This window comes from Chrysemys picta, chromosome 1 (genome assembly GCF_011386835.1).
Source record: "Chrysemys picta bellii isolate R12L10 chromosome 1, ASM1138683v2, whole genome shotgun sequence".
NCBI classification, from domain to species: Eukaryota; Metazoa; Chordata; order Testudines; family Emydidae; genus Chrysemys; species Chrysemys picta.
The window spans coordinates 166,481,985-166,554,073 of NC_088791.1; positions in this window are offsets into that span (position 1 = coordinate 166,481,985).

The window sequence follows — 72,089 nt, forward strand, 5'->3', positions numbered from 1 at the left end:
CTGCTCAGAGCTTCGGTATGAAACTACAGAAAAACCCGAGAGTCTCTGGATTAAGTTTAGAAGTATGAGCAACAAGGGTGATGTCGTGGTGGGAGTCTGCTATAGACCACCAGACCAGGGGGATGAGGTGGATGAGGCTTTCTTCCAGCAACTAACAGAAGTTACTAGATCGCAGGCCCTGGTTCTCATGGGAGACTTTAATTACCCTATATCTGCTGGGAGAGCAATACAGTGGTGCACAGATAATTCAGGAAGTTTTTGGAAAGTGTAGGGGACAATTTCTGGTGAAAGTGCTTGAGGAACCAACTAGGGGCAAAGCTCTTCTTGACCTGCTGCTCACAAACTGGGAAGAATTAGTAGGGGAAGCAAAAGTGGATGGGAACCTGGGAGGCAATGACCATGAGATGGTCGAGTTCAGGATCCTGACACAAGGAAGAAAGGAGATCAGCAGTATACGGACCCTGGACTTCAGAAAATCAGACTTTGACTCCCTCAGTGAACTGATGGGCGGGATCTCCTGGGAGAATAACATGAGAGGGAAAGGAGTCCAGGAGTTCTGTATTTTAAAGAATCCTTATTGAGGCTGCAGGAACAAATCATCCCAATGTGTAGAAAGAATAGTAAATATGGCAGGCAACCAGCTTGCTGATCTTAAACACAGAAAAGAAGCTTACAAGAAGTGGAAGATTGGACAAATGACCAGGGAGGAGTATAAAAATATTGCTCAGGCATGCAGGAGTGAAATCAGGAAGGCCAAATCACATTTGGAGTTGCAGCTAGCAAGAGATGTTAAGAGTAACAAGAAGGGTTTCTTCAGGCATGTTAGCAACAAGAAGAAAGTCAAGGAAAGTGTGGGCCCCTTACTGAATGAGGGAGGCAACCTAGTGACAGAAGATGTGGAAAAAGCTAATGTACTCGATGCTTTTTTGCCTCTGTCTTCATGAACAAGGTCAGCTCCCAGACTGCTGCACTGGGCAGCACAGCATGGGGAGGAGGTGACCAGCCTTCTGTGAAGAAAGAAGTGGTTCGGGACTATTTAGAAAAACTGGACGAGCACAAGTCCATGGGGCCAGATGTGCTGCATCCGAGGGTGCTAAAGGAGTTGGCGGATGTGATTGCAGAGCCATTGGCCATTATCTTTGAAAACTCATGGCGATCAGGGGAGGTCCCAGATGACTGGAAAAAGGCTAATGTAGTGCCCATCTTTAAAAAAGGGAAGGAGGAGGATCCAGGGAACTACAGGCCAGTCAGCCTCACCTCAGTCCCTGGAAAAATCATGGCGCAGGTCCTCAAGGAATCAATTCTGAAGCACTCAGGCCTGGTCTACACTGGGTGGTGGGGGGGAATCAATCTAAGATACGCAACTTCAGCTACGAGAATAGCGTAGCTGAAGTCAACATATCTTAGATCGACTTACTTTGCGTCCTCGCGGTGTGGGATCGACAGCCGCTGCTCCCCCGTCGACTTTGCTTCCACCTCTCATCGAGCTGGAGTTCAGCAGTCAATGGGAGAGAGATCGGGGATCAATTTATCGTGTCTACACTACACATGATAGATCAATCCCCGATAGATTGATTGCTAGCCGCCAATCCAGCGGGTAGTGTAGACGTACCCTTAGAGGAGAGGAAAGTGATCAGGAACAGTCAGCATGGATTCACCAAGGGCAAGTCATGCCTGACTAACATAATTGCCTTCTATGATGAGAGAACTGGGTCTGTGGATGAGGGGAAAGCAGTGGATGTGTTATTCCTTTACCTTAGCAAAGCTTTTGATACGGTCTCCCACAGTATTCTTGCCAGCAAGTTAAAGAAGTATGGGCTGGATGAATGGACTATAAGGTGGATAGAAAGCTGGCTAGATCATCGGGCTCAACGGGTAGTGATCAATGGCTCCATGTCTAGTTGGCAGCCGGTATCAAGCGGAGTACCCCAAGGGTCGGTCCTGGGGCCGATTTTGTTCAATATCTTCATTAATGATCTGGAGGATGGCGTGGACTGCACCTTCATCAAGTTTGCAGATGACACTAAACTGGGAGGAGTGGTAGATATGCTGGAGGGTAGGGATAGGATACAGAGGGACCTAGACAAATTAGAGGATTGGGCCAAAAGAAATCTGATGAGGTTCAACAAGGACAAGTGCGGAGTCCTGCACTTAGGACGGAAGAATCCCGTGCACTGCTACAGACTAGGGACCGAATAGCTAGGCAGCAGTTCTGCAGAAAAGGACCTAGAGGTTACAGTGGACGAGAAGCTGGATATGAGTCAGCAATGTGCCCCTGTTGCCAAGAAGGCTGTATAATTTTGGGCTGTATAAGTAGGGGCATTGCCAGTAGATCGAGGGACGTGATCATTCCCCTCTATTCGACATTGGTGAGGCCTCATCTGGAGTACCGTGTCCTGTTTTGGGAAAACTACAGCTGCCAGGTTACTTCTTGCCTAGTTTTTCCTGCCTCTGCAGGTAGGTGAGAAATAGGCAGGCAGGGATGGGGAATATGTGGAGTCCTGGCACCAAATCCCCAATGCTCCAGTTTGCACAGTCAGGCCAGCATGAGGCAGGATGGGAAGTGAGCAAGAGGGCTGTTGCATTTTACCTCCTCCTAGGAGCAAGGGGAAAGCAGAGATCAGATTAACATCTTCACTCAGGCTGGATTAAAAAGTTACATCCACCCCAATGCAAATATGGGTTGTAGGGATGGCCTATCAATAATGCTGATTAATATAAGAATAAGAATTACTTACAATTTTAGAGAGAAAATATCATAGGCAGATCTATTATTTTATAGTGCAATTATATATGGTGCTATATAATAGGTCAGGATGTGCCAAACATAAAAGAAGCCTCCCCAATAGAAACTATACAGCAAAGTATAAAACAAATGCAGAGGGCTGACAGCAAATTAGGGCTGGATGTTTATTTGCTTGGATATCTTGTCACTTAAATGACAGGATGAGAACTGCAACCATTGTGCATCTTTTCTTATTTTAATTTCTGTATTTCAGTTAACAATTGTCCTCTATTTTCACAGTTTAAGTCTCAGCTTTTCTTCCCAAACTGAACCTTGCTGCAGTCATTTCACACAAAGGCCAAACCTCTCCTAGGTTGAACTGCATCTTCTTTTAGGTCTCATAATATCCAAAGTTTATCTAGAAGAAGAAAGAGAGGGGAAAAAATCCTTAAAAACCCACACGAGGAAAAGGAAGGTTTCCAACAGCGATTGCCTCCTGAAAACATCTAAACTCCGCTAAGTCTTACCAGTGGCAAAAGAAATAGATTGTGTGAGGATTTCCCATGGAGTCTAAAACTTTTGAGAAAAAGATGGGAAAGATGTCAACCAGAGGTTTAAAAATGGATTAACCCCACAGGATTTAATTCCACTATGGTACGTGGGCATTCACAGTTGGATATCATGGATGTCTATTCATGGGTATACAGGAAAACCACAGAATGCAGTAGCAGATTTTTCAAGATAACTGGTTATTCTTGACTATGTATCTCAGAGGAGAATCAATCCCCTTTTGGTGTTAGCCTTTATTCTAGGAAGATAAGCTGCTCTTTAGCTCTCTTTGTTATGTTGTCAGAAATGCTGAATGACATCTAGGAAGGAGCCTTTCAGTGTATATATATCACTTAACATTGGATACACACAGCCTGCAACCAATTCCTACTGCTGTAACAGGCACACTGAAACACCAAATGCCAAAAAAGCACCTAATTTTATAAAGGTGCTTATAATTATGATGCTGTGCTTCATTATATAGTAAAGAAAAATGCACAACAAAATAATGCATTACTGTTATTAGAAATATCTGAATAAGTTACCAGGTAAAGTATTAAGCAATTTCACCTCTTTCACAGTTTGTAAATTGTCTGTGAATGAATTACAATTTTCTTGAAGTTTTTCCATTATTAGCTAAGTAATTTCCACAAATAAGGCTTGGCTAGTATCCACAACTCATTTTCAAGCAGTTTGTTTTGAGTATTCAGTATTCAAAATTCAAGTTGTTTTGATTGGACACATATGCCAAAATGTGGATACCCAAAGCTGGGCAATAATCCCTAGGACCCGCAGGAGCTCAGTACTTTTGAAAAATCAGGCCACTTCTTAGTCACCTAAATGTGCATTTAAATGTCTAACTTGAGGTCCCCAACTTTAAACATTTTGGCCATAGTAACAAAATGGGAATGTTTCTTTCCATGTTTGGATGAGTAAAACGTCAAGAAATAGAATTTTCAGTGTGAATATTCCACAATATTCACTTAAAATTAATTATTCCCATGCTGACTCCTGCCAGTGAACTCATTTTGTGGACATAAATGCAACAGAAGCAAATTTATTTAAAAAATAGAACTGTTATTATATTAAGTTGTTTAGCAATATTTTAACTAAATGTTTAGCTCTTATTATTATGCGCAATCAAAGCTAAAGCCTGAATGAGTGTAATGAAAGAGCAATGCTGAACCAACAGAGGAATTGTTAGATAAACCATTTGTTACTCACAACCAAAAATATAAAGAAAGCTGAGGACAGTGGTCACTGCAGACTGAGAAGCTGGCTAAAAGTCCCTTTCCCCCATATATGCCACGAAGCATCGAGCATTGAAGTCTGTGAGAGGCACCATTTCATGAGAGCATTTGGAAGCATTTCTATGTCTTGAACTAGCCCATTGTCCCAGTTCAGGTGCAAATGCATCTCTGACCCCCTTTGTGATTTGCTCAAGGCAGGGATGGTCAACCTGTGGCTCTGGAGCCACATGCGGCTCTTCAGAAGTTAATATGTGGCTCCTTGTGTAGGCACCAACTCCAGAGCTGGAGCTACAGGTGCCAACTTTCCAATGTGCCGGGGGGGGATGCTCACTGCTCAACCTCTGGCTCTGCCACAGGCCCTGTCCCCACTCCACCCCTTCCCACCCCTTCCCCTGAGCCTGCAGTGCCCTCGCTCCTCCCCCTTACCCCCCCAGAGCCTTCTGCATGCCACGAAACAGCTGATTAGGAGGTGTGGGGCGGGAGGGGGAGGCGCAGATTGGTGGGGCTGCCGGTGGGTGGGAGGCACTGGGAGTGGGGGTGGGGAGCTGATGGGGGGTGGGGTTGCTGACGTATTACTGAGGCTCTTTGGCAATGTACATTGGTAAATTCTGGCCCCTTCTCAGGCTCAAGTTGGCCACCCCGGCTCAAGGAATGCCCTCTCAGGACTCTAGCTGTCACCTTTCTCTGGCAAGGACCCATGGCCTTATTCTTCCAGATCGGAGTTATGGGCTGCAACCCTCTGCAAGTCACGATTATCCCAGCAAGGCTATGAACAGTGTAGGTCAGTGGTTATAAGTAATCGAACAGCTCTTCCAAAGCAGAGTACATTTACAGACAAACGCATTACAGATAAAACACTCATGAAAATGATAAAAGGTCTAAACGCATACTAAATTTACCAGAAGTTGCCCATCTTCCACATGGGTGTGTGGTAGGTCACTGTCCTTTCAACCCTTCAGCTTGGTTTGCACCCCACACACACCGCAGTCAAAGGTTCATCAAAATGAGACCCTCCCTGAGTCAGTTCAAGATGGCCCTTTATAACTTAAGATCTTTCTGAGTCTCTTGAGCGGAGTGTGAACCAGTAAATGCAATTCCCCCCAGGGGTAGTAATTCTCTGGAGCTGTTTACCAGTCCCAGGGTCTGTGGTAATTACTCCCCTCATCCCCGCCAGTCACAGTGTTCACTCACCGTTGGTACACCTCTTTTTGGCTGTGTCTGGGGAATTAGCTCTCCCCTTCTGTTGTTCACTCACCCCCCTCAACTCAGGGTGCTCTCTTTCTTTGTGACTCGCTTTCTGGCTAGGTTGTTACACTAATAAAATAATACCAACAGGATCTTATAAGGTGGGCAAGGCAAAACACCACATTTATTGTAAATACGGAGAAAGAGAGAGAGAGAGAGAGAGAGAGAGAAATTAGGATATGCAATTCAATATTATTTTACTACCATTCCTTATTCATTCACACACTTATTCATACAAGTTCTGCAGAGTTGTTATAATTACCACCTTAGAGGTTGCTCATGGCAGAGTACTGGCCAGGTAGTCTACACATGAGGGTGGAGCCGAGTTCTTGTTAGATGCGCACCTGATGCTCCTGAAGGGTGGTTGCTAAACCAGACTCAAAGTTTTCAGTCTCTAGAGTCTGTTCTTATAGGATTTTGTTCTTATACAAGTCTATGGGAATTGCTTCACCCTGCTGATGTTTGTTTGAGGTGATTATCAATCAGCAGGTGGCACATCCCTGATATCTGAATGTCTGAATGTTATCTTGTTCTTTGGAGTGTTCAACCCTCCATCTGGGGGGGCACTTGGGTGGATTCCAGCCTGCCCTCCGGGGGTCATCCGATTATCTCTAGTCTGCGTATTTTTCAGCCAATCAAGACTGAAGTTGTAATTATAAGTTGTGTTCTGTTTTGAAGAACAATTACAATTGTTTTTGCAAAGCCTGATTCCTTTTTGAGAACAGACTTTGTCTTAGGATGTGTTAACACAATTACCAGTTTGGCCTTGCACGTCTTTCACAGAGAGGGAGAGACACAGAAATGGAAACGCAAGAGGCCTAAGCTGTGGGGAATTCAGTTGAATTCAATCTTACCCCTTGTATCTCTTGGCCTCAGACCTGTTATACACATACACTTTATGGTTCTAATACAGAAATTCCCTGATATGGTCCAACATAATCACTAGGTAGTCCTCCCTTCTGGGGTATCAAAGTCCTTCCAGACCAGCTTTCCAATTGGTGTTTCCCATAATCCTGTGCTACTACCCAGTGGCTGGTAGGGGAACCAAGGCCCACCCACTACTCCAGATTGCAGCTCAGGTACCCTATAATCAACCACCAAGGTCTATACAATCTCGACCCTCACTGCTCTTTCCCTGGGCTGCTTCCTACTCTACCTCCCATAGGCTGTCCTCTTCACGCTTCTCGACAAACCTTCCCTCAGGGCCAGGATCCCAAGGCTTCTCTCACTCCCTTGATTTCCTCCTTTTCTCTCTCTAAGCCCAGGGAGTGACTGGCAGCTTCCACGCTGCAGCCCCTGTCCGTTGCATGCTTTCTAGCTCCGTATTTTAGCCAGCTTCTCCATCAATCAGCTATTAGTCATTTTCAGTGGAGCCAGACCCTCCACCCTCTGTGGCCTATAAAGTTAATTAGCCCTATCTGTGCCACGTTAAGTGCTTAACAGGGCTGATGTGGGGCCAATACTCCATCACCCTCCTTCCCCCGCTGATTATAGTTCCTGGGGAAGCTCAGTAACCCTCTCTACCCAGTCAGCATACGATCCCTGGCTCACAAGCATGTAGATTCAACTTTATAAAGTTGAAACAACAGTCTAAAAGATCAGTCATTCTCATGAATGCTTCTACTCTCACTTTCCCCTTAGGGCATCTTTTCTACACACTCAGGTACAGCAATGATTGAAATAACAAAAATGATTGCCACACATATTTGCATTATTGAACACAAGCCCCTATGCCCTGCCCACACCCTCTCTCCAATACTCCATGCTCATTTTCTCCCATACTCATCAGATTTTTTTTTCAGAGCATCTTTAGCAGTTTTGTGAGTGCTCAGCAGCACTGCTTTGCCTTTCTACTCCTTTTTTAATAGCAGTCACTAGCCAGCAGGATCAAGCCCTCAGTGGTTTGAGCATTGGCCTGCTAAACCCAGAGTTGTGTGTTCAATCCTTGAGGGGGCCATTTAGGGTTCGGGGGCAAAAAAAAAAAAATCTATCAGGGATGGTACTTGGTCCTGCTGTGAAGGCAGGGGTCTGAACTCGATGACCTTTCAAGGTCCCTTCAAGTTCTATGCAATAGGTATATCTCTATATAATAAATAACTCCTAGAATGAGACACATGTACCTTAGTTTTAAGGCAGGTACTGCATACGTTTAAAAGAAAAATACCCTCCCGTCCCCTAGAGTAGATTAGTTGCTAAAAGAATTTAAAATCTTGTTAAAAGGAATTTGTTCATGCACAAAATACTCCTGTTGTGTGTAGTTTAATTAATCACCTACATAAAGCTCAGAGCCATCTGTTCATGATATGAAAAAATATGAGATAGTGGAAGATAGTTATTGTGATAGTGTATACGCATAATGGGAGTGATGATTTGCATTATTAGGATATTTGGATATTAGGATATTAGAACTTCTTTACAATACATTTAGGACAATATGTATTTACTGCAAAGGAAGCCCAGTAAATATTGAGTAGGGACATTCAAGAGGAGTCTTTTTCATAAACCCGTAGGAGACTCTGATGCTTCTAAAAGTCCAGTATGCAGACTTTGTACATAAAATTGCAATACAGCTTTTAGTCAGAAGTCCAGCTTTGACAATGGTCAGCTAACCACCATCTGCATGTGCTTCAGATAGACATGGAATGGATGGATAGGGCAAGAAACTATAAAGTTGAATTTTCACTTCCTTGCAATTTGCATCATTCTTTGTATATTTGCAGAGTTGGTGCAAAATACTTCTGAATCAGAATCCTTGTATCACGCACATCAGGAGTAACATTTTACACTCACTTTGCATGGGGATAACGTTTGCAATTGCATCCACGTGAGCAAATCTGTGAAGGTAAATGCCTGTGCTACACAGAGCCCTACTTATCTCAATGCTCTGTGAGGGCACAGGAGTCTGTCTGTAGGGAGCTCATCCCAGGATCAGGGCCTAAATGATTACACAAAAGTATAAGGCAGAAGAGAGTTAGGCCCTGTGTTTACATGCTGACAAAAATCATAGTTTCTGCTTGAGAAATAAGTGTTTCAGCTCTTAAATAGCCTTTGGGATAACTACTTAAATCATCCACTATGGCTACAGTTCCTCAATTTCCTCACTACACACTTCCTCAAAAGCAACTTTATAGAGCTTATAAATTATACAATGACCACTGTAATTTGTTTTCAACCAAACATTCTTCTCATCTTCCATAAAGAGAATATCAATTGAACTCTATTGGCCAAATTCGGAGGTGACAAGTGGAGACGTAAGCCACACTTCGATAAGTTGGTATTTGAAGATGTAACTATTAGTGTACTCTACATGCTGAGGGTAGAGGACAGACCCCATTATTATTTTAACTAACAATTCATACAGACCACATCTGGTAATCCAATGGTAGGGTGACTGCTGTTGTTTTGGTATGCTACCAAGGAGTAAGATACAAACAAACAACATGTGCTTCCTGAGGAGGTATATGTGTCTTTGTCAGAAAGAATGAAGAGGTAATTATTATGATCAAAGTTAGTGATGATCATTAATAACAATGTTTTTACATTTATATAGTGCACTTTATAAACATATAGCTTGGTCCTGTCAGGTACTGAGCACTATGTTCTTGATCCAGCAAAGCACTTAACCACATGTTTAATTTTAAGCACTTTCATCCCAGTGATTTCAGTTTCAATGAAACAGCACAAACGGCTTCATTTTACTTTTCCTGTTTGTTTTTAATGCTATTTGTTCTAAACTTTTTCTGTCTTATCCTTGGCCCTTCCTCTTCCAACTACAACTAGCTCTTACCAGCCCTCACATGATTTACCTCTATACATTCCCCAGAACTGTGGCACAATCCCCCCTTTCAGGTACTAGTGACTACAATTCCCTATCCTTCTCCTATATGGTTTAAGTATGCTTTACTTCTGAATACTTTAGGATGAAAAAGGGAAAGTAACAATCAGAAAGTTATTTTTAAGCTCTTAAGAACGAACCTACCGGCTTCCTCAACCAATCAGGCAGGGCGATCCACCAGGCAAGATAGTTGGCTCATTAGGGCATCAGAAATATTGAGCAGGCACAGCTGAGTGCCTTACTCCTGACAGGTACTCCTGATACTGTGATATCGATACTGTGTTCCTTCTCCCTCATGGAGTGGAAGAAAATGGCCCCATGTCAGTGGACACCCTTGCCAACTTCCCCACATGAGCACAAACCCCAGTTTACCCCCTGCTAAACCAGTCCTTCTGGGCCTTTGTCTAGCGTGAACCATTTTCCAGCAATTGGGTACTTTAAAATTAACTACCATCTATTGTCAGCCCTGTATCTGTAAGTGTTGGGAATTCAGCCTAACCTGGAGACAAGCAGGCAATAGTGAAGGCAAAGAGCTGCCCATTCAAAATGAAGCTTGCAGCCGGACACAGATACAGAGTTCACAATTTGTAAATTGTACAGACAGTTTTCCTAAGTGTCCCACTTCTAAAAGCTTGTTTGATTTATATTTGAGGCTGAATTAATTTAATTCAAATTAGTAAAATAGATAATAGATGGAATTATACTGATGCCTATATTTATACGCTGCTTTCTAAAATAATAAAGTATTTTACACATGGGGACTAATTCTGGAAATGGCTAAGGCCGCTTTGAGCCACTCTTGCAGTACAAAGTAGCCTTAAAACCAATCTAACCATATATCTGGGGAGACGGTGGAAACAGGGGAATCCCCAGTTGCCATAAAGCCAGAGCTCTGAACTGCCTAGTTCTACCCAACTCCCAGTACACAGGGAACTAGCTGTAGCACTGGTGCACCCCAGGATCTCTGGCTTCAAGAACGAATACTTGGAGCCTCTTGCAGTTGGCAGAATTTGGAGCATCCCTTAAGCTCTGCAACCCAAGGAGCAGCAAGCCACAATGGCAGCTGTTACAGCCATCTTTGCCTTGCTGCTACTCCTCCTTCCCAAATTGTATTTGATGCCATAAGACACTGCAAACAGGCCGAGCCTATTTATTCTTTGTTATTTAAATTACATTTGTTTTGTCCATACATTTGCTATTTATGCCAAGAAATAGTAATAACATTACTTTCAAGATTAAAAAAGAAAAAAATATTCAAAGGCCAAGACCTTTACAGGCACAAGAAGTAAGCCAGTTACATTCGGTGATACACAGAATGTGATTTCTTGTATGCTCTTTCTTGGTAAATACCAGCAGTCATGCCTTGTTTCGAGCAAAACAATTCAGTTACACTTATCTCTCACCATAATTATCAATTAATGAATTCTATGTATTAATAACTTCATTATTATGATATTCTTCATTGTCTTAACTCATTTCTTAATAATTAAATGATTGTATATCTTCCCATGGCTATTAAAAAGATGTCCTTGTAATTACTTTTATGGACATCCTCACTCCATTTTACATAGGAAGAGATAACAGGTTTCATGAAAATATCTTTAAGTTTACGGTTTTATAGTTCACATACTTTCAGTTAAAAAAAAGAAGATTATAGCTGAAGGGGCATTCCAATTATAGAAGGTTTATACTGTAATAAAGAAATGTGTTAGAAAGGAGAATGGTGTACTAAATGATGCTTTATTACAAATGGAAAATTGCTGAATGGGAGAGTAATACAGAACATTCCTCTGGCTAGGGAGTATGCAGTGAGGTTAAAATGAAAGGCAGTGCATTGACTGGTCATTAGCTATGTCTTCATGGTCCAGATTAATCTGTATTATGAATCTGTAAGAACACCAGTATTACTGACACCTGAGACGCTTACTTATAATAAGTAGGAAGGAATGTTGTCTTACTGGGTAGGTGCTGGGATCAGTTCCCTGTTATACCAAAGGATTCCTGGGTAACCTTGTACAAGCCACTCTGTAAAACAGAGATAATAGCCCTTCCCTACCTCACAGTGGTGTTGCGAGGACAACTACATTAAAGATGATGAGGTCCTCAGATACTATGGTATCTGTGGCCGTATAAATACCTACGAGATGTAGTAATTGCTCATGTAGTAACTAAAAGCAGCCTGCCCCTTCAAAAAGTTTCAGTATGACTTGTTTAAATTTTGTAACATGCAATGATGCTACCATTGTTTTGTCTTTGGCAAGACATTATCTTGCCGGCTTAGTCTGTTAGCTGAATGTTTTCAAGATATTGCTGGAATTGGGGATGCATTAGGGATACAGAAGCTATTCGGTTTTTGGTTTTTGTTTATTTTAATATCACTGATATATTATTACCTCCACCACAGATATTAGTCAAACCGTGTGAAAATGTCAGCCTTTTGTCATCAGCCCACGTTATAATCTTTAAGTTTAAAACATAGAGTGATCATAAATCATAAAGCTGCAAGGAATCTGAGATGATGCTCAACCTGCCCAGTGTTAGGATAGTCTGAAAAGTTTTTTATTCTCACTGATCAGATATTTTGTATTCATTGTAACATCAGTGTGAATGGTGCCGAGGCCCAGTGGCAATATAATAAGCTGGCATTTTGAGGATGCCATTTGGGAATGGAATTTGGTCTTGCTCCTCTAGATAGATTGGGCAAATATGAGATGCAGGAAGAAAATGAACTAAACCCTGAGAAATAGCCTGTGTCTCTATTCCTCCCATCCCTCCTCCACCCCAGAAAGAACGTATTCTATTCACATTAGTATTTTATTAGTAAATGCTGGTGTCAACTTGAAATTGAGTATTGTAAACAGTTATTTGTGTGGTAGTTTAATCAGAAATGCAAGGAGTAAAATATACATAGATTGGATTGGTATTTGTTCAAAAAAGTACCTCAGAGGCTATTAATCAGATCAATTATACTAATTAAGGACCCTACCTTGGGCCTACCTAGTTCAGTCTCTCCAGATCCAAGCGTGGATTTGTCCCAGTCCACACAAAGGGTCAACAGCCTCCATGGTGCTTTCCCAAAACACAACAGAACATTCTCCATGTGGTCGAGATCCAGAGGTAGGTGGCAACAGGACATGCCAGTGTTGCAAGTTTGGGGGCCTTAGGTGGACTTTGAGTGAGACCACATTGCACCCCTACTTGTTCTGTGGAGATACCAAGTTACCAAAGCCTCTTGGCACTGCATACCTCCCTATAGAGGGTGTCTAGGGGAGTCTCACACTGTCATGCAGCAGGAAGGGTGTGTTGGAAACAGGGCCGGAGCCAGGGTTTTTGCCGCCCCAAGCGGCGCAAAAAAAAAAAGAAAAAAAAAAGATTGTGATCTGCGGCAGCAATTTGGCGGGACGTCCTTCGCTCCAAGCGGGAGTGAGGGACCGTCCGCCGAATTGCCACCGAATAGCTGGACATGCCGCCCCTCTCCGGAGTGCCGCCCCAAGCACCTGCTGGTGCCTGGAGCCAGCCCTGGTTGGAAAGCCCTACACTGGCATCAATGGCCAGGCCCTCTGCATGAATAGACCTTTCCTCCTGAAAATCCGGTGGGATCTTCAGCATCTGGAAGCAGGACCACAACTCTTTCTACAGGACAAACCTTGCTCACTGTACAAAATGTTTTTGCAGAACACCTAGAAGGATATCTCTGAGAGTTTTCTTCCTCCGTATCCCGTCATAGACGAGGGCAATGCAGGCCCCTGTGAGGGACTAAGAACCTGAAACTTAGTGTCTTTAGTTGCAGTTGAAGGGGTTCTGCACTTTTTATGCCACAATTGCCCTTTCAAGTTGACTATTTGGGGTCAAATTCCAGTTTCAGTTACACCATTCGTCATCTGGAGTAACTCCTTGGAAACTGACACTGGAGTAAGAGTAAAATTTAGCACTTGAAGGTCAATAGTAACTTTAATGATATGTAATTTTTATTCTTAACTTCAAAAAGATTAATGAACTTAGTAGCCAGCCTTTTAACATCATATATCCTACTATCCTAGAATTCTTGCAATGAAAACTAGAGAGGAGACAGTTATTTAACACTCAGTAATCGCGGTGCTCTATAAAACATCATTTGACATCAAAATTGGAAAGTAGATGCAAGCCTACTATTAGAAATGTAACCATCAAATGTACACAAGACAAACGATGAAGGACATAAGAATTACATGAAGTGAGGGGGAAGCAATAAATCATAAAGTAAGATGAAGAACAATGACAAGCATTAGAGTAATGATCAACGAATCATAATAAAACTGGCAGACAAGGGACGGAGTGTATTGAAAAATCTAGGCAACAAGTAGGAGAGGCTGTTGTTACTAGCTATTGTCCTCAGGCTCCACATGACACAAAAAGAGTACACAGGATATAATGATTGGATGTGGCACTTTGTACTGTAAATGGTTAGACAACACAAATAAAGTGTTTGCATCCAGGATCATCCCCATTTTCTGCAAGCAATCCACAATAATAAATCCTGACAAAATCATCCAAGTCGGTCCATAGCAGGGGGAAAAAAAGCCACTGTCAGATTTCATTATATTTTTTTATCTTAGAACATTTGTGAACCAGTTCTTCAAGATGAGCCAAAGCAGCAAACTGAAATGATGCAGCATATAACAGTGGTCAGAGTCATAGGACTAGATTTTGACAGATAACCATAGAACAGAGTGAGGGGTAGTGGCAAGACTGTACCATTCTAAAGACAGCTTAGGGAGGGATTGTGTCTCTTGTTACAAACCCTTCTTCAGCTCCCTGATACCTTTGGACAGTACAGTGTACTCCCCTGACATGCCAAGCATGTTCTAGAGCTGGGCATGAGGGAGTGGGAGGGTCCATGGTCTCACCTCCTCCCATCCCTCCTTTGGGATTATTGGAGCCCTTATGCTCACAGAGCAGAGTGACAACAACTGCCCCTTGACACTTACACAGAGTGCACAAGGTGGGCTGAGAGGCGAAGTCTACTTGCATTCTCCCTCTTCTAGGGACCAACACTACTAGGACCACGGACAATCCCGCTGGAACATGTCAATATCTTATATAAAGATGGTCTAGACGTACTTATTACGCATCTGAGGGATGACTTTCCCATGGATTTCATACTGTTCATCTTAGAGATGCTTCTAAATATAACATGAGAAAGACTAATTTTTAAATATTAAGGAACAACCATAGTGTGTGTGGGGTCAAATATGTACCATTGCTATGCTAATACATTTACACAGAAAATGGAGCAATTCTGTCTCACTGTAAAAAATAGCATTCATCTAATATATACAAGATAAATCTGTCAACACTGGCAAAGGGTGGGAGGTGTATTACCAATGCAATTCATTAAGTTCCATAACTAAGCACACACAATCAAGTCTAGAGCCAATATTGATGACAAAACATTCTAGCCTTTTTGCATATTCACATGCTTCAATCCACTGGTATACCATAACTACTTATCACAAACTAATCAACAGAAAGAACTTTATACCCAGAGAATCAGGATCTTAGACCATAATAGTGCTGCAGAGAAGCCTGATCTTGCTCCCCTGTTGCAAAACACTTTGTAAATAAAGGGTTGTCTACTATCCATCTCCATGGGTAGAGAAAAAAGATACCAAGAAACACTGTTAACGGAGAAGGCACAGAGTGAAGAGTGGCTCTGCCTAGTAGAGAATTTTAAGATCAGCAGCCACTGGCTCCAGGTAGCATAAATGAAGATGGGGTTCCCATCTGCTTAATGAAAAATAGGTAATAGAAATTAGTGACTGAGCTCCTATTATGCCATTCCCTAGTATTCTGGCAAGTTTTTTCTCCAATACCACTAACTTGTTCCCACAGCCATCATCTCTGGAGATGAAAGTCTGGGGCCTGTTTGTCCTAGCAATAACGTGTATGGAGAGAGGTGTCTCATAGTACTTAGAATCTAGTTGCTAGGGAACCAATTATAAAGTATTCTAGGGTACTTGCTTTCCTCAGGTGGTCCCCAATCTGATGGAAGTGGGAGTAGCAGCTCGTGTAGGCCTATTTGGATGATGCAAGAACCAAACCAAAAGGGAAAATACAATAAACTAATAAAAATGTGTACAGTAGATGGGTCACTTTACTCCTCATGGATTTCAAGTTCAAGTTCTCTTAAATAACACTATGAAGACATTATCATGTTATTGGAAATTTTACTTCTTTTGGAGGGGGAAAATATGTTAAGAGTTAAGTTGCAGTTTACTCCTGCAGTCCTTGAGCCAAATTATATTCTCATTTCCACTAGTGTTTTGTAACTGAAAGACAAGTGTGGCTCCTTCTAGGTATGTAGTGCTTCAGTTCTGTGTGTGTAGTGTGAAAGGGGTGGCAGGGTTATGTCATGCCTTCACCTCTCATGTTGTTTAGTATGAAAAAAGGAGAAAACTGAGAAAAAGTTGTAAGGAACCATTTTTCCCCTCCCCTTCTCCAATGCAACATTCAAGAACAGCATGTATGAAATTTCCACTGGAACCAATGGGAGGCTTTTCATGTGAGAGGATTGCAGAAATTTGGCATTATTGTAATGATCAGGACATGATATATTGTGATTTGGTATTAAAAAGAGGTGGTCCCAGAAATGCCCAATTCTCCCAGATCTAATCTTCAGCACCTATCACTATGTTAAACTGCAGACAGTCAGTGAGCTATGATAATACAACTTCTTGAAACCTCACCTTCCCCCCGAAAAGTAACTACTACTAGATTCCAAAACCTATAAACCAATATGGACATGTTGATCTTAAACCAATTCACCATTAAGCATGAAAAATAGTCTGCTTGCAAAGTGGGATAACTTTAGTTTCCACCTCATATATTTCAACCAGTTCTTCAGTATCTGCAACACCTTGTTCTACCAGGTCTAACATATTTGTGAAAACATTTATGGGAAAATGGGCTTTCACAAATATTTGCCACATGGAGGTCCTTCGATTAATAAGCATCCTACTTTCTGTAATTCTTTTGATTACAGAAATTTTAATCCGGTTAAACTTTTTACAAAAGGAAGGCAATAAACTGTATATCACCAACCTTCAAGGACAAATCTTCAAGGCTTATATTCACTTTTCTTTGAGCTCTCAACTTATCTTTCTTAATGAACATTTTTGCCAACAGGCCCAACTGTCAGTGGGTGACAAATTTTGTGTAAATTGACATTTTTTAATGTTTTGATTCTACAGGTTCTCTGTTTTGTTCTCTTGCACCTTCTTATAGTTGCTAAAAATTATTACACATCAGTAGCCTCATTTCTCCAAAGTATACAGGGCCGGCTCCAGGCACCAGCCTGGCAAGCAGGTGCTTGGGGCGGCCATTCCGGAGAGGGGCGGCACGTCCAGGTATTCGGCGGCAATTCGGCGGACGGTCCCTCACTCCCGCTCGGAGCGAAGGACGTCCCGCCGAATTGCCGCCACAGATTGCAATCGCGGCTTTTTTTTTTTTTTTTTTTGGGGTGGCCAAAACACTGGAGCCGGCCCTGAAAGTATAGAAAGTAGCATATGCTATGCTTCAATTTTTCTATAATAAAACTATACTTTTACTCCTAGCGTAGTTATTGGATATTAATTATTAGGTCAACAGTTTGTTCCAGATAAGAGAAATAATAATATTCCTTTTCCTTGTAGTGTAGAGGCACTAATCAAACTGACTGGAAAGTTTGTTTACACACACACACACACACACACACACACACACACACACACACACAATTAATGGGGTGGGCAAGAATACCCATCTCCCAAAGTAAATAAATTCTTCCTGTTAGTTGAGGGCCAGCATTTGCCCCCTCCCTCCCTCCCCAGAAAAGACATGAAATTTGGATCCCAGAACCAGGGAGATCTCAGAGGATCTACCAGCGGAGCAATCCTCTTATCAATTTTTTTTTTTAAATAAAACATCCATGCCCTCAGAACCTCCCTCAAAGTGCGTTCCCCAACACGGAGGTGGTACCCTGCAAACACTGAATGGGCTAGATTCTCAGCTGTGCCCCATATCTGGAGCATACAGATGAAAGGAAGGAGAGCTATGAAGGTGATGCTTGTGGCTCTCTGACCCTGAGCCTGGTTCTACACTGACCTGGCTACAGAATATTTTAAAGCTGTCTTGGGTCTATCTCAAGCACAAAAGTGCTCAGGCCACACCACCCACAGGACCCTGACACCCACAAGTACAGAGATGTGCCACAGGTGCCAGCTATGTCATTTCTGCATTCCCGAGTCAGAGGCTGCTGCCTTAGAAGTGCAAGGCACCTCTGTGGGAGTAGAGAGGAGGCAATGTCAGGGTCCATATGAGACACTCATACATTTGCTAGCCCTGTCAGACATTTCCACAGCCAGCTAAGTCTTTACACATGCAGCTGAGCTGCAGAAGCGTCTTGATACCACTTGAAACTGCAGTGGCCCCTGATGAGTAGGTGACACCTCTGCCTCCCCTCTCACTGCACCCTCTACCTACCTCAATACCCAAAGACACACACCCCCTCAGCCCAGCCACACCCCATGCCAAGTATTGAGCAGCAGTACATTAGCTTATTGACTAATTTGCATAAAATGTCCCATACAGAGCTGACCAAAACTGGGCAGCTTTGGAAACTGGCCTGCCACAAAGAGGGGAGCGCCCTCAGACATCGTAGGGACAGTGCAGCAGGTGCTCTCCTTCTGCATTTTGGAGGATGCTGCCAGAATCTCCCTTTCATGTGGGCAGTTCTGCTCCACATCCAGTGCAGGGCTGGGTTTATCAGGTGCAACTGAGCCCTAAAGAGCTATATGTCTTTCCTCAGTTTCAGTAATTCTGGACATTAGCAGTTCTTTTTAATAGGATACTTCTTGTTCCATGGGCTGGGGTAATAAATGGTAGGGATAATTGTTATTCCAACATATCTGAAGTATTATTGGATTGTCATATTTGCTGAGTGAATAAATGGGTGAACTATTTCAGTGGCATGACATACTCAAAATGCCACATTAGGAGACTAGCTATTAATTTGCAATGAATGGGGAAAAGGGAGGAGTGAATCAAATGAGAATTTCACATGTATTTTACTAACATATATTCATAGTGCATTTGCAGCCATTAAAGCAATCTTCCCTCCACAAGTGCCCAGGAGATTACTCTAACCCCTCCACTGGGATTGTCAAAGTGAATCCCTGCAGCTTCATAGCCTCCTATGCTTATTCGGTTCGCACTTACTGCTCTCCCTTCTGTGCACGAGCATAACTCACATCACTGCTAAAATGAGTTACATGGAAGCAAGCAGAGGAGAATTAACCATTTGATTTTCTGGAGAGAATAACTGGAGAAAGGAGTTTGGATAAAATTAGCATAACTAATACTGTTCAAGGTCTCCTAATTAACAATTAAATGTTTGCTCCACGTCAAAGTTCAAAAGTTCATCTCTAATTAGAAAATATAAGCTACCATATAGTTAACCTGATTTGCACATGCATCATTGGGAGCCACGGGGTGAGGGGGTGAGGGGGGGGGGGAGAAGGTTTAGAGAAGTGATAATTAAAATGGGGCTGGTTATTTGATAAAGCTATGGTCCTTTAACATTCCATTCCTGAAACAGCAATGAGCTCAAAGCCTTTGGTAAAGAAATTGATTTTGATGGCTATGGCTCAGGACCCAGGGTTACTAGTCCAAATCATACAGCAACAAATGTTACGTGTGGTCTCAGTGAGTTCTCAATGTCCTTTTAATCATGCTTTAGCCTTCCGCTTCAAGTTACACTACACTACACTGGGATATTGCTGTTCAAGCAAACGTAGCAGTTTAATGTAGTTCTGTGATATTTCTGTATCTATACGTTCTGTTGCAAGGTCTATAGTTATGTCAAATGCAGTATATCAGACTGTAGCTGGCAACATAAGGCACACGCTGTTGAAGGAACAGGCTCATATATAAATATATATTATACATTTAAATTAATAATTACCAAATAATTGTAGGTATTGGAAATGTGAGGTATTAGCTTGAAAGACTTGCAAATTGATGCAATGAGACATTTTCAGAAGCATTCTTACTTGCAAGTCAGTATGTGTGAGTTGGGGAGCCATGGGGACTGGGAACAAGAATGAACATTGTTCCAGACAGTTAAATAAGGAGTTAGAAACTAATGAATAAAAGCAAATTTCTCATTTTTAACAAACCCTTTCACCTGCACCCTGCTCCCCACCAAAATAAAAAATTCTTATTTTGCGGGAGAGGAGAAGGGAATACATGGGTCACAAATTAATTATTTCGGCATCTAGTGGCAGTCTTTTTTTCATCCCATTCCTAGTTGTGTGATACATTTTCAACATAAAAATAAAAAGCAAGTAAAAACTAAATTTACAAAGAAATTATTTATTGGGAGATCATCACAAGTCAAAATACACAGCAGGGATGGCCAAACTTACAGATCCACCCAGCCACATATAACAATTTTCAGAAGTTGGAGATGCCTGTGGGAGGCACCTGATGGGGTTCAGTGCTTCAGCTGAAACCCCAAACCCTGGCAGGTGTGCCCATGGAGCTGAACCCCGAGTCAGCCCTCCCTGCTGGGCACAAGCCCTGAGAACCCCCTCTCCACTGGACAGAAGCCCCTGCCCCACCACCCCGCTGCAAGGCAGAGGTCCTGATCTCCACCCCCCAGTCTGCTAGGTGGGGAATGGGGGAGGGTGTTGGGGGCATTTAAAGCCACACTTTTAATGGTAAAAGAGCCACATGTGGCTTGCTAGCCACAATTTGGTTACCCCTGATATACATTATTCATTTAGAACCTGCATTAGGCTTACTCAGTTATATTTAAGTGTAACAAACAGGGGTGAAAGTAGAAACAGGGACTTACCGGTATGGGGCTGGGTTAGGGCCGGCTCTGGCCCCCGGAAGGGGTGGGGTCTTGGGTGGAAGAGGTGGGGATGGGAGGGGTCAGAGCCAGCCCCGGCCCGCTGTACTGGTAAGTGCCCTCCCCCTCCCCCGCCGGGGTAGCAGCGGCAGTCGGGGGCTCTGGCAGCAGTTTAAAGGGCCCAGGGCTTGGCCACTGCCCCAGCCCTTTAAATAGCCGCCGGACCCCTGGGGTAGCGGCGAGGCTCCAGCGGCTATTTAAAGGGCCCAGGGCAGTAGAGGCAGCGGGAGTCCTGGGCCCTTTAAATAGCCCCCGGAGCCCCACTGCCGCTACTCCAGGGCTCCGGCAGCGGGGCTCTGGTGGCAATTTAAAGGGCCTGGGGTCCAGCCACTGCTGGGAGCCCCAGGCCCTTTAAATTGCCACCTGGGGAACCCGGGCTGCCCCAGTATGGCGCACCGGCTCTTGCTGGTATGCCATACCGAGGCGTACCAGCTTACTTTCACCTCTGGTAACAAGAGACCACAAATCTTTGCAAAACAGATGATTATTTGAAAAAAAATATGTCATTTTCACACAGCTGAAAGCCAATGCACCAGCAATATGCACAGAGCGGTTACAATCGATGGTAGGTGTTATTGCATATAAAAGAACAATTCACATTTAAAAGACCAGATGATAAATTGTTTTTCCCCTTGGCCTGTCGGAGCTTGAAACTGCTGACTTTCAGAGCATGTTGTAAATCCTATCTATCCTCCCAAGCTTTGTGTTTGTTTGAAACTGGGAGGGGGGGGAGGGGGTAAGTGGGTGGGAACTTTTGAGTGTTACTCAATTGGGAGATTTTTAATTGGGGACATAGGTCCAATTTCAATTTTATTATATGATTTCTACATGAATAACGTACACATGCTGATAGCAACTGACAGGCTCAGTTGAAAAATCTAAATATATAATGCAACAACCTTTCTAAAACTATACCAGCATGATATTTAAAACCCTGATCTGATTATAAATGATACCTAAGCAAGTGCAAAGTTTGATGGGAATATATTATTATGGCTATCAAGATGGGATCCAGTTTTTCTGTTTTATTAGTCTGATTTTATGTCTATCCCATTTTGTTTATGCTTTGTATTAGTTGTGTTTTCCGGGAAAAGACAAAAAGGTGTGTTAAAAGAAATGAATGAGGTATTAATTCCTACTTGGCAGTGGATGGCACAGAGACAGGTAACTGGCCATATTTTCACTTTTAGGCGTGATATGAATTAAGCTTCACTAAAAACTAGTTGACAATCATTACTGTTACCGAAATATCGGGTCCACCTAGCTGAGAGCCAATAACAGCCAGACAGGGATAAGGAAGAGTTGCTTTATTCTGCAGAAGAAAGGAGAGCTTTGCACCTTAGTACAAAAACTCTGTCTTACACACATTTTACAGATCCTTTATACACATTCAGACAAAGGTCCTTGCAATGTTAACACTTGATTGGTGGTTATCAGACCCTGCTTTTGCTATCTGGTCAGTGAAAACCGGCTTGGGACCAGCTCCAACTACCTTAAGGCCTTGAAGGGAAGACAGTTGAAAAGTTCAGGCTACTGTGTACTTGAAGTGTCTGCTTCCCCCTAATGGCCACTGGTTGACATAAAGGCTGCTCTGTTAAGGGGGGGTCACTAGTAACTTTCACATTACTATCTATCAGCTGTTCAACATCCAATGTGAAATGAATTGCTATTCTTCACTTAGTGAAAAAGCATCCATGTCAACAGAAAAAACTGGAACCCACACTGACAGTTTCAGCAAAGAATCTAAGGAAACTGATGGCTCTACAGGTCAGGGTTGAGAGATATTGCCATGTTAATATGTACTGCCTCTGCCTCCGTTGCTTATGTTCTGTGGACACCTAGAGAACTTCCATCTCCAGAATGGTGAATCTGGTGTCTTTCATGAGAAATAATAACAAAAAAAAAATCCCACTTGAATATTTGACCTGTGTGGGTCGTATTTACCATATAATCTTGTACCCCAGTAAAGAAGATATCCTGGGAAGAACAATCATTACACATATGGAAACCACTTGCCTGGAGTAGGCATAAAAGTTGCTCCCTCATCTGTACGCCATCTACTCACCTTTGACAAAAACAAAAAACGTTTTTATAACCCTGCTCTGCTTGCAACCCACCAGGATGCAGTACTCTGGCACAGCTGACTGCTGTTTTTTTTTCTGCTCTCCTATCGGTAAGGGCATATCACTGATGAACACAAGGGGCATGGTGGCACACATCTGCCTCAACATCACCATTCCCATTCCAGGTCACGCTCTATTAGTTTGGTGGAGGGATTGGAGGCCACAAGTAGGATCTTAGCTTGGGGAAAAGCTGGGGGTGAGACAATGAAGGGGAGCATGGAGTGTCAGAAAAGTAGTTGAGAGAGCGAGGGGGAATTCTTACTGCTACACTTACACACTATGAATTTAGTGAATTAAAAATATCTTATCTGATTAAACCATTGACTGAATGAATGATGATATAATTAAGGAAACAAATTCACACAGAAGGAGATTCTGGCTTTTTCACCCTTCACAGAGTAAAATTAGCCATATAGGACATATAATGTGGCAACTCTAACATTTATTATCTATATAATAAGATTCCTGGGTTCTCATTCTGTCTGCATGTAACTCTGAAGTCTAAAATGTCTATTCAGTCAGTGTGAAGCAATGGAACACAAGAACAGCCATATTGTATCAGATCAGTGGTCCATCTAGTCTAGTATCCTGTCTTCCGACAGTGGCCAATGCCAGGTGCTTCAGAGGGAATGAACAGAACAGGGCAATCATCAAGTGATCCATCCCTGTCATCAAGTCCCAACATCAGGCAGTCAGAGGATGAGAGACACCCAGAGCATGGGGTTGTATCCCCGACAGTCTTGGCTAATAGACATTGATAGATCTATCCTCCATGAACTTATCAAATTATTTTTTGAACCCAGTTATACTTTTGGTCTTAACAATATCCCCTGGCACTGAGTTCCACAGACTGACTGTGCTGTGTGAAGAAGTACTTCTTTTTGTTTTTTTTAAACCTGCTGCCTGTTAATTTAATTGGGTGACCCCCTGTTTCTTGTGTTATGTGAAGATGTAAATACCACTTCCTTATTCACTTTCCCCACACCATTCATGATTTTATAGACCTGTCATATCCCTTCTTAGTTGTTTTTTTTCCAACCTGATAAATCGCAGTCTTTCAAATCTCTCCATTGTTCCATACCCTGTGTTTCCTGTAAGCTGCTGGGCGGCCACGCAGGTGAGATTTAAATGCCGCCCAGCTGATAGCGGAGTGTGCAAAAGCGCACAGCCAGCAGCACGTGTTCAGGTGCCCCTCCCCCCCATGTTGCTCCATCCTGCAGCTGCGCCCAGGATCCTCCTGATGGTTGTGCAGAGAGGAGTGGGGGAGGGTGCTCATGTCAGGGTGTCCCTTTCCCCCCCCCCCGCCCCTGTGCCCCATCTCCACAGAGCAGGGCAGAGGAGATAGCCTGGCTCAGAAGAACTTAGAGCTGCTGTGGTCTGAGGTCTGAATGGTGAGTGTCTGAGTGCCTTTCTTAAAGAGACAGTGCACTGTTTATGAGATTTCCCCAGCAGCCAGCTCACACAGGCTGTCTCTCTCTCACACACACACACTCTCTCCCCCTCCCTCTGCCATTTACCCCCCTCATCTCCGCAGAGCAGGGTAGGGAGACAACAGGGCTCAGGACAGAGCAGGAGCGCTTTCAGTGAGTGTCTTAAAGAGACAGCGCATGGCTTCTCCCAGCAGCCAGCACACAGTATCTGTCTCTTTCACACTCACAAACTCACCCCAAAGGGTCATGTAGTTGCGCCTCCTCCAGCTGGAGAACTCTCTCACAAAACTGACCTGTTTGCTGCTCCTGTTCGCTAGCTCCAGCTACAAGCATGGTTGAGAGCTCTTTTTGTTCAGAATGTCACCAGGTTCAATCATCACCAGGATTTGTGGGCTATGACCGTCCAATTTTTAAGTTCTCAGCCATTTTCCACATTTTTACATTTTACAAATTACACCTGTACAACAGCATGGCCTTTCACGTAGTAGTTCAATACAAGTGTAAGGCCTGATTTTCTGATGTATTTAGCACCCACAACTCCTACTACAGTCAAAAAGGAGCTGCTTCAGGTCTTCAGTATGTTTTCAAATCAGGTCAGTCATTTTTTAATGGCTCCATTCATAACCCCAAGAGCTATTGCAAAGTCAGTCTCATTTCTTTAAGTAGCCTCATAGCCCTGCTTTCATTATTTCATCACACACTCACCTTTCACAAGGTACTTATGTCTAAGTGGTCTGTGTGAAACTATATCTAGCTGTTCATCCTCTCCTGTCTGAAACATAAGAAGCCTGGAACAGTTAGACATTATGGGTCTGATCCAGAACACATTGAAACCAATGGAAAACCTGATTTCAATGAGCTTTGAATCAAGCTCTATAATGGTCCATATAAAAACATCCTGTGCATTGGATAAGAATTTTCTCAGTAATATAACTGACTATCTTAGCATCTGCTATGTATTTAACTACCAGTACTCTCATCCTCTAATCTGTAGACTCCTTTGAAAACTTTATGTACAAAATGCCTATCATTCTCTTTCTTTCCTGCCCTCCATTTCCCAGCTTCCTGTAAGATCTCCTCTTCCAGAATATCTCCATGACAGATCCAGTCTTCGTTCTTATTCTCCATTGCTTCCCCTTCCCCAGAACCAAGTATCCAATTCCTTATCCATCTAATTGTGAAATATCTTGACACCAAGTTCTGCCTTGCATGCGGATGGTTCCCAATAACTCCAATGTTCTCACTGAAATGAAGAGTTTGGATCTTGACTGATTTTTTTCAAATGCTGCAGGAATAAAGAAGGATTTCTAATCATTCTTCTCAATTGTTTCACTAGAAGGGTGGTGAAGCACTGGAATGGGTTACCTAGGGAGGGAATGGAATCTCCATCCTTACAGGTTTTTAAGGCCCTGCTTGACAAAGCCCTGGTTGGGATGATTTAGTTGGTGTTGGTCCTGCTTTGAGCAGGGGATTGGACTAGATGACCTCCTGAGGTCTCTTCCAATCCTAATATTCTATGATTCTATTAAATTATTCTCCTGAATGCTTGACACGTTTAAGGGTAAATCAAACTTTTCTCCATTTGTTTGGCAGCTGTTTTGAAGCACTTGTTTGGGAAGGTACTTTCAAAACGTTTAATAAAGGGATTCAGCTCTGACTGTGCTTTATATTACCCGGAGTTGGATCAAAACATTTTTTAACTTCCATGAAAGACAAGAACCATTGCTGCATTTGCTTAGATGTGCTAAAAATGTGCATCGTTACTTTGCACTGGGGGAATAGAATTCTGTATGACTGATAATGAATGATTTACTAAACAACTGTTACCTGCACAGTGAAAGATAATGTTTCTAATTTTAAAAGCAGAGCAACTCAATTTGATAAGAAACTTCCTTTTACAAATTAGTTAGCCACATATGGGCTTAAAGATCAGCAACTGCAAAATTGATTCATAATCAATAAATTTAAGATTTTAATGCATTGCTTGCTAAAGTTGGAGGGAGTGATTATTATTCTTGGTTTATCAGCTTCATGTCTTGTTTTATCAGCTAAATATTGATTCCTCTTTACCACTGCACTGATTTCAGTTGTCAGGCACTTTATATTTTGCTCATATTTGAACCAATATTTTAACAAAATTTCTTTAAGCAAAAGACAAGTAAAACGGCACCAGTAAAGTTCCATGCTTCCATTTTAATAATTACTGTTGTTTTGTTTTAATGTTTGCACACATTCATTTTAGCATTACCATCAGTACTAGCCAGAAGAGGATGTGGCAGGGGACGGATACAAGGAAGAGGGCAAAGTTATTTGCAGCCATTTTTTTGTAATGTGGACACATTTTTGCAACAAAAAATTTGAAGAGCTTCAGAAACTTATGATGATAGCAAACAGCCAAATTCTACTCTTAGGGTTTGTCTTCACTACCAGGGTAAATCAACCTAAATTACGCTAATCCAGCTACATGAATAACGTAACTGGAGTCAACATAGCTTAGGTTGACTTACCTGTGTCTTCACTGCATTGTGTTGACATGAGACAGTCTCCAGTCGACTTCCCTTACTCTTCTCGGGGAGCTGGAGTACCGGAGTCGACTGGAGAGTGCTCTGCCTTTGATTTAGTGGGTCTTCACTAGATCTAAATCTACTGCGAACTCCCGGTAGTGAAGATGAGCCTTTAGTCACACCAGTGTAAACCTGGAATAAATCCACTAATGTCAATATATTTAGTTCAGATTTAAAGTTGCTTACCTGAAAATAGAATTTGGAAAGATTAGAGTAATAATTTTTTTTCTCTCCAGCTTTATTTTGTGTTCATTTTTTAAAAATATAGCACAGGAAATACACTCCCCATAAATAATAATAATAAAAAAAAAACATGATTGGCAATTTCACCAAGATGTTGAAAGTTACGTTTTGGCTGTTGCATTTTTCTAACAATTGATATTTAAGATATTCTCTCTTATATATTTTTAAAAAGACCTATCCTGCAGTTAGCCATGCTATAAGAACATCTTTTGTGATGCTCTTATTTTACTGAGGGGGGGGGCCTGGCGTGGATCATAGTGTTCACATCACTCTCCCGTCAGTATCTGGCCCAAGCCAGGAAAGCTAATGATCCAACCAGCAGACCAAATTTGGTGATGAATCCTAGTCATGTGCTACCTGAGGCACCTTGTGCATATGCTAAGAAGAACTGAGTGTGCAGTCAATAGTCTTGAAATTCAGGAAACTCATGATCAAATATTTTCAACACACCCAAGTAACTTTAACTGTAGCTCTCGATTTTAACTAGGAAAAGTGAGTTTCACCTTTGTCTTTAGCATGCATTAGCTTCAAGATGCTTCACTGTATTTGTAAATAAAAATATAAGTGCCTATTCCAGAGCAAGCCCCAAGTCTTCTCTTAGACAATTCTTCTGTTCTTCTTTTCTGCCCTCAAATTTAGACAGAGTCTCTTATTTCAGTGAGTGTGTTTTCTACATTCTTAATTGTGCCCAGTATTTCCTTTAAAAAATATTCTGGATTTTTTAATATAAATTACTGCATTTGTCAGAGAACTGTATCCATCTGTGCAAACAGGTCACTGCACATGGCTTAACATGAGGCCCCCAGCTAGCTGGCACCACAAGAGCTTTGCTATATGTCATGTCTCTATGTATGTCTGTTTCAGAGGAATTTTGTCATTTGCTTATTTTTTTGATATAATTACTTTCAAGAATGAGATGGCCACATTTAATATACGGGGAAGCTCTCTCTTTCTGTCGAATGAGTAATGTTGCCATGACAGAGCATAATCCTTCAGCTCTTCTTTGACTGGCAGCGTGGTCTAGTGGAGAGGGCACTGGACTGTGAATCAGGCATTTTAGGATACGCCACTTCTTTCTGTGCCTTCTGATTTCCTTCCAACCCACCACTTTATGCAATTTGAGGCAGAGACTGTTTCAAACTACATGTTTAAAACAAATAAATAAATAAATAAATGGAGCTATCCTATCTCCTAGAACTGGAAGGGACCTTGAAAGGTCATTGAGTCCAGCCCCCTGCCTTCATTAGCAGGACTAAGAGCCAGTTTATACAGAGCCAGTATAGACATAGACTCTGTGGGTGCTCCAGGGCTCAAGCACCCACAGAAAAAAAAATAAGGGGTGCTAAGCATCCAGCAGTCACAGCTGTTCGGTGGCCCTGCTGATCAGCTGTTCAGCAGCTGGTGGGAGATGCTCGCAGGAGGGCGAAGAGCAGCGAGTGGAAGGCCAGTAGGGGACCTCGGAGGAGGGAGCAGAGCAGAAGCAGGAAAAGGCAGAGCGAGGGTGGGGCCTCAGAGGAAGGGGCAGAGTGGGAAAGGGGCCTCAGGGTGGAGCGGGGGTGGAGCATCCACTGGGAAAAGTAAAAGTCAGCTCCTGTGAGAGCCAGTAATATCTCCATGGCCTGTGCCTTGACTTCACCCCACCCAAATAGAGATATTCAACCAGAGATCTCACAGAAACAGGCCCCTTGAAATCAGCCCAGCAAACAGAGGTGCTGAGTCAGTAATTTTACAAAGCCCTGTGCCATGGTGCTAGCCCTTCAAGATAGCAATGGCTGCTGGAATGGGAAACACATGGGAGTGAGGTCTCCCTCCTTTCTGCTAAATGTAAAAGATGATTTCCCTCTCCTTTAAATAAGAACATAAGAATGGCCATACTGGGTAAGACCAAAGGTCCATACAGCCCAGTATCCTGTCTGCCGACAGTGGCCAATGCCAGGTGCGCCAGAGGGAGTGAACCTAACAGGTAATGATCAAGTGATCTCTCTCATGCCATCCATCTCCATCCTCTGACAAACAGAGGCTAGGGACACAATTCCTTACCCATCCTGGCTAATAGCCATTAATGGACTTAACCTCCATGAATTTATCTAGTTCTCTTTTAAACCCTGTTATAGTCCTAGCTTTCACAACCTCCTCAGGCAGGGAGTGCCACAGGTTGACTGTGTGCTGTGTGAAGAAGAACTTCCTTTTATTTGTTTTAAACCTGCTGCCCATTAATTTCATTTGGTGGCCCCTAGTTCTTATATTATGGGAACAAGTAAATAACTTTTCCTTATTCACTTTCTCCACACCACTCATGATTTTATATACCTCTATCATATCCACCCTTAGTCTCCTCTTTTCCAAGCTGAAAAGTCCTAGCATCTTTAATCTCTCATCATATGGGACCCATTCCAAACCCCTAATCATTTTAGTTGCTCTTCTCTGAACCTTTTCTAATGCCAGTATATCTTTTTGAGATGAGGAGACCATATCTGTATGCAGTATTCAAGATGTGGGTGTACCATGGATTTATATAAGGGCAATATGATATTCTCCGTCTTATTCTCTATCCCTTTTTTAATGATTCCTAACATCCTGTTTGCTTTTTTGACTGCCGCTGCACACTGCATAGACGTCTTCAGAGAACTATCCACGATGAATCCAAGATCTCTTTCCTGATTAGTTGTAGCTAAATTAGTCCCCATCATATTCCATGTATAGTTGGGGTTATTTTTTCCAATGTGCATTACTTTACATTTATCCAAATTAAATTTCACTTGCCGTTTTGTTGCCCAATCACTTAGTTTTGTGAGATCTTTTTGAAGTTCTTCACAGTCTGCTTTGGTCTTAACTATCTTGAGCAGTGTAGTATCGTCTGCAAACTTTGCCACCTCTCTGTTTACCCCTTTCTCCAGATCATTTATGAATAAGTTGAATAGGATTGGTCCTAAGACTGACCCTTGGGGAACACCACTAGTTACCCCTCTCCATTTTGAAAATGTACCATTTATTCCTACCCTTTGTTCCCTGCGATTTAACCAGTTCTCAATCCATGAAAGGATCTTCCTTCTTATCCCATGACAACTTAATTTACATAAGAGCCTTTGGTGAGGGACCTTGTCAAAGGCTTTCTGGAAATCTAAGTACAGTATGTCCACTGGATCCCCCTTGTCCACATGTTTGTTGACCCCTTCAAAGAACTCTAATAGATTAGTAAGACATGATTTCGCTTTACAGAAACCATGTTGACTTTTGTCCAAGCTTGGGGGAGCACTTCCTGATGTAGCATAGCTATGTGCTACCCCTCACACACAGTGAGATGTTAAGGAACATACTAGTTGTTCAACTGCAAGCTCTTTGCGCCACAGACCAGGTCCTAGGTGCTTGGACAATCCCAAGGCACGATGGAGCCCCACGTCTGATAGAGGCCTCTGGGTGCTACCATCGCAAATTAGAGAGGTAAGGTGGGTGAGCCAATATCTTTCATTGGACCAACTTCTGTCAGTGAGAGACAAGCTTTGAAGCTTACACAGAGCTCTTCTTCAGGTCATATTACCTCAGCTTCCTTGTCTCTCTAATATCCTGGGATTGACATGGCTACAACAACATTGCATACCATCACAAATAATATATATACAATATTACACAATATTAGCTTTCCATTGGACCCTTGTGTTTAAATGTTCAGGAATTAGAACACAAACTCAAACCCGTGTCTCATGTAAGTCCAGCAGAAATGTCCAAAATGAAACAGTGGTTGCTCTTGCCATATCACTTGACTTTGATAACGCACTGACTTAACCTTCCTTCGGCTCTGGCCATCTGGTCACCCTAATATGTATAGTGGGGTAATGTGGAGACATTCTGCTCCTCTGAGGAAAACATCTGTCTTCCCAACTGAACTACCTGCACCCAACCAGAAGATGAAGTGAGAGGATGTATAGGTCATCCTATCTAGAAAGCAGAACACCTCAATAGCAGCCACATTACTATTAAAAGATTGTAATGTATATATTTTTGACCAGTTTCTAAATTGTTTCTCAAGTCACAAGAACTAGTTCACATTAAATACATATGGGAAATGTGTCACAATTCAAATCAGTAATAATACTCAGGTCAGATAGCACTAGACACAGAGTGTTATATAAATATTTATTAATCAACCCTCACAGTACCAGTATGAGGCAGCTTTTAACACCAGTTTATGGATGAGGCAAATGATGCAGTGAAATTAAGGTCCTTACCAGTCCCTTGTTTACTAGTCCCCATCTGCTTCATGAAGTCAAGGGAATGAGATGATGACATTTTAATATGCTACTTGGACAAGGAACTATACAAATTGAATTATTATTTATAATGAGGCAAAGTGCTGCTGATTTCTACTCAGGTATTTCTAGAAACAGTAGACCTGAGTTTCCTTTCACCTCCGTTTTATTATTATTATTTGTATTGTGATGTGACCTAAGAACCCCAGTCATGGACTAGAACCCCATTGTATGACGCACTGTACAAAGAACAAAAAGTTAGTCCCTGGCCCAAGGAGCTTACAAGTATAAGACAAGAGACAATAAGTATATGCACAAAGACGCATGACAGAGCAGAAGGAAACGATGAAACTTTATTGGTCAGCATGACAGGCAGAGGTTTTAGCTCACCAGTGGCCTACCTATTGTCAAGTTTTTTGTAGCCATCACAACAAAAAGAGTTTTAAGTAGGGATTTGAAGGAGAACTCTGACCTGATTTTGCAGGTTTTAACAGGAAGTTTGTCATATATATGAGGGACAACTTGGTAGAAAGTGAAAAGGTGCTTATTAGAAAATGTAACAAGTGGGCAATGAAGGCTGGCATAGGCAGAGCGAAGACAATGTTTTCACCTGTGTAGCTTCACTGATTTCAGTAGAGTTACTCCTAATTTACGCTATTGTCGGTGAGATGAGAATGATATCCCAGAATTCTGAGCATATGGAAGAACATGAGCTTTGACTAAAGGGAGTTGAAATACTTGTTACAAATATTAGTCACAAATTATTCCTTTTTTCAGTTAGCAAGTTGTTCGCAAACTCATCCTGAGTTTTGTTCTAATGTGTTGGCTATTTGTATTTGCCAAATGGTTGGAATGAATAATTTTCAGGATAAGGGTTATTCAGGAACTCTTCCATTGCTTTATTAGCTATTGAATTGTTAAGAGACCAACTAAAGTCATATGGCTTTTTTTTTATTTTTATTTGTTTTTGGTTCACTAACTGGCAGATGGAAACACTTTGCACAGAAAAACACAAAAATGGCTCTTTTTCTGAAGAAATATTTGTGAATTCATTAAAAAAAAATCATCCAGATCTAGTCTGGACTTAACTGATAGAGAACAGCTTTATTTGTTTTCAGTGTTGTAGCAGATGTACAAAACTGTGAAGAGACTAGTTGGTTCTTAAGTCACTTAGAAGAGTCATTTTGATTAAGCTGAAGCATTTTTTTTTCTTTTCTTTTTTTTTAAGTTATAGATACATTTCAGAAGTAGAAGACCATTTTGTATAATAAAAGATGATAAAATGGACTTCTTAAAGAACGTTTAAATTAAAGAGACTTGGCTTCTCGATTCTACAAGAAGTTGTAGTAAAACAGGCTACTAAAGAGCATTTACCCTTAGATACTAGAAGAGAAAACAGCTTAATTTGAAAAGGGCTTTGTGAGATTACTGTGGAATATTTTCTTCAAGAAAGAGACATCTGATATGAAGTATAGTTTGTAGGAAGGGGATAATGAAACCTTTTTTAGATGGACGTACAAGATGATATTGCTTGCTTTAGCACCCTTGCACTGAAATACTGGTGCACCCTAGGCATGTGCATACTTAACTAGTGCATTAAGTAGGCTCTGGGTGCCTAATCCTCAGTCGATTATGGTCACTTAGTGCTGCTGTAGCATTGATGATAAGAGAAGGGATGGGAGGGGCAGAGCTGGAGTGCACAGTTCTCTGGCTGATCCTCAGAGAGTAGACTGGATCATAAGAACCCATTCTGAAAGGTATAAATTAGAGCAACCCTAAAGATGCTTTGGTTTATGCTAAGAGCTGCATCAATTACAGGTCAGCCCCAGAATTCCTACGGGTGGAAAGGTGGTGTAAACCCACCCCTGCCCATGGCAGCTTGTGAAAGCTCAGGAAATTGGGGCATAGCAGAAAAAAATCATGCCCACTTGCCCCCCTCCACCACCAAACATGAAGAAGGGGAGATCTGTCCTAGGAAAGTTGCCCTCCTATCCTGCCTAGGGCCCTTCCTTACCTTGGCCAGTACTAGGCCTGGACCTCCTTCCTGGGAGGATCATCCTCCTCCTCCACCTTTGTCATACTCCCTCTCTCCTCCACTGCTGCCTCCTGCCCCTCCAGCTTCTCCTCCCCCGCAGACAGCACACTGAATGTCTGATAGGAGGTGAGCAGTGGCAATTTTGAGTGGTATTTGGGGCGCTGGATTCACCACCCAAGCCACAGGCAACAATGACTGTAGAGCACTGTAACTGTCCTGTGGAAAGCCTGTTGGAGTATGTTAATTGGTTCTAGGTACCTTCTGGAGCATGTCAGCTGGATCTATATATGGAGCAGTCAGTGCTCTACAGGTACTGTAGCCTATGGCTTGGGTGGTGAAGCCAGCACCCCAAACCCCACTCAAAATTTCCACAGCTTGCCTCTTGTCAGATCTTCACTAGACAGTCTGCACATGTGCCACTGGGACCAAGGGAAATAATGCCTTGCTACTGTATGAATTATGAACACTTCAAATCTATAGCAGTTCATATTTAGTGACAGACACACACATACCTGTGTTTGTTTTACTTGAGGGTATGGGGAACAGTGCTTCACGCCTTCTATATATGAGCTGTCAATGACCCCTGCAACATTTGCCCCTCATAAAGCACCAACCCTGAGATTTAGATTCAGTTTGCCAGGACATTCAAAGAAAAGTACGCCATGGTCTTTCCTTTATATCCTTTCCCAACCTTAATCCACAATCATCTTCCTCTCTCACTTTCTGCAGGAATGTTTTTGTATAGTTATCTATCTCCTAAGTTTTAAGGGAAAGATGGGGAAAAAACCTCACACTGAACCATGCTTACTGCCTCTGAACTGCTTTTGTAATTGAACTTATTTGTGTGCATGTGGAAAGGAGGGAACTCAAATTCACTTATTTGGAAAGAAAACTGAGATACCAAGGAAATTAAAACATTTTGTCTTAACAGCACTATGCCTGTCACTTTCATTTTCTCTTTCCCCACAGATACATAAATCTGAAGAAATAATAATTAGGGCAAAGGGGGGGACTGCTAATTATTTAGGGTGGAAGATATACCCCTCAGAAGCACTTACTTTAAAACATCTGTATGACTTCTGGGATGCATCCCTGTTCATAGAAAGAGTTGATGTAGAACTTCCTGTGAATTCACTACCTGAGGGCTGGTCTAGACTATCGCTTAAGTCAATGTAACTTATGTCGATCAGGGTGTGAAAATTCCCCTCCCCCCGAGATATGTAAGTTACAGTGAGCTAAGCGCTGTCCACCTCACACTATGTCGGCAGGAGACACTCTCCTGCCAAGGTGGAGTAATTATGCTGACAAGAGAGTGCTCTCTGGTCGACAGAGTGTCTTCATCAGACGTGCTGCAGCAGCACAGCTGCACCGATGTACCTGCACCAATGTATAGCAAGGTAGAGTAGACTTGTCCTGAGCGTGTTGGGGGGAGGTAAGCACAGATAATGGAGAGTTGTGGAACCAGGCAGGGAATGCAACTTCATGAGACGTCCTCCAACCGTCCCTCACATACGGTGCTCTCTGCAGATTCCTAGTGCACGGGTTATTTAGAGACCCAATTGTCCATTCTGCTTTCCTGAACAGAGGGGACTGACAGTCTAGGATCCCTCAGCTCAGGAAATCTAGCTCATGCATTAGCCCTGCCAGAATAGAGGAAAAGATCCTCCCATAGGACTGAGGTCTACCTTTACCCTGGGATCTCATGGATTTATGAGATTGGGTTATATTAACAGAGACGATTTGACAAAGGATCCCCTGTTCTTTGCAAACAGCTCTCACCTAAAACCAGACAAATTCACCACACCAAACATATGTCTTGGAGGACAGTTATCCACAAGGAGTAAAATGTAAGATATCCACAGAAATCTTGTAACTTGTCAAAACTCAGTGACTGTGAGATGGATGTATGGGTAATATTTAAGGAATATATTCATATTGAAAGCATTCTATAGAGACATAGATTAGAAGTTAGTCACTGGGGTCATGTGTTCCAATGATGACCCATTCAAGCATGAGGGAGATGTCACTACTCCCTAGTCAGCCAGCAAGGTAATGTGAGACTCATTGGCTACCCTTGCCACAGTGCATGGAAAATCAACAGAGAAAATGACAAACAATCAAAACCACTCAGTGGTAGGCAAGAAACTCTACAACAAGGCAGGCATTTGCTCTTCTTGTTAATAGAAACAAGAATGCTTTCAGGCCCTGTTTGCAAAAAACAGAGGACCTTTTGTCAAGTGGTCTCTGTATTATACACCCCAGTCTCATAAATCCAAGAGATCCCAAGGTAAAGGGGAGATTGAAGAGAGTGTTGGAAAAGGCACTCTTGCATCCACTTACTGAGGACCTGTCAGAGAAGTGTGCTTTCATGAACATTTGGATCCTAGTTCTTGAGAAACCAGCCAGCTCTGAACTGTTGGGGAAAAATCTCCTTTATTAGCTAGGAAAGGTAACCATTGTGGAGTGTAGACCCAGGTTTGCATGTTATGATTTTATATTGGGTTGTAACCAATTGTTTTCACCATTTTCTTGTTTCTAGTTAAATTTTTATTCTCTCAAGTAAACCTTCTGTCATTTTATTGTAAAATCTCACAAGTGCTGTGTGGTTTACAGGAGCTTTGGTTTAAGGTAAAACTGATAAGCTGGGGGTACACTGCCTTTGTGTGCAGAGGATCTGAAATTTCTGTGGGTAACTAGTGTCAGGGGTTGGATGTCACAGGGGTTCTATTCAAAGGGATTCAGGGATTGGGGTGCACCCGTTAACCTGTAAGGTGAAGGAAGGGCTGGTATAAGCCCAAGGGAGAGTGTTTCAGTGGCTGATGGGCTGGGAGCTGATACCCAGCTACCATAAGAAAGATCCCCTCTCATTAGAGGCAGAGGGTAACAAGGTGACTTTCGGTCCTGGGTACCCTAAGAACCATCACAAGATAGGGGGGAGGAGGCAAGCACATCCCAACTCTCTCAAGTCCCTGTTCTCAGAGGGGAAGAGCTGGAGAAAACTCTCCCCCTCACTGGGTATATCCATAGGAGTGGATCATTTGTCCCTTTGACTTTTAGAATGCTGAAGCTCCCCCCTGAATAGTTCAGTGTGCCGCAGAGCCAGTATTCAGACCCTTCCATAGGCTGCAGCCACACTGAGCTGCATAAGGTCCTTAGGGTGCCACTCTATTGCCATAACAATTAGTAGCATTTAGGATTTTTAATTTAGCTCTTATAAAGCAGCCCTTTAAAGTACTTTAATAGGAGCACTTTAAAAAAAGTGGTTAAACCAGAGGCCCCCAGGGCTCTCCTATAAACTTATTTATTTGTTAGGCAAGAATAAAAGAAATCCTAAATGTAGTCTCCAAACTTTTAAAGAAAAAAAACTAAACATTTTTAAATGTCAGAAGCCAATGATGTTAACTTTCAAGACCCTCTCTACATACAGATTCAATTTCCTGACTCTAGCCAAGTCTGGATTACCCAATAGGCAAACTAAGCACATGCTTAGGACATCAGCAAAGCAGGGGGCACCAAGAAAAATTAGATTTTGTTTTGAAAAAAATTCATATTTGATAGTTCAAAAAAAGCATCGAAGTAGTCATCATAGAAAAAAATCAGAACTTTGTTAGACTTCCTTACACTCCACTACACACTCTTCCCCCATTTTTCTGTTCTCTTATTACTTATCCCCACCTAAACCAGGGAGGCGTCCTACTAACGTAGATTGAAATAATGCGAGGAAATCAGATCCTGTCATGTATTGCAATAAATGTATGTTTTATTAATGATATATTCTTCTGAGTTATACATACTTGATTCTTTTTTTCCCCCTTTCTTTTATATATATAATATTTATCTATATACATAAAAATAGTGTATGTTGTGTAATTTGATTTTTTTTTTAAGTTCAGATAACTGAGATGAGGAGCAGGATGAAACGTAACCAACTGAGTGGAGCACAGAAACAAACTGGCGGAAGAAAAACAAAAAACTAGTGAAATTTTCAAAAATCTTCCAAAGCTGACATCATTTTTCAAAGCGAATCCATCAGAAGCAACATCTTCTCTCAGTAGCACAGAGGTCGTTCCAAAACCTGTAGGTGTTTAAGAGACTGATCCTTCTTCTATTGGTGAAACAAACACCATTCCAGAACATGTGGATGTGTCAGAAACTAACTGATCATCCTACTCCGGGTGGTAAAACAGACATTGTTCTAGAAGGTGTGGATGTGTCAGAGACTGAACCTGCTCATGCTGTAAATAGGAGAAAAGATCCTGGTATGTGGGTTGATTTCACTACCAATGATGTAGCTTACTGGATAGATCGTGGACGAAATGACTGTCAACATCACAATGGGCCATTTGAAAAATCACGTCGGACTTTTACCAATGGCAAGCAAACAAGATATTGTCCACACAAAAGATTTTTTGGCATGAAAGCGAATGGTGAGAAATACACTCGAGAATGACTACTGTATTCACCATCAACAGGGTCTGTGTACTGTTTTGATTGCAAAAACTTTTTGCATATAAACCGTCAACATCCCAGTTTGCTGCAGATGGATTTAGTGACTGGCAGAATACTGTTTTAATTGAACAACATGAAAATAGCACTACTCACAGAGATTCAATGTTGACATATTTAAATCGAAGACAGGGCTTTGGATTGACACAAAAATTGGAAGAACAAATTAAAAGGGAGCATGAATACTGGCAACATGTCTTGATGCGTGTTATGGCTGTTATTCAAACATTAGCTGAACGCGGTCTGCCTTTCCGGGGATCAAATGACACATTTGGATCATTGCAGAATGGAAATTTCTTGGGATTGTTGGATCTTGTGGCTCAGTTTGACTCATTTTTAGCAGGCCATATCTCAAAATATGGGAATGCTGACAAAGGTAACCCATCATTCTTATTCAAGACAATATGTGATTAACTCATTTGTCTAATGAGTGACAAAGTTCGTTCAGCTATTGTAGATGAAGTAAGTACTGCTGGGTACTTCAGCTTATCTGTTGACTCTACACCTGATCTTTCACATATTGATCAATTGAGTATTGTACTACAATAGGTGTCTCCCACAGATGGAAAACCAGTTGAACGATTTATAACATTCCTCAATTTGAAAAGCCACACTGGTGAAGAAATGGCAAATCAAGTACTGCATTATCTGTGCCAAGTTTGCAAAATAGATTTCTCAAAGTGCAGAGGTCCATCTTATGACAACGTGCCAACATGTCAGGGCATTATCAAGAAATGCAGAATAAGCTTTTAGAACAGAACAAATATGCCATATTCATACCATGTGCTGCACAGTCTCTCAATCTTGTTGGCCTCAGTGTCATTGATTGTTGTCAGGTGGTAGTAAGGTTTTTCTCAACAGTCCAGTTACTTTATATATTTTTCTCTGCCTCAACACACACCAATGGGTAGTTCTTAAAACATATTTGGGCAATGATCGTGTGTTGAAATCTCTTTCTAATACTCGCTGGAAGGCACATGCAGTGGTAACAAGTGCAATTCTGGAGTCCTACTCAAGGATTGTGGATGCATTAGAAAGTATAGCTGAAGACCAATCACAAAAGGGAGAAACTATACAAGAGGCAGAAAACATTGCAAACAAGATGCAAGAACTAGAGTTTATATTCATGTTGACCATGTGGAATGAAATTTTACAACACTTACCACACAAGTCAAGCTCTCCAAGAAAAAGAATTGGATTTGAAAACATGTGCAGACCTCTGTCAATCATTAGCAAACCACTTACACTCTTTGAGGAATGATTTTGAAAGATTTGAAGACATATCAAAAGATATCTTGCCTGATACTAACTACAAAGAAGACCAGTCCCACAAGCGAATCAGGAAAAAACAAGCAAATGATAGCAGTGCAACAGAAACACATTAAATCCTAGAGACAAATTTCATGTATCTACTTATTACGCTATAATTGATACACTTGAAGCTCATATGAAGAGGAGAGGTGAAGTGTACAAAGAAGTATCAAGTAGATTCTTTTCTAAACGATATGGACTTATCTGACGAACAATATTCACATCCGATGAAGTGTGCTGTAGCCCAGGAAAGCTTATGCTCAAATAAATTTGTTAGTCTCTAAGGTACCACAAGTACTCCTGTTCTTTTTGCAGATACAGACTAACACGGCTGCTATTTTGAAACCTGTCAAATATTCACCAGGTTCCCAAAAGCTAGTTGACTCATACTCTGTTGACTTGAACATGAATCTCTATGGAGAAGTACGGCAGTTCTACTGTTATATGAGCGCAGAGTTTAATGAAACAGGAAAAATGAAATTCAGTCACATTGATCTTCATGACACAATATTGAAAGATGGAATACAATGTGTATTTCCAAATGTAGAGATCGCACTATGTATTTTTCTAACATTGATGATTACTAGCTGCTCTGCAGAATGCTCTTTTTCTCAGCTGAAAAGAATAAAAACCCTCAGAGATTAATAATGTGTCAGGCCAGACTTGATTCACTTTCCCTATTGTGTATGGAAATGGACATGCTTCGTCGAGTCAGCTTCGATGAACTTATCCAGAATTTTGCAATCAGAAAATCTAGAAAGAAGCTATTTTACTTTCAGCATACATGTAAGTTTTGTGTCATTTCGAGAAATAAAATTTTATTGTAAGATATAGTATTGTTTTTATTTTGAATTACATATGGGGGGGAGGCACCATAATCTTTTCAGTGCTTAGGGCCTCTAAAGGTCTTAATCTGGCCTCATTCATATCTCATTCAGCTTTAACCCTTGCTTTCATAACACATTTATTAATACAGTATTAATAGTTACAGACTGCAGTAGTCTGATTAGAGAATAACCTTATGGTTAAAACATTGGATTGAGGCTCAAAATCTGCAATCTAACTCCAGCTAACCCACAGACAACAATTTTCAGCAAGTCAATCTTTGTGATCTTCAGTTTATCCCAACTGTAAAGAATGGGATATTACTACTTCCTTTCTCCCATCCTTTGACGTGTCTATTTGTATTGTAAGTTTTTGAGGCAGAAACCATCTGACATGTAATTAGAGAGTCTGGAATGATGGGGTTGGGGGGACTTCAAAATACTACCATTCTATCTTACTCCATATAGGCGTGTCCGGTGGTCCCGGGGAGCCACACTGAGGTTACTCAATTAGGGTCAACTGCAAAGAATGGGGCAAACTATCCCCAAAGCTGGTGGATATTCCAATAATTAGGTTTACAAAGCCAGCACAAAACAGATTCTATAATACCTTACTGGTTACCCGGAAGCCAACAACACAGTTCCCTTAAAGCAACCCAGCCTTAGGCCTCCACCTAAGTCAAACACAACGATGATTACTGAAAATCTTATTCATGATATAAGAAAGTCCGGCCAATCCCAAAGGATCAGACATTTTACCTCCCAGATTTATTTGACAACAGTTTATCTTTGATATAGAATTGAATTAATGTTGGGAGACTTGTAAGAATATCACCCTCATGTATTTAAATTCAGATGTAAGGTGGACAGGGAACTTGATTCTGGCTGGCATCACTTCCAGTGCAATTAACATATAAGAGCAGAGTCACTGGCTAGAATAAAGAGCAGATGGCCCTGAAAGCATGAGATGCTTTCTTGGAAATAATATTTAAAGGGGACACAAAACAATGGGAATGGCTGGTAGAATAACAAACCATGAACCTGAAAAGTATAAACACAGTGCTTGGGGTCAAGACACCTACTTGATACCACAGAGTGAATCTCTGACACACTGCTCGGCTAATGCACGCAAGGACAGAACAAACCCAGAAAAGAGGATGCATTATCTAGAAGTGTGAGATTTTCCTTCATCACTGCAGTTACCTACATGCACATGTATCTATGGTACATTCACTTATGTGGAGTGGTATACCATTTTGTGGTTGTTTCAGCCTGAGCCCTATAGGTTTTAGCTACTGTTTGGGAAGTTAACAACCTATCCAAGATAAGTGAAGCAACCATCAACATTTTTAAAGAAATAATGAAGGAAGGGTATCTGGAAAAAACCCTGCTCAAGATCCCAGAGCAAAAAGGGTATAGACTAAAAGGGACCTTTTCCATAAAACATATCACTGTCAGGACTGTAATCTTCCTGATATTTGGGAAACAACTAATGAACACAGATGAGAACAAAGTTTATAGAGCATAAAATGAAAATGTTTCAGATCATGTCTATATAACCATGCAGAAACTGATAATAGCAATATTACAAGCATTATTTGAAAATAATATGCATAGAGTAAATTCCAATTGTAAATAATTCACAGACCTTTATTTAAAACCTTTGGCATTTAGGAAGAAATTGTGTATACCTTATCTAGATTTTCTCCACAGTTCTTTTCCTATGACCAAATGAATTTCCTCTGTCTCAAAGACTGTCTTCTTAAAAGTTTAAAACAATATCTAATTTCTAGCCCTTAAACAAAAGTTGACATTTCTTCAGTATTAATAATAGTTTCACAGTAATGTGGAAAATTTCTATTTGCTGGAAAAATTGTAGAAATGTACATATTCAGCAGCTGTATAAAACTATCTGAATACTCACCCACCCTTATTTGTCCTGTATTAGACTTCTGGGTGTTGAGAAATTATATTAAAAAGATTTTTCAAATAGTTGAACAGCAAAAGTTTGGCTTAAAGAGACATAGAATATGAGATTTGTATTAACAGGATATGGTTGGTGCAGCTTAGTTTATTAGAAATAAGATTCCAAACAGTAGCTCCGCCTGCCACCTAGAACCTTGTAAAAGCAGCCTGGCCATAGATGATTTGCTATTGAAAATTCTGGCCACCCCGTTCTTTAAGGATAATGAGAATGAAAAGTAAAGTCAGGAAACCTAAAATATTATAACATTTAAAACAGTCCAGAAGTATCTTAGTCATTCACTTAGGGCATGTGCCCACTGTGACAGGGTCCCCAGGGTGCAACCTGGGCTGTGGGACCATTGAGCCCTCCAAACCCACCAACCTGAGCTGCCTCTCACACTGTGATGCCAATGTCAAACTCCAAGCCTCTGACAGGCACTTCACTTACACAGACATCCACAGGTGGGGACACCGAAGTGTGCTACATGAATGATCTCCCAGCCATTCATGAACCACCAATAGAGAGTCTTCAGCAAATTCCCCCCACCATCCCAGAACTGTACTGTCTTGCACTCGTGAGAAGCCTGGACAGTTCATTCCCTAGTTCACCACTTCTTCATAGGAAAGTGAACATGCAACAGACTTTATAACCTAAGCAGATTTCCCAAGCACCTTTGACAAACTCACTGGTAAGGACAAAACATTAAAATAAGGTTAACAACTACAGAAAGGTAGATTTTAAGTGATTATATATGGTAGGCATATAGGTCAGAAATAGTTACCATAAGAAAATAAAAAATAAACACGCATTCTAAATCCTAAACTTTTAGTCTAAGCAAAAAGTTGAATCAAACAGCTTTTCTCACCCTGGCAGGTTAGAGTTCCTCCGTACACAGGCTGGGACCACTTTCCAGCCTGGGACCAAACCTCCCCAGTTTAAAGTCTCTGTCCTCCAGACAGGTTACAAAGTAGCAGCCGTGTTAGTCTGTATCCGCAAAAAGAACAGGAGTACTTGTGGCATCTTAGAGACTAACAAATTTATTTCAATATAAGCTTTTGTGGGCTACAGCTCACTTCTTCAGATGCATAGCATGGAACACACAGACAGAAGATATTTATACATACAGAGAACATGAAAAGGTGGAAGTACGCATACCAATTGTAAGAGGCCAATCAACTGAGATGAGCTGTCAGTAGCAACAGAAGAAAAAACTTTGAAGTGATAATCGAGATTACCCATAGAAGGTGTGAGGAGAACTTAACATGGGGGAAAAAAATTCAATTAGTGTAATAACCCAACCATTCCCAGTCTCTGTTTAGGCCTAAGTTAATTGTGTCTAATTTGCATATTAATTCAAGCTCAGCAGTCTCTCTTTGGAGTCTGTTTTCGAAGTTTTTTTGTTGCAAAATTGACACCTTCAAGTCTGTCACTGAGTGATTAGAGAGGTTGAAGTGTTCTCCCACTGGCTTTTGAATGTTATGATTCCTGATGTCAGATTTGTGTCCTCCAGACATTCTTTCAGGTGGGTGGGGAGGAGAGGCCAAGTGATGATGTCACTGTCTCTCTTTTTATACCTTCTTCCAACTGCTAAAAAGATCCTTGCTGTGAAGGGGGGGAGGGGGGGAGGCGTTAGGCAGTACCTATTGGTCAAGCAGTCTCCACTGTGGGTGTGCCTTCTTTGAGAAGCCTCTGGGATAGTAGACTATGTGTTGATGAGCCATTAACTATCGTCTGGCTATTGATGGTTATTCCTTTGTTGTAACTGAAAGGCTTGCTGTGGGTGTTCCAAATCTTACAACATATTTCAGTAGCACATATAGTAATACTTCATATACAATGATAGTACATACAATCCAACCGGTTATTGTTCAACAGGTCAAGACTTACAAAATGACACCTGACAAGGCATACATTGTACAAAACATATCACAATAATATTACAGTGATGAATATGGGGGTTCATGGGTGCTACTTTGAGGTACAGAGTGTCACACCCATCACCATGCCTTTCCACTTCTCTGATCTTTCAGAGCTGGGAACACAGAAGAAGTGGTGCAGTTCTACTGCATGAAGAGTTATTTCATCTGCATCAACAGGTGTGTAAGAACAGCATCTTTGGATAGTCTGTTCTTGCCTCTAGTGTCTTCAGTGGCGTTGAGATTTCTACGCAAGACCACTATCCCTTTAAAATCCTAGAAAGTCTTGAGAATACAGAATAAAAATGTGTCTGCCCCTCTCACCACAGCAGGGAGAAGTACAAAGAGCACTCCCTGCTGGTGGTAGTTTTATTCTCACTGGCTCAGAGATGGCACACACAACCCGAGAAACAGTCAGAGTGGTTTATGCCAACCCTCCTGACCACTTGGTGTAGGTTCAAATAATCAAGAGACTAGCAAAATGAGACTGTTAAAAACTGCAAGAGTCTATCCATCTCAAATGCAAAAATAGACCAAAACCTGTCCTGAAAAAGCATTTTCAAAGTAAATATAACAGGTACAATGAAAGCTTTAGGAAGCTTCAGACTTTTTGATTTCTTACTATCCATGAATGTTCTGTGAACTCAAGCAAGATATTTTTGATTAAATATATTTGTTAAAAATATTGCCCAAGTTTGGCATTGGGGAGTTCCAAAATGAGCAGAGGAGGGCAGAATACCAGGCAAGATCCTCAGCTGATGTAACTAAGTTTAGCTACATGCATCTGTCCCACCATGTCTAATCTAAGATAAATGAATTTTCCTTTCAGCACTGCTGTATATTGTACGAAATCCATCTATAATTGATACACAAATATAACAGGAAAAACAATATTTTTTCCCAAATAAATGCCATTTCCAGAATCCAAAAGCAGATAGATGGCTAAAGAAATGTTGTTGTTACTGAACAATAAACAGATGTTTTTGAAACATTTGTAATTGTGAAATAATTTTGCATGTCTGGTACACAATGTTAGAGTTCACTCTTTTTACCTTATTTTAAACGTTGCAAGATATGCACAGAAAAAAATGAGGCTGACATCTTGAAGATGACACTGTCATTGACACCTTGTAAGTTTCATGGCAGCAAAGAGAAGAAGACATCCACAACAAAGGAAACTGTACAACTATATTAAAGCAAGGGAGCAAAGTTGAAGCTCAGAGAAGGGACTGGGTCCGGATAAGCACAAAGCAGTTTGGGCATTGTTCGAGCTCAGCTAAAGCTTTTGCGTCTGCATGTGTTCACTGGAAATATCACAAAAATAAAAACAGAAATGTGCTCAGTCTAATGTTTCTGGTCTAGTCAGTAATACAGCTTTTCTAATGTTATTTCATGCTGTACAGTTCAAGTTCTGGCTCAAAGCTTTAGGTACAAAGTGCATATGGAAACAAAAAAATAATGAAGCAAAAACATAAATCAGACACTTCAGAACCTTAAAAGTTTGATTCAAGTCTATTTTAGAAATGTGTGTCAATTACAGGTATGACAGGCTGACTTTGGGAACCATACTACAGATCTATAACTAGGGCAGAGAATGGGTGGAGACAAGTACCAAATGCAGAGGTTCAATGGTTCATGCACAGCCGTTACCCACTACAGATCACACAAGCTGCAACATATTGATTAAAATAAAGTGGAAAAAATAGGATCATGGCTTATTTCTCTATGAGATGTCACTTGCTGTCAATTCATGGACTGAAAAAAGCTGTATGCTATCAATGGTTCCCTCTGATCTAATCAAACATTGATTTCAGAAAGCTCCAGTATCATTATCTTTGTATTATTTACCTATCATAATAGGATTTTAAATATATTTATTGAGCAGTTTGTTGTAGTTCATTGTAGTCTTTGTCTAAATATACAGTATTTAGCTGTTGCCTATGTTCAATGAATTATGGTCTAACTTTGAAGTATAGGGGGACACCATTTGTAACTATTACCACTCTGCTGTATCTGAGAGACCTCAACTCTTTCCTGTTTTAAGCATAGGGAAATAATGCAGTAAGTCAGATATCAGTGTGGTATCTTCTGGCAAATATTTAATTTAAAGAACGACAACTGTAGACTATTCCTATATTCAATTGACAAAGTCAGGTGCATTTATTGAACTGGGACTTAATACAATAACAAACACTCTGCTCTTATAAAATAATTCAAGGTTGGAGACTTTCTTCCTCTGAAACTCCCAGGTCTTTTTCAATCTTTGAGCCAGGTTGTCAGTGTAATTTGTTAATCCTTCACTGAAGTCAATGGAGCTATGCTGAATTTCACCAGCTGAGAGTTGGGCCCATTGACATCTGTCATATTCTTTATTTATATTGTTGGCATCTATTTCTTCTTGACAACTGCTCTGAATGGAAAGGACTTTCCATGACAATTGAAAAAAAAATGGTGTGCCCATTTACTTTGTTTAATAAAAGGCAAATCTTGACAACAACATACTTGCTATCCTCATTTAGGAGACATGACCACATCTTTTTGAATTATGGAATCTAAATCTAAACCTCTTGAAAAGCGCAGGGAGAAACCCAACAGAGTTTGTACCACAATTGCTGTTCAACAGTTGTGATTGCTTGACACTGGCACAGTCACAGATAAAACATTTCCAAGATATACCTTAGAAGTAGTTGGGAATTGGCTATTTCACCAATGCATTCGCCCTGAGTCCCAGCACATTTTAATATAGCAACTGGCACGTGTTGCAGATGAATCTGCAGTGTCACAAGCATAGCTGTTACTACCTGGCATAAAATATTCAGATTTTGTAGTTTCCAGCTAGACATCAACAGCCAGATATACTTTTGAGACACCTCTCCCTCTGACCCTGACCACTCACTTCTTCACTGACTCTATGAACATCTCTGTATTTAGATGGAAGCATATGAAATGAAAATGAAACTGCCTTTCCTTTAAATCACATACATTAAGGAGAATTCTCTAGGGGGGGCTAGAACTGGGTTGTCTGGTTTGGCTTCCCCCCAGTTTTTTTCCCCACTGCATCAAGCATAGCTTTGAATATAGTTGGACGTTCTTCAAATCAATGTAGGCTGTTTGGACAACAGAGACAAAATGTACTGTCTGAAAACATATGAACCAGTTAATCTATTGCCACCTGTATTTTATTCTTGTTATGGACCTAATCCAATGCCGATTGAAGTCAAGAGAAGTCTTTCATTAACTTTGGTGGGCCCTTGAGCAGGCCCATAATCCATTTGATCCAATATCATATAGTGGTCTATGTTTGCATTGGATAAATGTTTGTCTTCCCCCCATTTGCTTTTGACACACGCAATGCTGCCAACATATACGTTATTCTATCAGCATTTTAACAGGACCAAGAGCCACTTGAAAAGCCTGTGTTAATGCAACAGTAATTTGGAAAACAAAACAGAGATAGATAGCTTCTCTTCTTCATAGGAGAAAAAAGGGTAACTGATTAGATAGGAAGATTAACCAATGTGCAGTGACTGAGCCAAAAATCAACCATTTGGAAACTATGCCAAGTGGCAGTACGAGTTCACAAAGCACTTCTGCAATGTGTGCCTTCTGGGCCAGCTGATGCGGAATGTATGTGCTTTTCTTGGCTACCTTTACAGACAGTGTCTCTCCAGCCTCCATCTAACCCTTTTTTTGCCATTCTTTCTCTCTCTCTCTAATATACTTTTCATTACTCACTTACAATCCTACCATTTGCCTGACGAGTGCATGGAATTTAGCCTTATACAAACAGTTAGATGTCCAATTCCCTTTGAATGTAAAGTTTGGCATTTAATTGCTTTTTGTGCCTCTGAAGAGCTCCCATTCAATCATATCCTCAGCTAGTGTTAATTGGTATACCTGAGGATCTGTCCCACAGTATTGCTATCACAAGTTGTTATATGTAATTTGCCTTCCTAGTCCTTTGTCTTTCAAGAATGTGGTCAAAAGTGTTGGATTATGTAAATTTAGGTCAACGGGGGCCTAAGAGTATGGGAGTGGCAAGAAGAAATCAAATACAGAAATTAAAAAGTAATTTGCAGGAAAATATTGGCAGAGGTATACCTAACCTTATTATATAATACTTCTTGATTAGATTCCCAAGAAAAGTTTATAAGTGGAGATACATGGTTATATTTGTAATTTGGTCTGACTAAAATGGACTTTCATAATTCCAATATATGAATATTTTATTTAAAACCACAACATAAGCCACAATGAAATTACACCCCTGAAACTGGAGATATAGTTTGTTGGAATACTGCATATCAATGTATTCTATTCAAATATATAAAGTGTCTGAAATAATTTCAAAGTCTAGTAATTTAAAAAAAATCTATACAGAAAAATTGAAAACAAATGCTTTTCAAATAAGCTTTGGGGTCAACACTTTTTGAAATTGAATTATCTGCTATTTTGTTCCACTTATAAATAGATTCTTATTTTATATTTTTTAAAGATACAAAATAATATGGTGTAGTGATTTACCGGACATGTCTTTCTATAGCTACGCTTGAATCTTACTCAGAAAACCCAAAGAAAACTTACCTGAAAATGTAGGGGAAAAAAATTCTTTTCATTTTACAGGACGTTTACAGAACACATTTTACATGAAGTTTATACAACAGGCTTTCATTAATAGTAAAGTCTTGGTTAATGCATAAAACAGTAATATGAGGAAATCTGAATTAGCTACCTGTAATGTGTGTGGCAAATTAAAAATACCCCATCGTTAGCAGGGAACCAATAATAAACAAATCAACAGTATTATGACTACATTAGTAATAAGCTATTTTAACAAGTCATTACTACTTAACAGTATATGTTATTACATGGCAACAATGTGGCATCCATCAGGTATGGAAAGCTTGTGAAATCCAAAATGTTTGTCAATTTCTTCATGAATTTGGCCATAGGATTGATCCATAAAATTTCACACCAAACAGAAAATACCCTGAAATGCAATTTTACTATTTTACCTTAAGCATGTGTCTCCTGATGATAACAGATATTTTGGTATAGGGTGAAAGATATTGAAGTTTTTTATCTGCGTCAGAATGTACCTTTCAATTTTATAGATGGGGGAGGAGGGAATCAAGGCAAAACTGTACATTGGTTGTGATTCTCCTGTCAGTCACACAGGTTTTACACTGTAAGTGGAATTACTCCCAATTTACATCAGTATAACTTCACTGGGGGGGGGGGGGGGGGGGAAATGGAACGGAATCATCCTCTCCTGGAAAGCTCCCTGCACAACCTGCACCACCACATGGGAGGTGTTATTAGGATACTCTGCAACATTTTCCCAGCTTCCCTCTGAGTGCTACAGGTTAGAACCATCACAGGTAGGCACAAAGGGACCTAGGCATTGAGCATCACAGCTCTTAACTATTAGGCACCTAGAAAACTCACAGGAACAACCCTGAGATCCACAAAACAAGAGCTAGGCACCTAGGCTCCTGTACAATGAATAGGCAGAGACAATCGCTTTAGACTAATCCACAGAGCCAGTACATTAGGCAGCTCCCCACCTGAGCTAGCTAGGGTTGCCAGTACTCCAAGATTGTCCTGGAGTCTCCAGGTACTAAAAGATTAATCTTTAACTAAATATGAACATGTGATGAAACCTCCAGGAATACATTCAACCAAAACTGGTAACTCTAGAGCTAGCCAATGGGAGATGTTGGCCAGAGGGGTGTGTCATAAGCTCTGCCCCTTTCTTACAGATCATTGCTGAAGTCTGGGCTGCAAGGAGGCACCGCTCTCAGCTTGTGATTCACAAACTGGGGGGAAGACGGGTGCTTGGCCACCTAAGTTGCATGAGGGCCTGAAACAAAATGGGGGAATGAGAGGTGAAAGAGGATGAACAGCTTCCCTATAACTTTTCACCTAGTGGATAGGACATTCTTGGAATGTGGGAGATTCTTGGTTCAAATCCCCACTTCCTCCTGAGGGAAAGAAGGGATGTGAGTGAGTTTAGGTGTCTACAGGGTTAGCAGGGCCAGCTCTAACTTTTTTGCCGCCCCAGGCAAAAAAGAAGAGAGCCGTCCTGCCTTACCCAGTGAGTGCCGCTGAAATCCCCGCACCCCAAGCACCACGCCACCTGAAGCCCCACGCCCCCCAAGCACCACGCCACCCGAAGCCCCCACACGCCCTCCGAGCACCACGCCGCCCGAAGCCTCGCCCCCTCCGAGCACCACGCCGCCTGAAGCCCCGCCCCCGAGCACTACGCTGCCTGAAGCCCCGCCCCCTCCGAGCACCACGCCGCCCGAAGCCCCGCATGCCGCCCGAAGCCCCCGCCCCAAGCGCCGCACCGCCGAATCCAATAAATAAATAAATATATAAATAAATTGAGCGCCACCCTGCCCCAAGGTGCTGCCCCAAGTATGTTCTTGGTCGGCTGGTGCCTGGAGCCGCCCCTGAGGGTTAGGTAGCAGCTGAGCAGGAGTTTTGTGGATTGCACTGGTGCCTAAAAAATGGGATTTAGGTGGCTACGTTTTTTGTGGATTGAACCATGTGTTTCCTCTTCCTGATTCATCACTGGGCCAGCCTCCAGTCCTAGGGTTTCTTCTGCCTAGCTCAGTTTCTGGGACACCCCATCATTGGAGAATTGTGGGACACAGAAGGGAGCCACTTAAGAGTGGCACAATTCTCATGGGGCAAGTAGGGGAACAGTGTGTTCAACGCCTCCTCTCCATGGTTGGACCCAGGCAGGGCAATGCCACAGAGGCATTTGACAGACCCCCACCCCTACATGTACGTCTGCACATAGATGCTGGAGAAGCAATCCACTTATGGTAAAAAAATGTTAATGCCACCATCTAGTGTCTCATGAACTGTGCTTAACTATTGTCAATTCCATAACTTAAAAGTTGCCCCCCCCGCCCCATTCTTAACTAGGAATGAAAACAGGATAATAGTGTTACTTATTATATATTTGGTTGAAGGTCTATGTAACATCCGGTGGGAATAGGCTCTGGTATGAAAGAGTAACTCACATTCACAAAACTATTTAGGTTTCTACCAGCATGTACAAAGCTAACATTAATTCAAAATATAAAGCAGCAATTCTCTGGTGAAGAAAATTACCCATTAACATGCTTGCCTTTGTAGAATTTCAGTCTGCAAAACAGAAGAGAACTCTACAGAGTCAAATATCTCACAGTGTCTCATGTTCTGAATAAGCCAAGGGCAGATTGTAAATAGTTCAAGGGTGCTACTGGTCTATCTACTCTACCTAATTGTGATATTGATAAATGTAGTCCAGCTATCCTCTGCCAGCTCAGATAGTTTAATGTCAACACAAAGACTGAAAGATTTTTGTAACATGTAAAACTAAAAACCTGATATTTAATAGTAGCTTGACTAAATACACTGCTGTTTATAGACATTTTAAAAAAGTTATTGTTTGTATTATCATATTTCCTAGAGGTCCCAATAAAGGTAATGGCCCTATTGCACTAGGTGCTGTACAAACACAGTGAGATAAATAGATGTCAAAGATGTTATCAGGAAAAGAGAGGAAAAGTGACTCAAAGTCACTGAGCATCTTAGTGGCAAAGCTGGGAATAGACCCTAAGCCTCCCAAATAAGTGGCTTTCCCGGGACTGGTTATTTTTTACATTAAGACATCAAAAAGCTAATCCCACAAATGTTGTTTGTGGTCCATTTTGTTCTTTTTCATCCTCAGTGGGCTCATTCTTATTGTTGTGATGTGTGCAATACAAAGTGCACACGCAGGCCCTTTAGAAAGCACTGTACACTCCAATACTGGCCAAGTTATCTGAGGCCATGAATGAAGAGGAGAGGAAGAGAAGCTCATCAACCACTCATCTAGCAGATTGTCCACCAGCTTGTGCTTCTGATTATATGCAGTAAGTGATTCTTGGAAACTGCATGCACACAATGTGCCGGCATACTGGATGGTGTTTCATAAACCGCATGCTGGGTAATGAAATTAAAGGACTCCATGCTTGTAAAACTAAACTGGTTGTGTATTAAAAGAACTATTTACAGAGACTACTACAATTGCAGCTAGCATTTTGCACTTCCTGGTGCTTCCTCCAAACTCTCCCCTCCTGTAATCTGTGCTCCTCCCTCCATGTTCTATGAAGGTTGATATAAATGGCACTGCTCAAATACTGATTTCCCATCCCTACCTTCTTTCCTCTTTGTCCAGGTTTCTTCCTGCAAAGCAGACCCAGGCGGTGCCTATGCACATGACAGCTGGTTCGTGTCACTTGTGGTGGTGAGGTGAAATGTATTTTCAACAAGCATCTCCAAGTCAACAAATGAGAACAGCAGTAAGGGTACGTCTGCCCGGCATGCTTCTTTCATCATCATGTACTCTACTTACTTGCATAGCCCCCCTAGCAATAGACTCTGAGGCACAGCTTAGGTGAATAAGGACAGACCTGAAGGGTGTGGGTTTGTACTGGAGTACATACTCTACACAACTCACTACTCTGGGGTGACCAGACAGCAAGTGTGAAAAATCAGGACAGGGGTGGGGTGGGGGTAAAAGGAGCCTATATACAAAAAAGACCTATAAATCAGGACTGTCCCTATAAAATCGGGATATCTAATCAACCTACTCTACTCTTCCAAGCCATGCTTCCCCATCTACACTGCTTTTTTTTAGTGTCCCAATCTGCAGACAAAGGCACTGGGAGTGGGGAAAAGGCTCAGCCTTTCCCTGTGCTTCCTCTGTGCCAGAGCCTTTCACTGACCACAGTGTGGATGCAGCCTGTATTTCACTGCAGCTTGTAGCTACTTGCACACTACGTGCTGCCACCAGTGGTGTGTAAATCAAATCTGACTTGGCATTACACCAGGGTTACGTATAATAGAATTTTGGACAAACAGGCATGACACAGATCAGCATCATTTAAACACACATTAGCAGGAGGAAGCTTGCAAAAGAACCGTTTCTACTGCTACATCTGAGCCTTATTTAAGTGATAGGTCAAATACCAGAGTTAGTATTTAGGCAATTTCATATTTGTGTTCCTTCAGAACTCTTGGGTGAATACCATCTATTTCTGGTGATTTGTTACTGTTTAGTTTATCAATTGTTCTAAAAAGTCAAATTGACACCTCAATCTGAGATAGTTCCTCAGATTTGTCACCTAAAAAGAATGGACAGGTTTGGGAATCTCCTTCACATCCTCTGCAGTAAAAGTCAATGCATAGAATTCATTTAGCTTATCCAAAATGGCCTAGTCTTCCTTTAGTACTTAGATCATCCAGTGCCCCCACTGATTATTTGGCAAGCTTCTTGCTTCTAATGTACTTAAAATTTTAGCTGCTAGTTTTTGGGTCCTTTTGCTAGTTGCTCTTCACATTTTTTTTGCCCCTCCTAACTATTCTTTTACACTTGACTTGCCAAAGTTTATGCTCCTTTCTATTTTATTCACTAGACTTTGACTACCAACTTTTAAAGGATGCCTTTTTGTCTCTAACCACCTCTTTGATTCTGCTGTTTTGCAATGGTGGCATTTTTTGTTCCTCTTACTATTTTTTTTTTTATTATTATTTGGGGTATACATATAGTTTGAGCCTCTCTTCTGATGATTTTTTTTTTAAATTCCATGCACCTTGCAGACATTTCAGCCTTGTGACTGTTCCTTTTAATTTCCATTTAACTAGCCTCCTCATTTTTGTGTACTTCCCCTTTTTGAAGTGGAATGCCACTGTGGTGGGCTTCTTGGGTATTTCCCCCTTCCCTCCTGAGAAGGAGTAGCTCAGCTATATTCACCATTTGGACCAGATCCTGTGCACCACTTAGTGATTAATCAAGAATTTCCTCTTCCCTTGTGGGTTCCAGAACTAGCTGCTCCAATAAGCAGTCATTAATGGTGTCTAGCAATGTTATCTTGCATCCAGTTTTGAGGTGACATACACAGTCAATATGGGGTTAGCTGAAATTCCCCATTATTATTGGACTTTCTGTTCCTGTAGCCTTCTCTAATCTCCCTGACCATTTCACAGTCACGATCCTGATCTAGTAGTCAACCATGACAAAAACTCCCATTGATTTTACTGACTCAGAATTTCATCCCATATCTTGCTCCATGCTTTACTAGGGCTTCTAGCACTAATGTAATATAATATTAATACTGGAACAATATATTTGGCATATAGCGTCAGGTGTATTTCTTTAATTGGGGTCCTGTGGTTGAATGCACAATATTATACACAACTGAATCCGTAAATGCTTTACACTCAAGTCAGTATCCCTTATTTCAAATGAGGAAAAGTAGTACTCCTGGAAGACTTCAATATTGTGGATCATATAACATTCATATGTCATTTAGGAGAGAAAGGATGTGCTGGAGGTGAAAGTACTAGATAAATTCAGGAGATCTGGTTTCAGTTCACAGCTCTGCCACAGCCTGTCCCTCTGGGCAACTCACAATCTCAATTTCAACTTGCTTTAAAATGAGGTTAATACTACTCATTTTCTGCTACACTTTGTCTATTTAAACTATATACTCTCTTGGGCAGGAACTGCGTTCATGCGTGTGTGTATGCGTGCATGCGTGTTTGTGTCACTAGCACAATGGTGCACTAATCTCATCTGAGGTCTGTAGGTGCTACTTTAGTTCAAACAAACAGTTAATTTTCACAATTGAGGCCTAAACATATAAGACATGCAAGTATCCTGAGCTGTAATGTAGCTTGAAACTGAGACCAACATATAGTAAATATAATTGGAAAAGCAGGAAAAGCCCCTGAAAATTCTTAGGTTTGGTCCTTCCCTAAAGAAAAGATTTCCTCTATCCCCCCAAACAAAAACAAGTAATTACATGTTGTACGGTTACTTTTAAAAGTAATAATAAAGGGTTGCATTAAATGTACTCATTTTCTTTAGACTTTGGCTTTACTTTTGACAGTTAAAAATGTATGAATACCTACCTGAATATATGCCTATGAGTCATCACTCAAGACCCAAGATTGACTATTGAACATACATCTTCAAGCACTGTCCCCAAGTTTCACAAGATAACCATATGCAGCAGTGCATACTCCAGGTCACAAAGCAAGATCAAGCCCTTTATTCTCTTGAGGTAATAATTAAAAAGCAAAATACTGTAGTGAAGGACACAGACAGGAGCAATCAGCAGCTGAATGCAAATCATGATTAAAATGTATTCATCCTTTGCTTTAGGTTGTTCCATGACAATCATTTAGAACTGGTAGTTAGACATCGAGGTTTGCCTTTAGAAAACCTTTGCAACTAAAAATGTTTCTTGCATAAGATAACCACAGGGGATTCTTAAAAAGTCTAAGAGTTCTTTAAAGAAAGACCACATTACGCTTAGTGATTTTCTTTCAATTGACTCAGCAATTTAAATTGACTGCCTTTAAATTTCAAGTAGCAAATTGCACTTCACTCTAATACTATACTAGAAAAATGTAAGTCACAAAATATACAATTGCTTCTAATGCAACACAAGAGCAGTTGTGGGTTTGTACTTTCCATTCATGTTGTATACATCAAAAGTGCATTATAAGAACTTTCCCAAAAATCTATTACTTATTTCAATTCTTTAAATATATATGCTTCAGAAAAAAAAAGTCTATGTATTCTAGTTGCCTTTGAGAAAACTTAAATAAGCAGATCAGAAGAACGCTCTCCTGTGACTGAAGTGCAGTAATGCCTCATTAGCTGGGATGTAAGGTCTTGGAACCAAGAACAATGGCTTATTGTGTATTTGTACAGTTTTCTGCACAACGGGGGCCTTGATCCTGACCCGTAATTCTAGAAACTACCACAGTCTAAATAATAATAGTAATATTACCCATGCACATGAATCAGTCAACCAGCAATGGCTCCATCTACACATCATACTTAGCATATATAGCAGTGGTGTAAGTCACCAGCGCCACCCAGGTATGCGCTCTACTGGCCAAAGTATGCTCCTCTGTTGTCTCCTTAATAATCACCTCACAAACACATTCAAGCACTACACAGAATTATGTTGCTGTTTTATTTTTATTAATTCCATGCCCCAGGCTTCTCAAGACTGTGATTGCATTTCCTGAGTACAGTTCTCAGTTTCTCCCCAAACAATGAATCAGTCCAAAATAATTATGTTCCATTTTCTATTACTATAGTCTGTTCATGCAACTGCCCGCACTGAGTCCATCTTCTCTCTTTCACAGGAGAGCCCCCAGAACCAAGGTTTGCCATTCTGCTTCTGTAATCATCTCTGATCCTCCACTCCCACAGCTGGGGTCACTCATGAAAATTAAGTTTCCATATCACATTCAGTTGGGGGACACCTGCCAGTTCAAAGGCCAGGCTGAGCCTGATTCACCTTTGACAAGTGGCCTTTGCTGATGTCCCATTTGTCTGCACCACTTCACTTTTCTGGTGATCCCTATCAATTTCTGCAGAATTCAAAGCTTTTTTTTTTTTTTTTTTTTTTTTTTTTTTTTAAGTTTATGGTTCTCGTTCTGAAGAAAAACCTTCCCACAGTGACCTAATATACTGCTGTCTTTCAGTACCTGCAGAGAAGGAAAGATTTAGAAAGCAGAAAATACTTGTATATAGGTGCAGACTACCCCTATTCATACCAGTGTGTTAAAAGACAACCCCTTAGATGCACACATTGAAAATTCACTGCTAAAGACTGCAACAGAAATATCCAGCTACTCTGAGCACTTAACCAATTGTACATGTGCATGTACACCCCAAAATCCCAAAAGCATATTATAAAGGCAAGTGTATAGCACATTTGTACTTGACAGCTGAGGACTATGAGATGTTGTGTAAATTGTCCAAGTCCTCAATAAAATGTCATTGGCAGACGTCGGACTGAATCCTCTTGCTTATCCCTGTGTCACAGCTGCCACACCATGTAACTTGGCAAATGACAGTCCAGTTGCTAAACATTGTTTTCAGACTTGCTGAGGCCCAGCCATTTCTTTAAATTCCCAGAAAAATAGGCAGAAAGACCTGAGAGAATAATGTTTGGAAATATACTCTTGTACTCATACAATCTGATGTCTTCTGGACAATCCTTTAGGGCAAAATCTATGTTCACTATCATAATTTCTAACCTAGGAGTTTCAGCCTGTAGAACTTGGTGTTTCATGCATACTGGGGAGGATTTATAAGAGGATGTATTTTAAACAGAGTAAGACTTGGATTACACAGCATTACATCTCTTTTGGAGTATTATGGGGGTGTTTGTGTAACTATCCTGTTTGCTCAAAAGACTAATACTTAATCATGCCTTTTTTGTTTTAAGGATTACTTAGTGTACAGGAGAGGCCTGCTCCAAAGCACATTGATGCAAAACTCCCATTGATTGTAATGGGCTTTTGGGTCTGGTCCCAGATTAGGGTCCATTCTGTGAACATATTATTACCTAGAGACAAGTTGAGTGGTCAGCAGTGTAAAGAGAAAACAGCCAGTCATGTGGGACTTTCCTCATTCTTTTATACAGAGAAGCGGTTGAAAATACCAATACCTCTGCTGGTGATTGGTCCTCCTTTTAGCAGGGGGTTGGACTAGATGATCTCCTGAGGTCCCTTCCAACCCTGATAGTCTATGAGTCTATGATTCTATGATATAAAATGGGATATATATAGGTATATCTTACCAACCACCTTTCCAGGATGGTGATAGTGACTGTGAAATGATTAGGGAGATTAGAGAGGCTATTAAAAAAAAAACCTCAATAATAATGGGGGATTCCATCTATCCCCATATTGACTGGGTACACGTCACCTCAGGATGGGATGCAGAGATTAAGTCTGTGGACACCTTAAATGACTGCTTCTTGGAGAAGATAGTCCTGGAACCCACAACAGGAGAGGCAATTCTTGATTTAGTCTTAAGTGGAGCACAGTATCTGGTCCAAGAGGTGAATATAGCCGGACCTCTTGGTAATAGTGACCATAATATAATTAAATTTAACATCCCTGTAGTGGGGGAAACACCACAGTGGCCCAACACTGTAGCATTTAATTTCAGAAAGGGGAACTACACAAAAAATGAGGAACATAGTAAGAGAACCAAAGAAGTGCCATCGTGGCTAACAAAAATGTAAAAAGCAGTGAGAGGCAAAAAGGCACCCTTTAGAAAGTGGAAATTAAATTAAAGAGGAAAATAGAAAGGAGCATAAACTTTGGCAAATGAAGTGTAAAAATATAATTAGGAAGGCCAAAAAGAATTCGAAGAACAGCTAGCCAAAGACTCAAAAAGTAATAGCAAAAAAAAATTTAAGTACATCACAAGCAGGAAGCCTGCTAAACAACCTGTGGGGCCACTGGACGATCGAGATGCTAAAGGAGCACTCAAGGATGATAAGGCCATTGTGGAGAAACTAACTGAATTCTTTGCATCAGTCTTCACAGCTGAGGATGTGAGTAGGATTCCCAAACCTGAGCCATTCGTTTTAGGTCACAAATCTGAGGAACTGTCCCAGGTTGAGGTGTCTCTAAAGGACGTTTTGGAAAAAATTGATAAACTAAACAGTAATAAGTCACCAGGAACAGATGGTATTCACCCAAGAGTTCTGAAGGAACTCAAATGTGAAACTGTAGAAATATTAACTGTAGTCTGTAACCTACCATTTAAATCAGCTTTTGTACCGAATGACTGGAGGATAGCAAACATGATGCCAATTTTTTAAAAAGGGCTCCAGTGGTGAACCTGGCAATTACAGTCCGGTAAGCCTGACTTCAGTACCGGGCAAACTGGTTGAGACTATAATAAAGAACAAAACTAGGGTGACCAGATAGCAAGTGTGAAAAATCGGGATGGGGGTGGGGGATAATATAAGCTTATATAAGAAAAAGACCCCAAAATTAGGACTGTGCCTATAAAACCTGGACATCTGGTCACCCTAAACAAAACTGTCAGACACATAGAAGAACATAATTTGTTGGGAAATAGTCAACATAGTTTTTGTTAAGGGAAATCATGCCTCACCAATCTGCTAGAATTCTTTGAGTGGGACAACAAGCATGCGGACAAGGGGGATCCAGTGGATATAGTGTACTTAGATTTTCAGAAAGCCTTTGACAAGGGCTCTCACCAAAGGCTTTTAAGTAAAGTAAGCTGTCATGGGATAAGAGGGAAGGTCCTCTCAGATTGGTAACTGGTTAAAAGATAGGAAACAAAGCGTAGGAATAAATGGTCAGTTTTCAGAATGGAGGGAGGTTAATACTGGTGTCCCCCAGGAGTCTGTACTGGGACCAGTCCTATTCAACATATTCATAAATGATGTGGAAAAAAGGGTAAACAGTGAGGCAGTAAAATTTGCAGATGATACAAAACTACTCAAGATAGTTAAGTCCAGGTAGACTGCAAAGAGCTACAAAAGGATCTCTCAAAACTGGGTGACTGGGCAAAAAAATGGCAGATAAAATTCAATGTTGATAAATGCAAAGTAATGCACATTGGAAAACATAATCCCAACTACACATATAAAATGATGGGGTCTAAATTAGCTGTTACCACTCAAGAAACATCTTGGAGACATTGTTGATAGTTCTTGGAAAACATCTACTCAAAATCAAAAAAGTGAGCAGAAGGTTGGGAATCATTAAGAAAGGGATAGACAATAATACAGAATATATCATATTGCCTCTATATAAGTAAATGGTATACCCACATCTTGAATACGGTGTGCAGATGTGGTCGCCCCATCTCAAAAAAGTTATATTGGAATTGGAAAAGGTTCAGAAAAGGGTAACAAAATTAATAAGGGGTATGGAACGGCTTCCATATGACGGGAGATTAATAAGACTTAATGGGACTTTTCAGATTGGAAAAAAGACGACTAAGGGGGGATACGATAGAGGTCTATAAAATCATGACTGGAATGGAGAAAGTAAATAAGGAAGTATTATTTACTCCTTCTCGGAACACAAGAACTAGGGGTCACCAAATGAAATTAATAGGCAGCAGGTTTAAAACAGCAGACTTTTCCGCACAACACACAGTCAACCCGTGGAACTCCTTGCCAGAGGATGTAAAGAAGACCAAGACTATAACAGGATTCAAAACAGAACTAGATAAGTTCATGGATAATAGGTCCATCAATGGCTATTAGCCAGGATGGGCAGGGATGGTGTCCCTAGCCTCCATTTGCCAGAAGCTGTGAATGTGCGACAAGGAATGAATCACTTGCTGATTACCTGTTCATTCCCTGTGGGGCACCTGGAATTGGCCACTGTCGGAAGACAGGATACTGGGCTCCGTGGACCTTTGGTCTGACCCAGTATGGACATTCTTATGTTCTTTTGATATTCATCTTGGTTCTGATCAAGAGATCTGAACATCCATTTTTATAATGGTGCTCCTCTTGCAGTATCTTTATAAACTGATGTCTCCAACCAGCTTTATGGATTGTAGAACTGAGTCATTAGAGACAAATAATTTCTTGATAATATTCAAAGTTTTGCTTGAATCAAAGTTGGATACTGAGTGTACAAATGCTGTCAACAACTGCCATAAAAATGCCAAAAAAAAACCCTCTCCAGCACATCATAAATGATCTACAACCTTTCCTGGAAAATGATCCTTCACTGCTCACAGACCCTGGGAGGCAGGCCAGTCCTCGCTTACAGACAGCCCCCAACCTGAAGCAAATATTCACCAGCAACTACACACCACACCACAGAAACACTAACCCAGGAACCAATCCCTGTAACAAACCTCATTGCCTACTCTGTCCCCATATCTTCTCTAGCGACACCATCAGAGGACCCAACCACATCAGCCACACCATCGAGGGCTCATTCACTTGCACATCTACTAATGTGATACATGCCATCATGTGCCAGCAATGCCCCTCTGCCATGTACATTGGCCAAACTGGACAGTCTCTACGTAAAAGAATAAATGGACACAAATCGGACATCAGGAATGGTAACATATAAAAGCCAGTAGAAGAACACTTCAATCTCCCTGGACATTCTATAACAGATTTAAAAGTAGCCATACTTGAACAACAACAACAACAACAAAACGTAAAAACAGACTTCAAAGAGAAACTGCAGACCTAAAATTCATTTGCAAATTTCACACCATTAATTTGGACTTGAATAGGGACTGGGAGTGGCTGGCTCACTACAAAAACAACTTTGCCCCTCCTGGAATTGACACCTCCTCAATTATTGGGCATGAACTACATCTACCCTGATTGTATTGGCCCTGTTAACACTGGTTCTCCACTTATGAGCTAACTCCCTTCTCTTCATGTGTCAGTATAACAATGCCTGCATCTGTAATTTTCACTCCATGCATCTGAAGAAGTGGGTTTTTTACCCACAAAAGCTTATGCCCAAATAAATCTGTTAGTCTTTAAGGTGCCACCGGACTCCTTGTTGTTTTTGCCATAAAAATGTGCACTTTTTATTGTGGCAATGCTCTAAATGCTCCAGACTTAAGATTACATTTAGTTTTACACAGAGCACATTTTAAAAATCAGCAATAAACTTCACAGTGTTCATTACAAAACATGTACCATGCTGCTATGGGAGACAAACTTAAATTTTCTAGATTTCCCCCCATACTATACTCAGCTATAGTCTGACCATATATATTTTCCATTGTCAATTTTATCCATGTCCAACATTTTTTCAGATATTTATAACTTAATTCAGACACTCACAGACTCCCAATTGTCCACACTAATTAGTCCTGTAAAACACCAAAGGGTAATAAATAAATAATTAAAATGATAATTAATAAAAAGTTACAAAATCTAAAAGCTAATACAATTTATTTTCACAAGTTTATCAAATTTTTTGCCAGGACAAACCATGAAGAAAGTGTTTTCACTATGGGTTTCCAGGCCTTGTTTAATTTAAACAGCTAGTTCATCTACTAGCTTGTTTTATGGATATCAAAACCCTTTTACTTTAAAAAAAAAAATCTTCTGGAACCTTGCTTTTGCACTCCTCTCAAGTCTGATATCACAGAATTTTATTTTAGTTTAATACCCTTGAAACCGCGGTCAGCAAACTAACAAGTTTTTTCCCCCATGAAACTTTTTAGCAAAAAGAAAAAGCAAACAGGAGATTTTTTCTTTTTTAGCTTATTAAAAGTAAAATCTTGTACCCCACTTTGTGCGGTTGCCTTGCTGAACTCAGACCCTATGTCTGTTTTTTGTATTCTATTTAATCTATTCATCTCATGTCATTACACCTCAATAAGCCTTAGGAATCCGCTCTTTATTACTCACCAAATGCTCATGCCAGCCCATTCCTTGACCCCAAAGGAAAATGGCTTCTTTACCAAATTTCTGAAAGAGGTCAGGTCTGCTGAGGCAGGACACACAAGAAGCAATCCACATATATGGCTTCAGAGGGCTGGCTCGAATAAAATATGAAAATGGTTCTCACTAGCAAGCCTGAAGAAATGTAATATTCACAGAGCCTGGCTTTCTCTCTGTCAATCCCAAAATATGTTATATTGAGGCTAGCTCCTCACTTACTCCAAACTCACAGAAAAGGAGATGGATCTCCATCCCGCCCCACTCTTTTTATTGTTCCTGGCTAAGCTTCCTTAATGGAGCAATTAGCTTCAGCTGCGAGTAGTCACATTTATCCATTATTGGGCTCCCTGGCAATTATTCCAGCCCACCATTTGCAATGAAGGCATCCCTCCTACTATTTTTACTCATTCGGGGACAGCATTTGGTTCATGTGCTCCCTGCTAACCATGGGGTTGTGAGGGAGAGATCTAAATATCTTGTCAGTACCAAATTTCACTATGAAGAATGAATTTCATATGCATTTCATTGTGAGATGATCTTCATTCCACTCCCTTAGTAAAGGAGTTATCTTAGCAGCCATTTACCTCCTCTGTGCCTCGCCTTACAGTGAAACTTATCTATTCAGCTATGATTTTTAAATAGTAACTTTCAATGGCAGTGTTCAGTGAATGTCAGCCAAAGCACTATATTCTGAGACAAGTCTGCTTGTTTCAAGCTAGTTGTAATATTTTCTTTTTCCATATTTTATATTAATTCCCACAAAGAAAAGAACTAGTTTCATGGTATGGTGTAATGTAATTTCTCCTTATTTTTATTTTCTCCAGTTAAATGGAAATCCTAGTGAGTACTTGAATGAGAATATTTACAGAGCAGGATTGGGGTCATAGTCAATAAAGAACAAGTGTAAACCTGGTCTAGGATTTCAGCACTCTGCTGTTGAACTGTTCTGATCCATGGTACTGAGGCAGAATTCACTATATAAATGTACTAGGACCCTGAAACAGTAGGCAAGACAAGCTTGTATCCCTAGTGTTATCACCTTTTGGGATCCATAGACACCAATCAGATTAGAAAGAAAGGAAAAGTTTAGGTGTCCACCATACAGGACAGAGACTAAGGACACCTGAACAGTTCATTTCCAACTATATAATTTATTTCTCATACCATTTATTGCTCACACATCTACTAGCATTACTATGTACATGTACATAAGCCATTAGTTACACACATTTGTAGGCAGCTATCTCAAAAGCATCTGACCTTGTGAGGTTCACTTTCAAATCCCCCTCCCTCCCCCCGATGTGTTGTGTTTTTCGTTGCAATCTAGTTCTCATATCTATTACACCATCTCTTGCTGTGCCAGGCATATGTTCATTACTTGTTGATGAGCAACTTTGGATTCCCAAAGTTATGGCTGCAAAATTGGGCCAGCATGATTTTACTTTTCCTTCCTATACGGTAAGTGGGAAGCTCACAATATGTTTCAATGGTTCACGACGGTGCCTGACAGCACAACCATTTCAGGAATGGATCACTTGCGCTGTGGCTGGGTTGATTAGAAGCAGTCTGTACACAGGATTTCCAAAGACTGGTATTTATGAGTTAGAGTGTCAGAAAACTACTACTATGGCCATTTCTGGGGAACACCAATGGAGCAAACAACTGGAAACTGTTGAAAGAGCTGTCGTTAGCAGTCTGATTCTGCAGAAGTGTTTGCTGTGATAATTTCTTTTCTATCCAGCCTGATGATCCTTAACAATCCTGTTATCATGTACGATGTCTGTCAGCTCATGTGGAGGCTGTGAAAGCTTGAACCTTGCACTAGTATAACTGTTCTACCTCTTTCAAGGATCTATAACTTAATTATAGTAGTGTCAATTTTGTCTCAAGGAAGAGAAATAGCGGGTTTTATTTCTCCCATTAGGTATTTCATAGGGAGACCGATTTTCAGATTAAGAAACGTTTATGTCTTTGATTTCATCCACAGAAGACTCGTCAACCATCACAGCACCTTCTTTCATCGTATTATCAGCACCTCTAAGAGAAGCAGCAGTGGCTGCAAGCCTTCCAACCCCAGCAACAGCATGAATGGGATGTTTTACAGTCACAAATGAATGAACTAGCAGCTTATGGCAAGTTCTTGCCATCCATCCCGTACTTCTCTTTGTTCACTTATTGGAAAACAAAACCCCAGCCACATAAATAAGGCAATAGACTGTTCCTGGATATGGTGTTATTTCCTTTGCTGCCACTCCCATGACCTTCTCCCACAACCACCACCAAAAGACATTTTCTTAACCAGGTTGGCTCTAATTTGGGGGTCAATGGCATGGCTGCTGAATTTGTGTGACAACTACCACACTCCGTCTCAGGTGGGGGTGACCCATCAAAGAAGTGCAGCAGGCATATTTTTCAGAGACGATATACAAAAAAGCAATGATGATACAAACAGGGGCCCATATTATAGATGCTGGGTACCCTTAACTCCCATTGAAGCCAGAAGAAATTGAGGATGTTCGGCAGCTCGTAGGCCTGGTTTGCTCTTTGCCTTCGCAATAGCATCAGCAAACAGCTAGAAAAGGAGGCTAAGCAAGTGTGTTTGTAGGGCTAGCAGGAACGTAGTTCCATTGCCTGGAATAGCATCGAAGGCCCAAGTAGATTGGCTTATCTATTAGTAGGGAACAATATAATTTAGAAGTAGCTGAGTAAAAACCCAGCAAAATCTGGATGAAATGTAAAATAGGTGGAAGAGCAACCGTGTGCTGCATTTTCTTAAAGAAGGATGAAGGATAAAGGGACACAGCCATGCACACCCCTGCAAAAGCAGAGCCAGCACAAACATAGGACACCTTCTCTAACAGACTGAATGTATAACTCGCAAGGAGCCAGGAATACAAGACAATGAGGCTTACTATGAAGTGGTAAGTGGCTGTTTTTTGCTATAGGGAGGATACAGAAACAGTTCTCAACATCCAAGGAAAACCTCGGGTCCAACTGGAGGGCTATAGAAAGGGTGGCTCACAGCGGGCTCTCACTGAGCAAACATTTACCTTGCTATGGGCAGCTGCATGACGCAGCAGACAAGCAACTGGAAGGCAACAGAAGGCTAGCATAACCACTTTGTTGTCCTCCACCAATTAAGCCCAGAATTACTCCGCAGAAGACTTTCAGAGTCACTGACACATGCATGCCTCCTGCTCTAATTTCCCCTATTAGTACTTCACAGCAGTTGCAACACAGTTGAGCAGCATCAAAATATCAGGATCACATAATTGGTAGCATTGCAAGTATTTTACTATGTGTGCTCCGTCTTGGGCATGATCTTGAAGCCTCTTGAAGGTAATGGGATCTGTCCTTTGACTTCAGTGGACTTTGGATCAGGACAATCTAGCTTTCAGCACTGTTTCAAACATGTAGTGGCAAGGCAGAATAGAATTCTCTTCACTGCCCCCGTACAGAACCCTCCACTTCTTTCCAGGCATTCCGCCCCCCCTCACACACACTTCTTGTCACAGCCCTTACACAGCCATGGAGTAAGGACCTCCCTCCCCCAAATTTATGGCAGAGACTGACCATCCCAGAGCACACCCTGGCAGCATAGCGTGGCATGGAAGCAGGCTGTACTCCTCTTGCACCCCTCCTCTGGCCCTGCAGTGGTCTATCTCCTCTTGTGATTCAGCTCTCCCATCAGGTTATGTTTATTCCCATCCCTTCCAGGGCATCCAAGGCCAAAAATCAACAAAACACACAATCTTTGCCCTAGATTCAGTCTGGGACCAACCCTTTCTTCCCAAGGGGTCTGTCTTCTCCGCTCTAATTCAAGCAATCTTCTACCCACCCTCTGGGCTCAGCCTTCACCGTTCCCACACTCCTTGTTGGCTCTCCTCTCAACCCCTCCTGGGCTACCCTGGGTTACTCCCTGCTCTTTCCTGTGCAGCCCTTCCTACCTAGAGTCTTCCATTAGACTGCCAGCCTTGTCCTCTCCTCCCAGCCTGCTATCTGCAGCTGGGCTTCCTTTCTAAGTCCAACAACCTGCACTGGTGTAGTGGGGCAGAGCTAATTGAAGACTGCTGGTTTGCCACAAGCCTCTTGGCCCTTAAAGGGGCACATTGCCCTGCTCCCCATGCACTTTATTATTTTGCGCAGTTGAGTAAGTGCTACTCAAATTGTGAATGATCTGCGCTGCTAGACCAGTGCTCTCCTCTGTAAGCAAGTGTTCAAAAAAGGGGAGAGAAGTGAGAGGAGCCCTGGCTTTGTCTCCCCTTTCTATCTGCTAGCCAATGTGGCTGACGAGTTGATTTATGGAGAAGAAATCACAAAACAAAAAGGGAGCTGGAACTAACTTCTACTCCCCAATCCCAAAAGCAAATGAAGAACTTTGATTACATCACAATTTGTTCCCCAGTCTCCTCCTGGAGCAGTGTGGCTACCTATCACCCCTGACTCTGGACTAGTAGTAAAGTTACAACCTAGCCCTTAATTACACGATCACATCTTATTTCTCAAATAATGCAATATCATACATTCCCCCCCATACAACCACACTACACTTTTCTCTCATCTGTCTCTCCTTTAACAGCAACCCCGCACCCCTGAACACAATATTTTCCTCCTCTCTACTTTTTAAATATTTAGTGCAATAGTTTTATCCCATAAGAGTTTTGTACTTTTCTGCCTCTACTCCTCCATGTGTTTGTTTTCTCACTTCAGACCCCTTAAACACAAACAATCCCTGCCGCAGTAGTGAACTCATGTGAGTTGGAACGTTTTTGAGACAACAGTTTGTCATGCTGGGCCAAATTCTCTTCTGGTGTAGTTCCACTGAAGTCAACTGAGATACTTTAGCAGAAAACAGGGCCCATTATGTCTACCAGTTAGCATCTTTTTCAACAAAACACTGTATTATAACAATATACAAAAATATTAATCTAGAACCACCCAGAGCATATATTTCTTAATAAAACACTAAAAAGTGTTTCTATTTTTTATTAAAAAACCAGCAAGGAATAATATAACACTAATAATATCAAACAATTACAAATATTTACATTTATAAATTCTGCTGAAAAAACATAAAAGAAATATTAAACATAACTTCGTTAAAACAATTCAAGAAACAATCTAGAAAGTTAAAAATTGTCAAAATGTAAGGATGTTTTAAGTAGAAAAACATTTCCTACTTGATCTGAACACTACTAGAATAGTCATTATGAAAACTGCAACAATATTCATTTCACCACCTAAAATCCCAGATGCCTAACCGAGTCAGCAAACTGCACCAGCGAGCTTTTAAACATCCAAATGCACATTCTACCACCATTCTGCCCTTGCTCAGCCTATAGTTGAACAGCTACTGACTACTGTCCAGGGTGCCTGTGTATGGCTTCATGAGCCATGGCATTAAGGGGTAGGCTGGGTCCCCAAGGATAACTATAGGCATTTCAACATCCCCCAACGGTTATTTTCTGGTCTGGAAAGTAAGTCCCTTACTGCAGATATTCACACAGACCAAAGTTCCTAAAGATGCGAGCATCATGTACCTTTCCCAGCCATCCCACACTGATGTTGGTGAAACGTCCCTGTGATCCATCAGTGCTTGCAGCACCATTGAAAAGTACCCCTTTCGGTTTATGTACTGGCTGCCTTGGTGCTCCGGTCCCAAGATAGGGATATGCGTTCCATCTATTGCTCCACCACATGTAGGGAATCTCATTGCAGCAAAGCCATCCACTATGACCTGCACATTTCCCCGAATCACTACCCTTGATAGCAGCAGCTCAGGGATCGCATTGGCTACTTGGATCACAGCAGCCCCCACAGTAGATTTGCCCACTCCAAATTGATTCCCTACTGACTGGTAGCTGTCTGACATTGCAAGCTCCCAGAGGGCTATCACCACTTGCTTGTGAACTGTGAAGGCTGCTCTCATCTTAGTATTCTTGCGCTTCAGGGCAGGGGAAAGCAAGTCACAAAGTTCCATGAAAGTGCCCTTACACATGTGAAAGTTTTGCAGCCACTGGGAATCATCCCAGACCTGCAACACTTCGCAGTCCCACCAGTCTGTGCTTGTTTCCCTGGCCCAGAATTGGCATTCCATGGCATGAACCTGCCCCATTACCACCATAATGTCCAAATTGCCAGGGTCTGTGCTTTGAGAGAAGTCTGTGTCCATGTCCTCATCACTCTCGTCACTGTGCTACCGTTGCCTCCTCGCCTGCTTTTGAAGTTTCTGGTGCTGTATATACTGCAGGATAATGTGTGTGGTGTTTACAGTGCTCATAACTGCCACGGTGATTTGAGCGGGCTCCATGCTTGCCGTGGTATGGCGTCTGCAGGAGAGCAGCATGGCAGCAGAAGCAGGCGTTCAATGACAATGGTTTGCAGCCCTACTGCACCGTCTCCTGCCAGAAGCACCCAGGACACAACAGCGGTGGCTGAGCTGAGCGGGCTGCAAAACGATTATCTGTCGTTGCTTTCATGGAGGGAGGGAGGCCTGACGACATTTACCCAAAACCACCCGCAACAATGTTTTTGCCCCATCAGGCATTGGGAGCTCAATCCAGAATTCCAATGGGCGGCGGAGACTGCGGGAACTGTGGGATAGCTACCCACAGTGCAACACTCCGAAAGTCGATGCTAGCCTCAGTACTGTGGACGCACACCACCGACTTAATGTGCTTAGTGGGGACACACACAATCAACTGTATAAAATCGATTTTTAAAAAATTGACTTCTATACAATTGACCTAATTTCGTAGTGTAGACATACCCTGAGACTGAGTCCCCAAGAACAGTGGGGAGAGGCCAATGCTCCAGGTCAGCCTGAATGACAGGGTGGGCAGGCTAATCAGGGAGTCATGAGGCCGGGGCGGGTCCTGTCCTCTGTGTGAGCTGGAATTGCCTGGGTCAGACAGAGTGGGTCCAAGCTAAGGAGAAAGCAGGGGCCCAAGCTGTGCTGGGAGCAGAGCTGCAGCCAGAAAGCCAGAGACACAGCTCAGGGAGAGAGCAGATCCTGTGCTGGGAGCAGAGCTGTAGCCACAGGGCCAGGTGTGGTGAGCAACTGGGGCCAGCCAAGGGGAGATCTTGGGCAAAAGGGCCCAGCGCAGAAAGACACCCCCAGCCAAGGGTCCTTGCAGACCAGATTGGGAGGGGAATCTTAACCCGACAGGGGGGCTTACGCCAGGAAGAAGGGTCCCACCACCCAAAGCCCAGAGGTGTGTGGCCACCACCATTGCAAGTGTCCAACCCGCAGCATCCCTGCAGCACAGCCAGGACCTGAGAAGGAGACCTGGGATCTTGGAACAGACTGTGAAATGCCCTGATGCCCAGAGACACTGTTTGTAATGTTCCCTGCAGGGTGATGTGTTTTCCTTTAACCTTTCCCATTTTTCCTTATTTTTTTTAATTAATTGTTAATTAAACAACTTGTATTTGCTTTAAATTGTATGAAATGATTAGTGGGTTAGGGTGATGCCCAGTGCAGAGAGAGTACCCTGGAATGGGGACAACCTAGCCTCTGTCCTAGGTGACTACAGCAGGGCTGGGGGTCAAGCCCCCCAGGAATCCTGGGCCCAGCCTTGTTGAGGTTATGAGGACTCTGCCAGACAGGAGAGTGGAAGGGGAGTCCTCAGGGCAGGGAGGCCTCTGGGTAAAGGAAGTGGGAGCGAGGACTCAGATCCTTTCGCTAGCCCACTTCACCGGGTTAGTGCAGAAGCCAGGAAAGTTCCCCAAAATAGCGGGACCATTCCCCCGCCGACATTTAGGCCAAAAATTGTTTTTGTCTCATCATTGTTCTATGGCCTTTGGGCAGGGGGGGGGGGGAGAAATTGGGAGAGGGAGAGATAGGGGGCATGTGTGTCTTTCTGTTCAATTCATTGTAAAGTGATGTTCATATGACAAAGGCCAGAATCACAGCTGGCACTAATGGGCAGGCTTGTTGACAATTTCAGGAGGGACACCAAAGACTGAATGGGCATGGTAATTAAACAACACTTTCATTCTGGCAGTGGACTGTCTGGGCCTTTGTAGTACAGGAGCATAGAACTATGGGGAGGTTTGCATCACTGCTGAAAATTTCTGCAGATTAAGAAAGGGACTTGAGACTCCAGAAACATCAGTATGTCACCTTTCTTCCATAAGCACTAAAACATACTTTCAGAAAGTATAGAGCCAAGTTTTATGATCTACACCAATATCCAAATCCATCCTGGTCCACATGAAGTAAAAGCCACTTATTTGGGTGAGTCAAGAATTTGGACTTACTAGTATATTGCTAATAGTGTCATTTCCAAAACAATTTTGAAGAAGAGAAGAATGTGCTACAGTATATAATAAAAATGCTTCTTGTTCCCATCGGAGTCTGCTCACTAGGTTCTTTGTTAAAGTTCTTTTAGTGCCTGTTAATTAATTGGTGTGATTGAGGTCAGGTATGAGGTTAATTTTCGATTCTCTTGAGTGCAGACTAAGAAACTCATTACTGTTCTGGAAGTGAGAGTCTCAGGTTAGTTGGGCCTATATCATCTTAGCCTTTCAGTGTTACTGACCTCTCTTTTGAGAAGTGCTGCCTTGACCTGTGTCAAAAGGGTCTCTTCTTAGAACCTTTTTCATTTCTTTGACTTTCCTGCCAGATTATAAATTACAAGTGAGACTTCAGGAGTTTCTAATTAATCTGACATCCTCCAAAGAGGCTAGTGAATATAGTGTAGTAACACATGTAACTCTAATCTCCAGCCAAAGCACATTTAGCAGAAGACCAATTAAAAAGAAAATTAAAAGAGAAAAAAAATCACAGTGCTTACTCTGTGCTCACTACCAACTTGCTTATTGGAAATTACTCTCTTAGGCTGATTGTCAGGCAGCAGGCATTTACTAGAACCTGCCATTATAACATATACCATCTCTGGAAAACTTTGATGGTAACCCTAAAAGTATTACATTGTGCCCTTCATTTTTCCCCAGAAAAGGCAGACAACTCCAGTGACTTTTTCTGTATTTTGTCTTTTGACTCAAGATTTGGAAACTGAAGCAAATGGGAAACTGCTAGGGGGCGGAGCAGATTACAGCTTCTTTACTCCCCAGGAGATCAGAGTCCTAATGCATATTTATTAAAATAAACATTTATCTATGCATCCTAGACAGATCCTAACAAGTACCCCTGCTGGCCATCTACTAAGGGTATGTCTACACTACGAAATTAGGTCGAATTTATAGAAGCCGGTTTTATAGATATCGGTTTTATACAGTCGATTGTGTGTGTCCCCACATAAAATGCTCTAAGTGCATGAAGTCAGCGGACCGCATCCACAGTACCGAGGCTAGCGTCGACTTCCGGAGCATTGCACTGTGGGTAGCTATCCCACAGTTCCCGCAGTCTCTGCCGCTCATTGGAATTCTGGGTTGAGATCCCAATGCCTGATGATGCAAAAACAGTGTCGCGGGGGGTTCTGGGTACATGTCGTCAGGCCCCTCCCCCTCCGTCAGAGCAACGGCAGACAATCGATTCGCGCCTTTTTACCTGGATTACCTGTGCAGACAACATACCACGGCAAGCATGGAGCCCACTCACCTCAGCTCACCGTCACCATATGTCATCTGGGTGCCGGCAGATGTGGTACTGCATTGCTACACAGCAGCAGCTCCTTGCCTTTTGGCAGTAGATGGTGTATTACGACTGGTATCCGTCGTCATCATACTCCAGTTCAATCATAGGCACCTGGGCAGACATGCTTTGTCTCCTGGAGACTCAGTCCTGCTGGCAGTCCTATTGAACCGTCTTGACGATGATGGCTAGCAGTCGTAATACAGTATCTTCTGCCAATAACCCAGAAGATGCTGAGGGCTATCAGTCATGCTGCACCGTCTGTTGCCAGCTTAAGATGTAAAAAATAGATGGACCAGATTTGTTCTGTATTCATTTGCTTCCCCCTCCCTCCATGGTCACCTGTTCTCTCCACGCTGGGCAAACAGGAAATGAAATTCAAAAGTTCGCGGGGCTTTTCCTGTCTACCTGGTCAGTGCATCTGAGTTGAGAGTGCTGTCCAGAGCGGTCACAATGAAACACCGTGGGATAGCTCCCGGAGGCCAATAACGTCAAATTCCATCCACACTACCCC